Genomic DNA, 56,145 nt, shown 5'->3' with positions numbered 1-56,145 from the left:
GTGGGTCTACTTTTACTTATTACATTTTTCTTTTTTCTGTTTTATTTGATAGTATAAAGTAGACTGACAGGAAATGGGGAGAGAGATAATGGGGAGACTAGGGGAGTGACACACATCAAAGGTCGCCGGGGATCGGATCCGAACCCACAACACGCTGTCAGGCTAGGATTAGCAGTCTAGGTGCCCGGACGTCTGTGCCAGCCATCAAAGCCAGTAGACATGCTTTCTAATTGCAATGTCTTCTGTTTCTGTAGCGTGAGGCGGCTTGATGTACAAGTATAGCCCCTGGACATGACGCTAGTATGTTGCATGGACTTGACCCAATCCCTATTAATAATGTATGAAGGAAGCTTAATTCAAAATAACGAGGTGGCTGACAGTAAGGGAGGGGTTATGAACCTGTCCTGTATAACTGGGATGGCTGAGTTCTGTCTTCATTTCTAGAAAACAATAGAATAAAATGGACCGAGTAAGAGGCAATACACTGGGAAAAATGTCCTATCAATTTGGCCTGGGATACGACCTAGGCATGATACATTACATAAAAGCATTACTCATGATTACGCATTACCTTTGCATGATGATGCAATGTTTTTACAAATCTATGCAACATATCTGCTTTGTATGTCTTGATCCAATGTACAATTCACCAATACAATTTGAAAGGTAATGATATTAGCAATGACAAACCAAAAATGACGTTGAAAAATGATGTTCTTTGCCTGACTTACTTGCCTTAAACCGCCTGTACCCCATTGAGGGGCATAGGGCTTCCACCATGTTCTTTGCCTAGAAGTAAATAATGATAATAAAGAAACAGTAAGATGCCCTGGGTGGCGAGAAGCATCCGCCTGGGTGACGGCAGACTGCTGGGCTAGTGCTTTGGCATATCAACATATGGAATGAATTCTGTATTGGCCATATATGGAGCATGTCTTGAGTGTACAGGGTTTGATGAGGTCAGATGAACATATGGAACATCGGAACAGGTCAGCTCCATATACGGAGATCTAAGGGTATCAGCGGGGGCAGTGTCTTGAGTGTACAGGGTTTGATGAGGGCCCAGGCCTTCATTTTCGGGCATGTTGAATGGACAGGTATCAGGCAAAAGGGAGACATCGAAGAGGAAGGACGAGTGGGGAAGGTTTGAGATCAGATGTAGAGTTGCTGGTCGGATCCATATAGATCTAGGTGATGATCCAGTCTTCTCCATGTATGGCTATCCAGGTTTGATAAGGTCAGTGTTGTGATCTTCATATATAGAGAAGGCCATATATGGAGATTGGTGTCACGAGGCAATGAGGTCACTAGTGTCGTGATTTTCATATATGGAGAAGGCCATATATGGAGGCGTGAGTGCGTGACACGGCTGTCTGACGGATTGACGGACGGACAGACATGTTTTGCAAGTTTTCATAGTAATTTGCGACCTATCGTCGCAATAATGAATTCCAAACAGACCTACTACACAAATGATCTTAAAGTGAACAGGGAGAAAGGTTATAAATGATCTTTATTGTAATCCTTGGAACAGCGTTCAGTACACAGAACTTGCATTGTTTGAGTTGAGAAAACACATGTCAACAAAAAAATGATAGTAACACATAAAAAAATCAGACAAAAAAGATCATAATATAATCTGTTGTGTAAACAGCCTGCCATTCCATTATACATTTTCCGTCGGGTTACTGGAGCTTTCATAAGGAAATAGGGATACATGTTAATGATGTTATTACGTATCATGCAGGATGGAGTGCAAAAACGTCCTAATCAGTGAAACTGGTGAATTAAGTAACCCAATTTAGTGAAATTTTTAATCTGCTCATAAGCAGTGGTGGAACGTAACTAAGTATGCTTACTCAAGTATTGTACTTAAGTCGAACTTTGAGGTACTTTTCTACTTTTCTTGTGTACTGACATTTTGCAATACTTGCCTCAGAGGAAAATATTCCACTACAAATATTTTAAAACTTCATATATACTTTACTATACTATCCTGTTTTTTATGAGTTCTTCAAAAGATTATTTCTACATTGTGGTATTGCTACGTTTATTTAAGTAACAGATCTGCGTACTTCTTCCACCACTGCTCATAAGTTCATCTGCCGCACACTTGATACATACTTCTAGTTGTCAGAGAAGCACTTTACTTTTCATCACTGATTTATTTAACTGTTTATATTGTGACTGCATTATGTCCTCAAGACTAATTCCCATTATGAAGGTAGCCTTAATGGTAAAGTAACATGATATGATTCCTTACACTCTTACAGGGTCACCCAGTAACAATGTATACCAAATTTGGCACTTTAATTCACCACGTCATTAAATCAAACTACCACTAAAGGTAAGATCGCATAATGACACAATGTAACATTAAACTAACTTTCTGACTACATTGCGATGTCATGTTACATCTGCCATCCTCGTGAAATCAGTTTTACAGTCAGAGGTCAAATGCCTTTGGATATTTTTCGTACATAAGAAGATCAGTAGCATGGCAGGCATGACGGCAAAGCTAGAATCAGGATCATAGCATTAAATCATACTAGGGCACTGTTTTTGATGCCACGGACATGGTCGACATAAGTGCAAATCAAAGTGATAACTATATTGCTATTAACAACACCCTGCAGCCCACAGCTGTTGTAGCTCAATGTTTCTATTCTTCGACCAGACCAGAGGAACCACAAATCTGCTTTCTAATCCTAATTATTCCTTAAGAGACACATCATCTAGCCACATGCTACATAGTCTATCAAAAGGTGTTGTTTTTCTTCAAGTACTATTGTTGTCCTTGTTTCCTTGTTTTCTACTTTCTAGCAACACATTCACTTCCATCCTCTCAGTCCTGATTCCTTCTTGACTTTGTTTTTGAATGTATGCCAGTAGAGCACATAATTCCATAGTAATATAAAAATGTTTAGCAAAAGGGTGAGGAGGATTTCTTTGTCCTAAAAACGCCTGAACAAATATATTTCGATGAGGGGCTAAAACCATTGTACTATCCTCTCAAATGTAATACTTCATAAATTTAATTCCTAAACTGATCATGCAACATTCAGTTGCTGTTACCCCCCCCCACCCCCACCACCACCACCTTATACTTCCAAGCAGCGCTTGTCACATTGATATATAAAAATAAAATTAAATACAAATAAATAAAAACTAATACACATACATTGAAAAGTGCAAATGTACATTTCTTTACAGCATAACATATTCACTGTACAATCATTGATTACATACTTATTTATGCATTATAATAAGGATTACTAAGTAGCATAGATTGGGTAAGAAATATTTCATAGCAAGTCTATTGGAAATTAATATTTGCATTGCCCTGTGATAAGGAGAGGCTCTTCTAAACATTGCCAAGTTTGAGTGTGTGTCTGTGTGTTTTTCTTTGTCTGTATGTGCCAGCATGTATGTCTTGACATAAGGTGTGTGTGCAAACAATGAGCATTAAAGCACAATAAACTCCATTCCAGTTCAGAGGCACACAAACCGCCCAGCCAGCGTGTACATGTCTACATGTAGCATTGCTTTGGACAACACAGATCAGTTGGACTTGAGCAAAGCACAGCAGGAAACAAAAATGATTTTTTTTATCTCAGATGTCGAAGAGCAGTCTGCTAAAGAGTTATTAGAACAACAAGCAGAAACAAGCAGTTCAAAGACATGTGTCAAAATAATGACACCATTTACACAAACAGCACTCTATCATAGAATATTTATATTGCACGTTAACTAAAATAATGTTCTCTCCTTATGGCCGAGGCCAAAGACAACCCTCCGCCTTGGTCCGGAAAAAACAGTGCCATGCTTTTCACATTATGTTCTCCATGCTAGACCAACCCTGGCCTCCAACACTGATTAAAGCCTCACTTATACTTTGAAATATGATGGTATCACTTGTCGGAAAAAATAAATATATACAACTATACATTGGTATATTTAATTTTCGACAAGCAACACGTCATGCCTCATCAAAGTAAAGTTTTGCTTATGGCAGATACGGATGTGAAGTGTGAGGAGCCTAATTAGGAGCCAGTTAGCGTAGCTGCCCTACTTGAGAGGTGAATCCACGTACCTTTCCCATCTGAAGCACACTAATTGCAGTGGGATGTATTTCACAATTTCAAGGCATTATAAGCCTAAAGTTATTCTTGGTTGCATGCAGTGTTGCACACCGAAAATAGCAGATCTGCAAGATTTGCTATTTCCAACTAAGAATAAATAAGGCTTTAGAAGTGCAGGTCGCCTGCCAACATTGTCCTTTCTCGAGATGGGAATCAAAGTCCATCATCCTCTGACAGCCTATTGGTCAGTGATGACGTGTAATAATAATAAGAGTGATGGGGCTGGTAATAAGACCAACCCAACGGAGAATGATCCTCACTTGACAATCCACTCCTGACGTTTACTACTTCGTGACCACATTGACGCACCATTGCTGAGTCAGTGTATGTGATGTTGTTCACTTAAATGTTGATGAATGGGGTATCAGTGGTAGTCCAGTGTCTCTGAGTCTGGACCGTTGAAGAAAGATATTACAGGCAGGAGGATAATAAGCTACATACAGTAAGGATGATCCTGGCCTGGACAATTCTGTCCCATGATGATGATGATAGTCATCAATTTAATGGGGCTTCTCCATACCATGGCTACGTACTACAATATGTCTGCTCATAGTTGAGTTGCTGTGAATTCCCTCATCCAATAACTGTACATCTCAATTCCTCATAATAAGGAAACATGCTTTGTTGTTATGTAGGATATTCTGCTCATGTTTAGTGAATTTACACAGTATTCTTGTAGAGTAAAGGTGATATATATAAACACTCTGACCAAAAAATATATTGGAGGGCTAAGTATGGGCAGGTGAGGAAATCTATACTCCATCCATAATCGTGCCTAATCTCCCCCTTTCCTGACTAAAACCTTTCCAAATACAAAATCCAGCCATATATATCACCGCAAGTCCTCTGAATACCTGCAAATGAACACTGTAATGTGTAGTTCGGATAATGATGTCAGATTTTGGATGATTGTATTCATTATCAATTCTAGTCTTTATTCTAATTGGTGTGTGCGTGCGTGTGCATGTGTTTGTTTGTTTGTTTGTTTGTTTGTTTGTTTGTGTGTGTGTGTGTGTGTGCGCGCGTGCGTGTGTGTTTGTGTGTGTGTGTGTGTGTGTGAGGCAGCGCATGTGTGCGTGGAGACAGAGAGAAACTATATGCATTCTACTGTATCTCACCTTGCAGGAATATACTGTATGTGTGAAAGTTCATATCCCAGAATGGTTGTCTATGGACCTCTTAACGCTCTGATTTGACTTTGTATCGCAGGACCAGGAAAGTGGCTAACCTGAGGATCACAAAGAACGCCCCCAGCACCAGGAAGTCCACATACAGTTTAGCATCCTCCACGTCCAGAAGCTGCAGCACCTCCTCAGGCTTCTGGAACTTGCACACCATTGTTGGACACTCCAACTCAGAGCGGTTCATCCCATAGATGGACAGGATCACTCCCTCAAAGCCATATCTGGAAAGAGCCCAGGAAAGACAAAACATTTAATTTAGGTCATTGCTACAAACTGCAATTCTCTTCTTCTAGATCGTAATTAATGTCAACAGGGGATCGAGCAGTTGCTGTCTAAACGCTCAGTGCTCCCCAAAGAACTCAGATTGGCAACTCTGTATTGGCTTTTAAAACACAATAAAATACAGTATACCCTCGTACGGAGTGCGAGCGAGGGCTGGATGCAGGCCGGGCCTGTGACAAATATATCAATATATCTGATGTATATTGTGAGTCATGTCTTCTGCTCTTTTCCTGCCTTGCACTCAACTTGAAAAATGCTGTACTGTTGTAGTTATGTCAAGCTGTTTTTCTGTTTACCTTTGTGTCTGTGTGTTTTTGTTATGTTTTTAGTTTTTGTCTTCTGGGATTCATATTTATGTTAGATTTTTGTTCATTTATTCATTATTTGGTGGATTTTTTTTTTTTTAAATGCAGACATACAAGACAAAATGTGACAAACATACAGAGGGAACTAATATCTTGAAAGGACAGTTAGGATACAATCTTTGTTTTTTACAGAGTTTTTAATTCTGGAAGACCAGTGTAACGAAGGTTAGATCTCCAGCCCCCTGTACCCCAAATACGTAGGTTACAGTTGCATGTGGTGCACAAAAGAACAAGACTAGGTTTCCCCAAAGTCCACAGTAAAATCCTTAGTGTTACCTCTCAGAATGTACAAGTGTAACACTCTCTGAGTTACAAATGTATGTAGGGTACCTCCCAGACCTTAAAGAGGAGCCCACAGCTTAAATGAATGAATGCTTCTTTTCTTCACTAGTCGTTCGGGCCCTCACATTTGTGTTGCGTGCGTGCGTGCGTGCGTGCGTGCGTGCGTGCATGTGTCCGTGCATGCGTGCGTGTGCGCGCGTGCGCTGATCTCACAAACCACTGAATTGATCAGCATCTAATTTGTCGTGCCCACTGCCAGTAGTTTGCAGAATTACTTCCACTATTTTCCTTGATGACTGACTTCACAGAATGGCCACATGAAGTCATGAGATCCAAGTCAAGCCATTCCCATGTGTATACCAAGATGCACATGATATTTTTATTATGTAAAATACATTGTAACTTCTACATTGAAAAGTATATATATTTTTATTTTATTATCATTATTATATATTATCTATAAATTCCAGAAACCTGTCCCAAACATAACTCTGGCACTGTCAAATCAAATCAAAACTTAAAATGTGGACATGGAGTTGTGGAAAAAGTACTTTTCTTTTTTTTCCCATTATGTAAAAGTATCAATACTGTATATTTATAAGTTAACATACTTTACTTATACAAGTAAAAAATAATTGGCATCAACATGTATTTTAAGTACCAAAAGTACAAAGTACTCATTATGCAGAATGTGTAATTTCAAGTTTAAGTGAAAATTTTCTGAATATAGCAGATCTACAGTACAAGCTCACAATGCGTCACATTGCGACGCAATGTGAGTTTGTAGATCAGCTAATTTCAATTCAAAATCTACAAAGTAAGTTTTTAAATAATTGTAGTCGAGTAAAAGTACAATATGTACGTCTCAGATGTAGAGTACAAGTAAGTGTATTGGAAATTGAAAATACTCAAGTAAAGTACAAATGCCTCAAAAGGCCACTTCACCCCTTTTGCAACCAGATCTTATTTTAATGATGTTTGGGAGACAAGACACTTCCCTGGGGGTTTTATGTGGGTAATATGTGTTTTAGTCATTTTTGTATTTCAAAGTGTCTGTGATGTCATGGACACTGGTCTCACTGCTGGATTACTACAATTACCATAATGCTTTGCTGCACTCACCCCAAAGCGACGGCACATTCTGCGATCACTTATGACGTGTATCAATTCAATTCAAAGGGCTTTATTGGCATGGGAAAACATACGTTTACATTGCCAAAGCAAAAGTTGGAATGACCCCGAGCGGCCGGGGTATTGGGATTTGGCACTTTGAAATACTAAAATATCTAAAAACACATATTACCCACATAAAAACCCCAGGAAAGTGTTTCTTGTCTCCCAAACATCATTAAAATAAGATCTGGTTGCAAAAGGGGTGACGTGCCCTTTGAAACAGTACAAGTAAATGTAGGCCTACTTAATAGTTACTTTCCACCACTGAGGAGTGAGGACAAGCTTGATGCTACAGATACCTGACATAGGACACGTAGGAGCTCCACTGCAGGTACTTGGGAATGGTGTCAAAGTTCACAAAGAAGCCCGAGAACAGCAGCACCGGTATAGCTGTGACTGGACCCACAAAGGTTGCCACCTAGGAGACAAAAAACAGCTATGTTCACTGAACATATTAATTCATTGCTTTAAAGGGAAATGACTGGGTGCCCACTGGCCAAGTGGTCCAAGTGCATGCCACATATATGGTAGGCTCTGGCCTATATGTGACCCGAACACGTAGTTCATGACGACCTTTGCTGTGTCTTTCCCCTTCTCTCCCTCTCACTTTCCTATGTCTTTACTAACTATCAATAAAGGCAAAAAGCAAAAAAAACTACTCTTTAAAAAAACAAAGAAAAAGAAAATGACTGCAGGAATAAAGAAACCAACTTCCTGAATCCTGACTACTTTGTATTAGTTCCAATTGTTTCGACAGCTTTATAGCCCATTACCCCCATGTGCACTGCAGTTCCTGTGACTCCTCTCTGGAATATAGGCCTAACTAGTGTTATTTGCACAACTTGTAGTCTCCATTTCATTTCAAGCCACTTAATACTTCCACAACATTTAATCAAGAATCAAGTAATGGAGCGTGCTATGCACATGGGTCATCGCCGCCTGACAGTTTGGTCAGTGCGTTGTGTAACTAGGAGGAAGAGTATGTTCCTCCACATGCATTACATCTTCCCAGTGAAACTCTTTAGTCACTGTCGAGTCACATGAAAAGAAGCAGCTGTGATGGCACACATATATCAGAGGATACAAGTGGTTGGTTGTGCTCTACAACTGTAGATATTAGCAGTGATAAAGGGACTAGAATACATGGAGAATTGGGAATGGGCTCTATGCAGACACGACATTTTGGAAACAACTTGGGCCCCTTCCCTACTTCCTTCACGGGTGTTACCGCGGCGATGATACTAATGAATGCTCTGTTCCATTCTGGTCAAACAGAGTCAGGGTGCTGCTATTGCGCATGTTGGCTCACTGGAAACACTCTGCTACACCAGTGGGTCTGAAAGTGTCCTTGAGTGGGTTCCAAATGGCCCTGTACGGGTCGGTAACTCTGAGAGTTATTGGGGTCCTTGAAATGAAAACGTTTGAGAATCACTGTACACTAAATAGAACAGAGCCTTAATAGTATCATCGGTAATACCTGTGAAGGTGTACGAGTCCTCTATGTCACCAGGACCCGAGTTGCTAACTACTTGAACAGCAGCACAGAATAACCATTGTAGTTTTAAATCTTTTCAGTTAAATGTATTTGTTTAGACATGCTATGCTTGTATGGCTGCTAACCTGCAGGGAGGTGGATGCAGCTCCTATGAGTAGACCCAGAGACTGGGCTACGAGGGCTGTGGACGTGGACAGGGCCATGAACAGCAGGTAGCGACCTGCCTCTGGAGGCTGTTCTGTCATCCAATACACTATACTACAGTATATGATGGGACAAAGAATCTATGAAAGTTGAAGAGAGAAAAGTACATTAAATGTTTTAAGCCTGATTTATACTTGACCGTGACAAAGAATAGTAGAGCTACACTCTTCCGACATGTCGCATAGCAATACATTTTAAGCTTATAGGGCATAGCAGAGGCGTACAATGTCCGTTTCCGTCCTTCCAGATTCATTTTTCCAAAAGGAATGAATTTAAGCCTAGAATCAAGCTATCCAGGATCCTGGTGAATCATGACCATAAAACATAACTCTATGATATAGTATATTATTTAATAAATACCCTTTGTTTTGCAGTTGTCAATTTTCTTTTCACAGAATCAAATGTTTTATGCGGTCATGAATTCACCAGGATCCTGATTGGCTTGATTCTAGTCTTAATAATAATTGATGAAATCTCTATGGTAAAAGGGGCCCCCTTTTACCATAGCGATTTCATCAATTATTATTGACCCCCTTTAAGGGGGTCTGGAACAATATAACCAGAAAACGGCCACCACTGCTATACCCTATAGATTTTCAGCATGGGACACTGTTGTAGTAAGACAGTGTATGAAATTAGGCATAAGAGACAATAATTTAACATTATCCTTTGGAGCCACATCCCACGCTGCATTGCATTTTGATCCGCTTTAGAGATTACCTGGAATGGTATGTCAGCCATAGTCTTGGCCAGGTAGTAAGCCTTCAGACTGTACCAGTAATTAAGATGTTCCCTCATAAACACAGACATCTCCATAGGAACTGCATAACAACAGCAACATAAGAATACATTAGGATTCTCTGTCAAGTTAAAAGTGTAACATGACTCATTACATCCCCTTCATATACAGTATCTTACAGGTTGGGCATGAACAGTATCTTACAGTGGGTGTATGCATGGTATCTTATGCACCACCAGGGGTCGAAATGGACTCTTACGGGCCTATAACACTGAGTAATTATTATGTTGTTTACAGTGTAGATTGGGTTGAGGTAAAGAAAATTGTAACAAATGGAGGTCCGTGGCCTAATGCATATCAAACTGGGTAGGGGTCCTTGAAATTCAATAGGTTAAGAATCACTATCTTACAGGTTAGGACAGTGCATATGAACAGTATCTTACAGGTTAGGACAGTGAGTACAGTATATATATAACCAGTCTCTTACAGGTTAGGACAGTGAGTACAGTATATAACCAGTATCTTACAGGTTAGGACAGTGGGCATCAGGGCAGCAAACATGAGGAACAGCATGGAGAAGAAGAGGAATCCGGTGTTGTTGAACACTTTGCTGGCATCATTGCCGATGTTGAGATAAAGCAGACCGATCAAAACTCCAATGCACAGATGGGACATCACCCTGAGGTGGGTCAACACCTTTGAAAACACAACACACAACAGCACTAAATTTCTCTGAAAAATAGATACCGGTGATAAAAGACACACATATTGATTAATTTCAAGATAGATGAAGTTTAGTAATTTACCGTGTCTCTGCATATTATAATGAAGGTTCTTTGGAACAGAATGCAGAATTGTGTAAATGTACTGGTGGCAAAGCTATGTTTCTCAAGGGTTCCTGTGTCCTGTAGAGATAGAGAACAAATAATATTCACACACTGTGAAACCAGCAAAACCTTCCCTCATTTCTGTGTCAGTATTGTAAATGTAAAGATTTACCAAGTTTAATTATTTAATACAAATGTATAATATTAGCATTTGTCATATGAAGATATCACTGTTGTTTTCATGCAAATTTAAGTTAAGGATTGGCTCCATAAGGCCCCATTCTACTTTAAACAAAAGACTATGGGCCCTATTTTGGGGGAGGCTGAATGACGTTGGGCATCCAGAATAGGTGAACGGACAATTTCCGGATGTGAGGTCCCATGCTTTTCCACAACTTGAACGAATAGTTTATTTCGGTACTTACATTTTTAAAGACAGATTGTATTATAAGGTCAAGTTTAGCACCGAAAAGGTGTAGGCTGAAGCCAAAGCTTATTCCTACACTTTTTAAGAGTAACATTAGTTACTGACAAAACAAAAACCAAGTAAGAAAACAAAAACGAGAAAAACAAAAACAGAAAAACAAAAGAAAAACAGCAGAAGCAGAGAACACAACATTTTTTCTTCTTTTCGTTGTTTTACAAGATGTGACAGGCTAATTTAAGACAATAGGCCGAGAACAATCAGAGCTCCGCCCAAACGGGGAATGAAGTGATAATGATGAACAACAATAATAAAGATAATAATCATAATAGGAATTACATTGATCTAGACTATTCCAAAGGTCTACCCCTATTTTAGATACATCTTGCTTTTGTGTTGGTCCTTGCCCCTTTTTGTTTTAGTACACAAGTCCCCCTAAGGTTATACTGGGTCTCCCTGGTTTCGAACAGGTCCTGTATGGAGGTTGGTAGTAGTTTTTTATTTATTTTGAACATGAACATGCAGTGTTGAGGTTGACTATGTCTTCTAGTTTTAGTGTGTTTTTACAGATGAAGAGTGGATTTGTTGGTGCAAGATATTCAGTTTTATTAATGATTCTTATGGCCTTTTTTTGTAGCATATAAATTGGTTGCATTATTGTTTTGTAGGTGTTCCCCCATACCTCCACACAGTATGTTATATATGGGAGCATGAGGGAACAATAGAGTGTATACAGTGAGTCCTTGTTTACAAGGTCTCTTAATTTGTATAATATAGCTATTGTTGTATAATATAGCTATAGAAATCTTTGACTTTATGTGCACTACATGTGGTTTCCAATTTAGTTTGCTATCTATTATTACACCCAGGAATTTGTTTTCATATACTCGTTCAATTTCTATGTCATTAATTGTTAATTTAACTGAATTATCTATTGTTTTGTTACTAAAGATCATGTATTTCGTTTTACTAAGGTTCAAAGATAATTTGTTAATATCGAACCATATTTTGAGAGTTTCCAGGTCCCTTCTCACTGTACATATGAGCTGTGTTAGGTCTTTTCCTGAGCTATATAGACTAGTGTCATCTGCAAATAGTATGCACTTGAGCGATGTCAGTACTGCACATATGTCATTTATATATAGTATAAATAGTTTGGCACGTATTGTTTTCTTTCTTGCAGGTATGTTTTAAGCCACTCATTTGCTACTCCTCTTATGCCACTTCATGTGTTAGCGTCATGTCCACTCCAGGGGGTGCACTTATACATCGTGTGTGTGTGTGTGTGTGTGTGTGTGTGTGTGTGTGTGTGTGTGTGTGTGTGTGTGTGTGTGTGTGTGTGTGTGTGTGTGTGTGTGTGTGTGAGGGTGTGTGTGTGTGTGTGTGTGTGTGTGTGTGTGTGTGTGTGCCTGTGTGAGAGGTGCAGTAGGGTCATGTGTCACCAACAATTTTGGCATAAAGCTTCTGTTTGAGACAAAACATACGGAAACATTTCAACCATACTGTAGTCCATCTTGGACTTCAACAGTTTCCAAGACAAAACTGAGCTACTGCCACTCCTGGATGAACAGGTCTACGCATGTTGTAGATGTCCACTCCTTATGTGTACGTAGGTTAGTTTAGTTTAGTTGTTGGCGAATTATGAATTTATGAACTGAACTTTATAATGAGAAATACTTTTCATAGGACCGGTGCCAGATGTATTTATTTGTTTAATAAATTTCCTACCGAGATAATTTCACATCATGTGCTCTTGGCGGTCTATTTGAGGTGCCGGAAATTTGTTGTTGACTACTCTGCACCTCTGGCATAAGGACATATGACTTTACTCTTGGGGCCAAGGCTTTTCTTCCTTGACACTATGAAAATTACCAGAACACTAGTGTCGTGCTGAGCACAGTGCACTGCTTTTAAAGGTCATGAAAAGCAATCATTTAATTTGTCATGATCCAACACACCCACTGATAATATACTCAGACTAAAATAACAACTTTGCCACTGTGACAGGGACTCCGCCCTTCTCCAGTCAAGAAGATACTTATTTTCTGTCATTACACCATGCCTTTGACTGCACTTCATGAGTTTCACCTCACCAAAAGCCAGTGTGGGACACCAAAAGCATCATCTGGGGAGAATGAAGGTTCACAACAAATTACATGACGACAGAAAGTATTTGTTTTTAATATGTTGTGTTGGACTGACCCTAGAGCCTCACCGCTAGAATATTTCAATTCCTCGAAGAAAAGCTTGTATCAGAATTAATATATTTATTCTTAGATATAAAAATATGTGGTATATAACTATATATATTACTGTATAAAATATTTGTTTCCAAAATTAATCAAAAGTGCTAAATCATCATTATGGACATTTGCCATAAGTCTGTAAGAAAAGACAAAGTGTTGATAGTTACAATTTCTCTGATAGTTAATGCTTGTCATTGTAATTGAAGAGATCATAATTACTCCACATCTTACAACACTGTACTGGGCCTGCTAAACAGAACAGTGTTTTTTATGCACTATATTAATCTGGCACCTTCATACTATCAGACACCGAACCCCTTTCATTTTATTTTCCAGTCAGAACACTTAGGTCTTCCTCCACTTTCCTTTTAGATGTTTCCAAAGTATTTCACAAAAACAGTGGCGAGACAGCCTTCTGCTTTCAACGCCACTGAGTACACTAAGAATCTCTTGGTGGTTTGAAGAAGCTGAAACCCTGTCTTTTTTATCTGGTGTGGTTTATTTTTCCATTTTGGAGGACATGTGTAAGAGAAATACTCATAACAATGTAGCAAAATATGAAAAAGAGGACTGAGAAACAGAAAATGTGTAGAGAAGATTATGTCCCAGAAGAAAGGCCAAATAATAATTAAACTAAAAAGCCATCACCCATATGAGTGGTGGCATAGTGGAACTTTAGAGAACTTTATCACCTTCTCCACCGGGGACCGCTTCGGTAATTCTTTCCCACCTAATTTTGAACCAGTTTGTTTCGACTGAAATTAATTGGTTCAGAACCCTAAAAGTTGGTTCGGAACTGGAACCAAAAGAATAATAGTTTTTTCTTGCGCTAAACTGGGAACCAAAGTGGGTTTGTCACAATTCTACAGGTCTCCTGTAAACATGGTGAATTGGATGGAGCCCGCACACCATAGGTACTAGCAAGACGTTCTTTATTTAAATACTGACAACGTTTCGATCTGTTAGATCTTCATCAGGTCATGGATCAAGATCTAACAGATCGAAACGTTGTCAGTATTTAAATAAAGAACGTCTTGCTAGTACCTATGGTGTGCAGGCTCCATCCAATTCACTTAAGTTTCTTTTAGCCCAGCACCCAGCCTGTCGATGTGCGTATTCTACGTCTGCTCCTGTAAACATGGTGTCATAAATAGTTGCTGTGTCTGTGTCAGTATGTTACTCACGCTGTGAGTGAGATAAGATGATTCGCTTTTGTCACTAGAGTTCTTCTTTCCCTCCTCTGAGCACAGACCCCCCTGGACGGCCTCAAACAGCACAGGGTTCAAGTCCCCATACTCCCCCGATGCCACCTCAATGACTGCATGGGACACAAGAGGACAGAATATCAATCTATGGGCAATATAATGACAAGTGTGTAATTTCGGAAAAAATAGAGGGTCGCAATTGACAAGAACAGACAGACAGACAGACAGACAGACAGACAGACAGACAGACAGACACGCACACACGCACGCACGCACGCACGCACGCACGCACGCACGCACGCACGCACGCACGCATCCATGTCCAGGGCACCCAGACTTACTGAAGTCAGCAGGGTTGTGATAAGTGGGACAGTGGAGGCCCAGGTTCTTCAGATAAGGGATGAGGTAAGGGACGGTGCCCTTATATATGCACTGTCCCTGACTGAGGATGTACAGCTGTCGGGGGGTACAGTGCAGATACACAGTAACCAACTGAGCTCAGCATGCAAAGACAGACTCACTGTATAATGCATGAACACCTAACATAACATGTCTAGGAGAATCCATTGCATGTATAGTAATTCTGAACGCCATCATACGATGGTGGGTGTCCTGCGCGGAAAATAGCAGATGTAGCAGCTCATTGTGAACTTGGAGGTCTGCTATTTTCAGTGCACGGCACCAGTGTACAACAAAATATAAATCAGGATTAATGGAGAGCTATATCTGACTGATGCCAACAGGCAGAGTCCAAATATAGAGCATTAATTACATTATCATATATAGCAGTCGTTCCCAAGCCTTTTAGGCCATGACCCAAAAGAGAAATTTGATGTCTCCTCGGGACTTAAACTAGTGAAAATAGCAGATCTACAAGCTCAGAACAAGTCACTTCGTGCCACTTTGTGAGCTTCTAGATCGGCTATTTTCACTACTACTTAAACATTTGTTTTCTAATAAAAAAATCATTGAATCAGCTTTTAATTCATGAAAAATTGCTTTTGTTTAGAATGTTTTTTGAAAATATTTTGAAATAATAATAATTGAAAACAAATAGAAATACACAGTGCAAATGACCTTATCAAACATCTCAAACAGCTTGGCACTGGGCTGGTGGATGGTGCAGATGATTGTCCGTCCTCCCTGGGCCAGAGACTTCATGAGGGAAACCACCTGAAAACAGGATGCACTGTCCAGACCACTGACATGGGGACACAGGGCGGGGCAGCAGACAAACAAGTGGAGAGAGATGGACACGATTAGTTTGGATGTTAACCAACAGTTCCATTAAGACCCGAGGCCGATTCTACAAATGCCTTCTAAATCAGTATATAGTTCTCAAACCTTTCCGTGTCAAGGACCGCCAAAATGTATTTGGAAAATTCAAAAATGTTCAGAAATAGCAGATGTACAAGAAGTAAACCAATCAGAAGAATTTCAGAAGTAAACCAATGTTCCAGAATCTGAAAAACTGTTGCTATATAGCTAAAGTAAAAAATGACACAGATGCTTTCTTGGTTTTAATGGATTAAAGGGCAACTCCAGACTAAATAACATCACACCAGTGTGAAATGAGGGGCGCTCTTGTCATCGTACATTTTATGTTAGCAGACATTTGACATTGCTACATAAGGTTTATAGAAGGTTTATAGAAGGGGCTAGCACCCCTTAAAAAAGGAACACTTTTGAACAGTGGCAATTCTACAAAATAGACACCATGGCAAATTATTTGGGATCAATGTAAGTAGGAAAATTAACTCCAAATGGACCCACAAGGGTCCAAATGACATTAAGGTAAATGAACACTTTACTGTGGTAATTGTTGAGACCAAGTTATCTGCGCTAAAACACATTATCTCCTATAGTGTACCTGGTGGGCTCGTCAAAGAACATCACTGGAGGATTGTTGACCAGTTCCAGCGCAATTGCCAGTCTCTTACACTGACCGCCTGACAAGGAGATGGTCCGTGTCTGGGCACACTCCTGAAGTCCAAGAGCAGTCAGGATCTCATTCACCTGCGGCATGGTGAGAGGTAGGATTGTGAGACACGTGTACAGTATAATACAAGCAGAAGACGCGTGGTGCTTCGAGATGCAGCCAGGATCAGCTTGCCTAGCATCCCGGGGTTATTGCACTGATAACACGTCGCTTCGCAATATGTCGATCAGTGCATTCAGGTTTCAGTCCCGGGCATTCCGTGGGTGAAATAGTCTCCCCTATCACTTGCCCTCCCTCTCCTCCCCTCTCTCTCTCTCTCTCTCTCTCTCTCTCTTTGTTTCTCTCGCTGATCAAGCTCTGGTATGACTATAGTTACAATTCAAAGCAGATGAACTAGAACTGGCATTTACTGTTAATATTTATTAACATTTTGTAATACAACTTTTGTCAAACTAATTAATTAATTAATTAATTAATTAATCAAACTTACAAGTTCTTTTTTCACCAACATGCTCTCATTCAGTTTCAGATTGGCAGAGACCTGGAAGAAGGATATGATTTAGCATAGGATCTTGAAGTTATGGATGATCATTGAACATTGAATTTAACCACTTAAGCCCTATATACTTTGTCGAAAATAGATAACCTGCAAACTCACAGTGTTATAAGCTCACAATGCATTGCATCATGACACATGAGCCTGTAGATCTGCTATTTTAGCTTTTTTCTGGCTATGACGACATGGTAGTGGTAAATTTAAGTGGCCTCACCATCATGGCCTCCCGTGCTGTGAGGTTTGGCAGCAGCATGTCATCCTGCATAATGTAACAGGACATCTTCCTGAAGGTCCTTAGATCTCGTGGTCGGCCGTTCACGAAGATCTGTCCCTTCATCCCTGTCTCCCTTTGTCCAAATAGACCGGCCCGACAGACCACAGCAAAATGACATATCCATCATCTTGCACATTTGTGAAAACAAAAACTGAGAGAGTAACAGTAACCCACGTAACGGCAGGCCTTGGTTGACAAAATGATAATACATGAACAACAATGGATCCTCTATATTTCATCAAATGATGATTTTCTTTTCCCCTTCTTTAAAAAAAAAATATATGTTTAATAAATAATAACTCCCTTCATAAATATTGAAGTAATGGCACCAATCAATGCAGTCTCACCTGTACCCAGCCAGGATGTTCATCAGAGTGGACTTCCCTGCTCCAGAGGGTCCCATGATGCCAATCAGCTCTTTGCTGTTGAACCTTCCTGACAGACATTTGAGCAGGGCTTTGTAACCTGAGGAGGGGGAAATCTCAGCTATTCACTATGTCATAAACAATTACTATGTAAACATAAAGCCAGAGTAGCATTTTGTTGTACAATACGCGGGACCAGACTAACTTACTCATATTCTAAAATATATCCTCAAGAGTCAAATTGATTTGCTGACATGGGATCAGCAATTGTTTGTGGTTGTTGTTGGAAACACAGCCTCTCCAGAGAATGAATTTGCTGCACTTAGGAGGATTTGGCAGCTTTAAGGGAAGTCTCTCAAGTCTGTCAAGTTTCTGATGAAACTTGGATGGAACTCAAAAACACCATCATTAATCAGGATTCTTTTAATAGTAGTAGAGAGATAAACTACCATTCTGATTGGATGGGTTTTGGACTGTATGCCCTACTGCCAATGTTGCGATCAGATAAACGTCAGAGCGACGGAAACAATAGCGGGGTGGTGCATACTCTATGACACAGCAGGATGTTTACTGCATGATACTGGCGGTAGCAGCGGAGCATAAGAAAGGTGGTGAGTGATGTCAGAGCAGGTCTAACTGTAACTGTTGACTGCGCCTCTATCCTGGAGCAGACAATGGCTGCGATATAGCAGATCTACACGTTCACAACACGTCACAACAACTTTCTTTGTGGTTTTATCCTCTTAGCAAATGTTGTATTGACCTGTACTTTCCTTGAACTGTACTGTACACATTCTGCAATCTGTTAATACAATTTCCAATCAATCAATCAATCAATCAAATGATGCTATTGCTAAATGAAAAGCGGTGCTATTGTCAGTGTGAGACCCCAATGTATAAGTATAAGGATGGGTTTTCAATTGAATATCAATTTTAACAACACTGCCATTTTTCATGTTTTGTTGTTTGTCTGGTGGTGGTGGTGCAGCGAGGGGTTCAATAACCTTGTAGAGGCTACTACAACCATGAGTCCTGTCCTGATGAAATGATGAATGGATTATACTATGGCGATATGGATTATATAGGATACTAGAGGTTGTGGCCGATACACGGCCATCACATGTTATGGTTATGTCTGAGTCAGAGTGATGTGGCCGTAGTCCTGCCTATATATGGGCGTCTTGGGTTTGTTTATCATGGTTATGTCTGAGTCTGAGTGATATCAGAGGTCTGCTGGCTGTGTATGGATATATACAGATTGTGGATAAAGTATATTAGTTATATTATTAATATAGATTATGTGGATGATATAAAACATTCCCCACAGTCAGACTACATCAGTTTGGCCATGTGATATAGAGGAGGGTCCGCTGAGTGTTAAGTGTTGAGGGCTATAGTGCTTAGCTGCCCATATCCTAAATCTCTTCACTCTAGCAGTCTAGCACCGTCTGCCAGGGTTCCTCTTCCTCTCTCAGGTTGTATAATTAGGTGTCCCAGTAGATTTGACGGCCCCTTCTAACCCTCACACTATCAGGCAAAGCAGTCTAATGGCGGCGCCCCTCCTCCTCTGCGCTGCTATCGCATCCATCAGAAAGGGCTTCCAGTCAGACACACAGCAGAGCAAAGCCCTGTCAGAGAAACTAGTCGTGCCTTGGTGTGTGCTGCATACAGATGATCTGTCCCAGTGCTTTCCGACCGTCGCACATGCAGATTGTCGTATTTGTGCATGACCGCGGCGCTGGTCTCAGGGAGACCCGGACATCACCATGGCACCTGTACCATCTTATGGTAATTCATGGGGTGAGACGACATGAAATCCTGTTTTTTTCCCAGCTACATTTTGTAAATTGAGTAGCTCAACTTGGTGAGTTAACAGTGGTTTCACAACAGCATTTATTTGGTTTCTCTTAACTTTTTGTTCTTGCCAAATGTAACCATACTGTCAAATTTGTCAATATGAGATTCATCACTGTTAACTGCTTATGCATATATTTTGTATTGATACTAAATCCACATGAATTAATGTTCATAAACATTCTACGGAAATGAATTAATGATGTATATCTAAACGTCAATCTCCGTATTATTGAGAGTAGCTGGCACTGCAGCCAACAGTAAATAACAAAATGCTGACCTGCAAGAAGACGCACGCACGCACGCACGCACGCACGCACACACACACACACACACACACACACACACACACACACACACACACACACACACACACACACACACACACACACACACACACACACACACACACACACACACACACACACACACACACACACACACACACACACACACACACACACACACACACACACACACACACAAACTCTCTCTCTCTCACCTCACTCTCCTTTTCATGGCTTGTGTTACACTACCAAGTAAACTCCCCTGGGAGGAGAATACCCTCAACATCAAAGGAGGCCATGGTGACTTAATAATGACAGGGATAAATGGCTGCCCTCCCCAGGAAGAGGCTATAAAAAGAGACGAAGAGATGGGGGGCTGCTCATATCTCCTATAACCTTCCTGAGCCCATTCCACCATCAGTCTTTTTTTCCATTTCTTTCATTACAAGAAATGTCTCTGCTGTCTGTCTTCAACTGCACAGTACCTGCCGTCGTGTTCTTTTATGAAATCCTACTTACATAATTTGGTGCAATAGTCCTCTCTATTTTGAAATTAGTACTCTTGAGGTGTGTGTCTCCACTCTCTCTCCCATCAATAACACCACAACACAGTACCACAATGAGGTGTGTGTTTCCACTCTCTCTCCCATCAATAACACCACAACACAGTACCACAATGCTCAATTCTCTGTCAGCTACAGCTTCATGTCCTGGCATCAGTTTAGTTTGATAAAAGCAGGATGAGAGAGTGTACTGTATACTGCTTCCTAACATCGGACAGAAACACAAACAAGCGCATCAGAACACACAACGTTGAGATCCGAAGAGGAAGACCATGAGTGAAGGAAAAATCACACTCGTGTGAAGTGAGGGGTGCTCTTATCATCATACATTGTCACATTCTGTGCTCAGCCAATCAAATCATCACATTCTGTGGTATAAACACACAAAGCTGTGCATAGGAAAATAAAAATCACACCATGTGAAGTGAGGGGCACTAATATATTAAAGTCTAACTCATGTTGATTAGGTGATGTAAAACAAACGGTGCCAACACAAACATTAAACGCCATTAACAATAAAGAGACAATATAACGTAATGAGGCACATTATGACGTACATTTTCCCTTCATTGTCAATGGCGTTTACAAAATAAACATTGAACTAAAGACAAACATTAAACCTGTATAGGAGGGGATAGCGCCCCTCAAAGAACAGACCCTGGTAGAGGAAGAGGAGGGTTAACTGGGGTACGTGCAGTGTGTTGAAGGTGACCTAGAGACGGTTATAGTCTGCTGCTGATGGTGGTGCTGGGGGGGGGGGGGGGGGGGGCAGTCAGATTGTAAATAGCCTGGACAAATTGACAAGCTACCTTCCTTAAGAGAACTCTCTCATTAAAACCTAGTGAGTTCCACTTCACACGCCATCAGACAAATAAGCTTAGGCAGATATCCTGCTGAGATGGAATAAACAACAAGGGAGAATCACTGATTGATTTGGACCAGAGCTCAGAGGAAACACAATGCTTCAGTACCAACAAAGTCTGTTTATCGACCAGTGCGCAGAAACGTCCTGCCGTGTTGGCTTTCCAGCCTAGCTTACGGCTTATCCCCAATTCACGTGTCATCTCCACTGACTGACTGAGGTTTCACAATGGGTCAACAAATAACTTGTTTGGCCCTCAAAATACAAGCTAATATCAGACAAGATTGACATTAATATGAGACAAAAATGGTGAGCATCACATTATACACCCTTTCAAAAGGTTACACCGGAGAGCGAAAATATATATTTTTCAAGTGCCACTTCCCTTCCCTCTAAACACATACAAGATAAGCAAAATAGCCAAATATTATGGTATACAATAGGTAGTTCAACTTGGAGTGATACCATTACCATGAATAAGATTGGTGAGTTTAAGATGCCATTTATATTGCATGAGTACGGTAGATGATCGATCACAGGGCCTTCTTGTACCATATAACCGATTGTCAGAGAACACAAAGAAAAGGGCAGGAAGCTCTGTGCCAGCCTGTGAATGTAAATTATTTACTAGCCTATGTCTAAACTCTGCTGAGTACAGCAAAGCTACAGCCAACAACAACATGGTGGAAGTCTGACTCTGAGAACAGGTGTGTGTGTGTGTGTGTGCGTGTGTGCGTGCAGACACGCGTGTGCGTCTGTGCCTGTGCCTGTGCGTGTGTGCATGTGTGAGAGTGTGTGTAAATAGAGCACGAAATGAATTAAATGTATACGAATTTATAACTCCCTCTAGAGAGAGGGAGAGAGGATAGGACTTAACAGGACATAATTTCGTCTTCAATTTCTGCTCAGACATATTGTCCATCATTCGTGACGCTTGCCTGATCCCACACTGTTTTTGTTAAAGCTGAACATGTATTACCACTTCTCCGCCAGCAGGGACCCTCACGGATGGTGTAGGAGAGCTCGGTGAATTCCAGGTCCACAGCCCTGCGGCGGGGAAGGTGGTTGAAGCGCTGGGCCTCGGTGATGTGGTTCTCCACTTTCTTCAGGTGGGTCAGCAGGGACGCCTCCTGAGGTGTGCCAGGGAGTTTGGTCTCTTCCATGGGGATGCTGACAGTGACACTGACAGGCCCCGGCTCCAGCGTCCTCTCAGCCATGCTGAAAGGCTGGAAAGGAGAACAGAATTTGTTATTTTAAATTGACATATGGATCATCTTGATCAGAATCTTGATTTCTCTGCTGTCGGGAAGAAACCACTCCAAAATGTAAATCTTTCAGAAAATGAAAAATATAAAATGTTCAGGAAATGAAGAAAACCTTATATTTTGAGAACAAAGCAATACTGCCTCATTAAAGTTGGTGTTGTGACCGTTATTGCCAATTATGCATGATAGGGGGAAAGTGGTGGAGTTAGCTGTTTTAGCAGACAGTTTGAGGGTCCAATGGAGTTAAGAGGTTTTGTCTGAAGCGCTTTTTAATACTTTTCATTGGTTCAATATTCAAATATGGAGTTAGGAGGTTCCTCCCGACAGCAACGATTTCTAAAGAAGGTTGCACATCTGTCTCCACCCTGGACTCAGAAACAAAGACATTGTAAAAGCATTTCCCTTACTGTGCCATCCACTTATTCCAATCTTCATTCCAGTGTCAATTCCAATGTTTACCCTTAAAAACTCAAACTTTGTTGTGTTACACTTACGCAGCACTTTATACTGTAGGTACATCATTCTCAATCTTCTAAGCTAAAGAACTCGGAAATAAAATGTGAACATTTTAACAACATTTCGCCCAACTAAGTAGCTGCTGTATTCGAAAATATAGACAATGGTTAGTAGGTCGCTGATTGGTTGATTAGGTAGTTGAGTGGATGACACTTTGGGAATACTAAATTATCCTTTCATCACAAGAGCATGAACTCCACCATACGCATGATGACATTGTTGCTCCAGCAAAGGCTTGTGATGCAAATGATGTTAAAATGATTGCAGACATCCTGTTAAAGCCAGGTGCTGGACATGATCTGATTACAGACGTTACTGGACTGGCTGGATGAAGGGAATGAGATTCCGGGTGTGAGGAGTAGGGATCTGGTTTCAGCCTTGCAGCAGTTATAGTGCTGATTCACAATACAGTGTACAAGTGCTGTCTGAATAGTGTGCTCCACTATGTAGGGTAGTGGTGCCGTTTGAATATTCTGCTCCATCAAGTACTATAGCTAGTGATTCTGATTACGTGAAGCCTACTGAATTAAAAAATGGTTTTGTGTTGAAAATATTGCACAGTACAAGAGAAAAACATTATTAGACCTGGAACGTTACGTCGCCAAGACATTGGCAGACAAGGTATTGGCGACTGAAATGTTGCATCTAATAGCTATAGATAGTTTGATCTTGTACTGTACAAGCAGTCAGGCAGTGGGTGCTTGCTTTCATTGATTTTGTTTTATCACTGTGTGCTTAACCTACACATCTGTCACAAAGACGTTAAAAGTATTGAAAATTAGCAAAATGACTGATAAGAACATAGTAGCCTATTAGTGGAAGATAACAGAACACTTAAGTACATACCGGTAGTCACTTTTGAATACAAATTATTGTGATTTTAGGCATGTTGAAAAATTGTTCCCAATATTCCATTATTTCACCGGGTTATTGCCCTACAATACTATAAATAATGTGTTATTCTGTCCAACATTTGTGGGTAGTCACTTTTTTGTCAGTTTTTAGTCATATCAGTATGAACAATATGAATTAACGTTTTTGCTACAATGTGTTTTATAACTATTCATGTTCTTTCCGATTCTCTGCACACTATGCACAAGTGTTCTCCAGGTCACCCAGTCACCACTTCCTTGTGGAAGGAGGACTCTGGAACTGCCCAACAGTCCAGAAAGAGGAATTCATTTCAGTCTACACCTCATTCCAGTCTCTGCAATTCCACACTCCCAAAAGACTCTCACACACTGCTATGTGCTTCTGTTGTGCCCATGCTTCTGTTCTTGCTTAAATGTAAGTCGCTCTGGATTAAGAGCGTCTGCTAAATGCCTAAATTGTAAATTGTAAATTGATGTGCTGCCCTCTCAGAACCCTACAACTTCATGCTCTCTCCCAGGCTTTCTGGCCCAGGTGGACCATATCCCAAGTGAATGTCTGTATGCCTTTCTCATCTTTCATTTTTCACACATGAACTTCATACTTTTCTCAATTACAATTCAATTCCTCTTTCTATTATTGTGCTCTATTGTCCCGCAAGTCAACTTGGCGATTTCCTTGGAGAGCAGGTTAATCTTATCAGCCTCTTCCCTGGAGATGAGTCTGACACTCCTCTCATTAGGGGACTTCCACCTACCAGCAGACTTCATGCTACCACTCTTCTATCCTCATTCAACCTCCCGTAATGTATTGGACCTATAGTTCTCTAGTCTAGACACTGCTCCGCCTCTATCCTTTCTGTTACTCCCCTTCATGTCTCTGAACACTACTTTATAACATCTCTCTCTCTCTCTCTCTCTCTCTCTCTCTCCATTTTCCCATCTAGACCTATCCAACCTCTGTCCATTCTGTCATCATGGGTGGAACATGAGCTCTCTTTTCTTCCCCTGATTTCATGCCCTCCCTCTCAACAGACTGCAACTCCTCATTCCTCTACACTACATCTGTCTTTAACGTCACTGCCCTCTCTCCTCCAAGCATGCGTCTGCCAGCTCCTTGGTTATCTGAAACCCTCAGAGCTGAGCGAACATGTCTCAGAGCAGCTGAAAGAAGAGGCTCTAAACTGACTGACCAATCAGATGAACTCTCCCATGCAAGCATTCCTCTTTGCCTTCAACAAAGCCATAGCTAAGAAAATCATCAGCACCTAGCTCAATGGAGGTGAAAAACATTAAAAAAGTAGTCTGCTGTTTAGGATGGGCTTGGTGGAAGACAAACGGTGTTGGAAATGTAAAGGGGAAGATGGTACATTTTTACATGCCTTTTGGGAATGTCCTGTGGTTGTGCCTTTCTGGAAAGAGGTACTGGGGGAACTTGGAGACTGGATGGGGCTAATACTACCAGAATGCCCAAGGTTGTCTCTTGGGAGATCGCACGGTGCTGCCACAGGGGGTCACCAAGGAACAACATGCATTGGTGACTGCAGGCCTTATTACTGCAGCTAGGTTGATACTGAGAAACTGGAAGAGCTCTGCTACGCCAGAGATCACAGACTGGACCCAACTTATGACTGAAACGGCATCCTTTGAATACTCAATTGTCAGGAGAAATAACGTCAAAGGGAAGTTCCATGAGATATGGGACTATTGTTTTTGTATATCAAAGGTTTGTTGTAACATTTTGTATTTGTACATTACATTTGATATAACCACGAGTGTCAACAACAGAGTGTGAGTGTGGAGGGGTGTTGTCCAGGGGTTTTCTTTTTTTTGACTGCTAGGTGTGTTTTGTTTGTTTGTTTTTTCTTGTCTTTTTCTTGTGTGTAAGTCATGTGGATTTTGTATGCTTTATGTAAAATCATTAAAAAACTTTGATGACAAAAAAAAGTAGTCTGGTGCTTCAAAGATCAAAGGGACTAAAATGTTGAAGAAAAGGTGACGATCCGAGAACTAAAAAAAGTAAAAAATGAGGAGAGGGACAGGGTAGGGACAGGGTTAAAACTCCAATCAGATTAACTCTCCCATGCATTCATTCCTCTTTGCCTTCAACAAAGCCATAGCTAAGTTCTCTTCTATTTTTGTTCATTCCAATATGCCTCTATAGCCCATCACTGATGACATCCATCCCTTTCTGCTGAAGCGATATCGTCGCTGTCCGTCAGAAACCAGCAAACTCATTGGTTGAGTTGGTAAAAAAATATTGAAGCAATGAAAAGCATTAAAAGGTGGTTCTGACAAAACCAGCTAACTCAATGGGATCCTCAAACTGTCAACCATACTGGATAACTCCACCCCCTCTTCCCCTCTCATGCAAGTAATTGACAATATATAAATTCACAATAGCAACTTTGATGAGGCAGTATTTCTTTGGTTTAAAATATAAGGTTTTCTTCATTTCCTCAAAGTTTAATATTTTTCATTTCCTGAAAAATGAACATTTTGGAGCCATCGACACCAGAGATATGGGATGTATTTTGCGTGTCTTAAGTACCAGGTCTTATTCCCTAACTTGAGTAAACTAAATACCTGGAGGCGTGATCAATGCTCTTTGGCCACTCAGAATAGCCAAATGGCATTGATCACGCCTCCAGGTCTTTAGTTTACTCAAGTTAGGGAATAAGACCTGGTACTTAAGACACGCAAAATACAGCCCACAATATCAGAAGCTCTTCCTCCTATCTTTCCCGACCCCTCCTTGATCTTCCAGACCGTTACCCTGATCCACTCATAACCACATCATTAACACATCAGGCTGCATCCCATCTGCCTTCAAGTCAGATAGAGTTACAACTCTCCTCAAGAAACCTTCTCCGACACCCCTCCGACATCAAGAACGTTCCATCTCTCACAGAACAAGCTTTTGGATCGTAAGTCTGTATAAAATACAAGCCTCAGTCAGTCATCTCCAGACTATTGCAACTCTCTACTTGCTGGTCTGCCGGCATGCTCACTCAAACCCCTAACAATAAGAAATCCAGTGGTGTTAGTGTTAAGTAAAAGTACATTTACTTAAGTACTGTACTTAAGTACAAGTTTGAGTTATTTGTACTACCAAATATTGTACTTTTACTCCACTACATTTATTTGAAAACTTGAGTTACTAGTTACTTTGTAGATTTTGATTATTATTACAAAACATACATGAACCACTTCAGCCCTTCTTCTACTTCTTGTGCTACTTTTTGTTGTCTATTTTTAGTCATAAACAGTCTAGATGTATGTTGTCGGTTTGCTTGTCCACAAATAACATGTTATGTAGATAATAGCATATTGATTCGACATGCTAGGTTTGATGGTTACCTGGTTTATATTTACTGTGTAGCACTTATGTAACTCTTTACTTGACCGTTTCCCCCTGTGGTTTGTTTAGGGTTCACGTCATCCATCTTTGGATGAGAGGGTATGCTAAATGTTTAAATCACTTTTACCATAAATGATAGCTCACATTTTACTCACTATGTACCTGAAAATAAAACTCAATCGAGTAAAAGAAGGAATCAACTAAATAAATACTTAGGTAAAAAAAAGAAACTCGTTAAATTGAAATAAAAATCTACATTTTCATTCTAGGAAGTTTGGGGTAACACGTGTACCACAATCACTTTTATAATGCATTATAGTATGAATATTAAGTCACTATAAGCAGCAATTTAATGTCTATGAATAGAATACACAGGGCCATAATGGAAACTCACAGATAAAAATGTCTGTGAGTTTCCCAACACATTATTACATGCTTTGTGTTATAATTGTGAATCTCTATGTACCATTTCAGCAACTATCATTATACAGTGTTAAGCAGATTATAATGGATTCTATGTTTGTTTATAATGCATTATTATATATGGGCTTCATAGAAAGCATTTGTATTGAGCACATAAGGATTGTGCAAAGACCTTAATAGGTCATACTAAGAAGATATGGATGAGCCATGATGTTGGACACACCCATGGCATCTATAACAATCATTAAAATATCAGCCAGGTCCAGATTACAATTTCTAGGATGACTTTTGAATGATCACATTGTTGTCATTATAATTTTCTTATTTCATTCAAAAAAGAAATATACATGCATTGTGGTTATATATATATATTGTTATTTTGTATTATTATCTTATTTGACTGTTTTACCTGAAGGTTTCAAAATAAAGATAATCAAATCAAACAATATTTTAGAACCAAAGATGTGTGCGTGTGTGTGTGGTATATTAGGCTATGCCTTTGAATGTGTGATGCTCTTACGGGCGGCTGCAATTCGAAACTGACCCCCTGAAAAAAAAAAATCCTCCCCTCACACATAATATTTCTATGCTGTACACGTTTTCCCATATTTCTAACAGTGTATATGATGATTTCATTTTTTTTTGCATAAATTGTATATTCTTTATTGTATGTCTTTAAATGTTCTGATGAATTGAAAATGGAGTTAAGAAGTATTTTTCTGGTTTCATCCTGGTTTAAATAATCATTATACCAGCCAGCTTCCCACTATCACTACATTATGGTCCTGGACTATCTTAATCACTTACACATATACTGCACAAGCCACTTTAATGGTCATTATTCACTGAAATTGTCCACGATTCAACATTAATCATCTCCCTTTTAATTTATATAGTTTTAAATCATAAGTCCCATGCAGACTCCCCATTGCACACTTATAGTTTGTTTTGTATTATTATTAATCTTAGATAAGGTGGGTAATAGTAAGAATCGCAATGACTTCTTCTACAGATGGCTAACAAAACTCTCTCACCCACAATACCCAGTGCTGGTTTGACCGAATCATTACACTAAGGGCCTCAGCCAAGACATAGACCAGACTGTATTAGTGGCAACTGATTTTCAATTTGATAACAAATGATGCTTCTGTAACAATGAAAAGATTTACATTCCCAATGTAATTTCTAGCAATGAATATAAAATAATTGAGTCTCCTTTATATTGTTAAACTTGAACACTTACCTGCCTAGTGCCTACCTATATGGTAGTGTAAATATTTTCATCCGCTGTGGGAAAGAATCTAAGAAATCGATTTTAAAATAGAATCAAGGCTTTTTATTCTTCTCTATATAGTGGGAAAGAGTCTGCACTCTGAGCTTTTAAATTATAGTCATGGGTATTTATTCTCGTCCATGGGGGCAAAGTCTATAGGGAGATTTTGAAGAGGAATCAGTGTTTGTCACTGCATGACTAATTAAATTGGCATCCTGTAGCCTACACAAGATGTAACAATAAAGTACAACCTTGAAATTCAGAATAGTGAGGTGTGCATGGTACAAAGACCCAGAAACACTGTAAATAGTCTTCATATTCAGCAAAGGCCTACCATTAATGGATGAAAACATTGGACAATCCACTAGTTGCCAGCATGTAACAAATCCATTTCAGTAATGACAAAAGCAGTATTGTATAGTACTCTAAACCTTTATATGGTGCCGTGCCATGGCGTATATACTGTATGTGTAATGGAATATCCTCATGTGAGTGAAGGGAGAGAGCAGAAAACTGACCGTGCTTTTTATTGATCATCCTGCCATTAGTGAATTTCCATTACTAGCTTGCATATCTTTGCTGTCGGGCAGAAACCTTGTATCTCTCCATATTTCAACTTTTTACCGGTATGTTCTTGGGGGGAGGGTAATTTAATATTTGTCACAGTGTCACACAGAAGTAGGGGGAAATAGACGATTTATGAGCTCACAACGCAGCTCATAGACCTGCATCACATGTTGTGAGCCTTTTAGATCTGGATTTTGGGGGATATTTTTGGCATATTTTTACATAAAAATGAAAGTGGTTAAGTGTCTTTGGGTTTTAGAAATATTGAACCAATGAAAGTATTAAGCATGTGACTAAATAGTAAAACTACATCAGATCCATTGTAACACAGGCTCTTTTTATTTCCTGAAAAGTATAACGGTTTTGGACATATGAGGTTTCCAAATTCCAACCAACAGTGACGATACAAGCTCTGTAGAACACTGTCAGACTTTAATGGCCTCTCACTTAAATGAAAACCACCGCGATCTGTGCGTGTGCTGGCCCAAGGCAAGGGCATGTGAGCAGACACAGCTGTGGTGTAGTCAGATATGCGATTAAATATAAGGCCCGTGAATGCATCAACGATGGCACTGTATAGTATACGCATGAAAGCATGCACTGTACACAACCGTACAGTATTAGTATAATGGCATTATCGTATGTTGCTTGGTGAGAGCTTCTCAAAAGCACCTGTTAGGCTGCTGTATCTCAAAAACATCAAAGCAATCTCAAATTCTATCACTGTGACTGCATGGGCCATTACAGTAGGCTACTAGCCATAAGCAAGTGGGGAAATTATATTTCACAAAGTGCAGTGGTAATACATAACATACATGAGGCATGGAGGGAGCAGTATATCTCTGTCTGTCCATATATCCCTCCCTCCCCCTCACCACACACACACACACACACACACACACACACACACACACACACACACACACACACACACACACAGGCGGGCCTACATTCGCGCGCGCACACGAATTTCTATTTTCCTGTAGGCATGCATGAACACACTGAACATACACGTACTTGTTCTTGCGTGATGAAATGACCAGGTGAGTAGTGCCCCCTGCGGCTGTCTTTTCCCGGGCAGCAGGAGCACCAGTGCTCGGTTGATCCCTCTACATCAAATAGCACAATCCATCAACGGTAGAGGATGATATGCCCCAGACAGTCCCGTGCGATGGTTTTAGTTTTAGGCTACTTTGTACGCCACACTCTATGGAAATTCGTATCGGCTGCTGTGAGGCAAAAATGGGACAAATGTTGTTATCCTCCCAGTCTGTGTCATGGGTGCGTACACCATCCCGTATCCAACACAGCAACTCTCGAAATTAAAATCATGTCCGCGTAAACTACGACCGTGCCTTTGAGAATCATCAGGGGAACTGGACGCCCGTCATGCTGATTTAATCTATCCCGTCGTTGGTTAAAGTCGTCAGTCCCGAATGCGTATCAAGCTGCTAACCCACATCTTGTTGTAGTGTTGATCGCCGTCTCCAGTCGTGTCATCATCAGCTGTAAAACCCTGCTGCAGTATAGGTAGCAGTATAGCAGCAGCAGCAGCAGCAGCAGCAGCAAGCAGCTCAATAGCATTCACCGTTATCTTACCGGTCAGTCAGTGCATCAGTGGCACGCCACGCACGCCGGGTTGGGATACAGGGCGTTGCTGGCAGGCAGCGGTTCTGAAGAGAATGTCCGCATGCAGGCTATCTGCTAGACACTAGACGCTACTAGCCTATCGCAATCCTGACCTCTATATAGCCCTAGCTGTTGACTTCACGTTTTGGGTTAGTAGCCTAACATATTGTCCTAAACGAGTGCAAAGTTAATCGGACAGTTCGGTGGTAGGCCTACTTTAATAAATTAATTTGGGTTTACTACTTCCGTTATATTTAGGTCTGCTATTTAAAGCAATTAAGCATTCAAGCAATTTAAGTTATTTATTAGGCCAGTTATTTAACACCCACGGGGCTAGGTTAAGTTTCCTAAAAATCAACAATTGTCTGCTGTGAATAATGGAATTGATGTAATAGGCCTATATATATATATATATATATATATATATATACATCTTTTAAAACGTTTAAAGTGATACAATTGGCTCCTGAAATCGTGCTGTCAATCAGTGTTGACTATGGAGGGGACTATTGAATGGCAACGTAAACACCAGGGTGTTTTACGTCAATTCACAAACGCTGTCTCTTTAAAGACCGCACCTGCGCAACTGGCTGGTGCTGATGCTGCAGTGGCCGGGTTATTTTCGGTAAAACAACCGGGGTTACTCGCGTTCATATCAGGCCTACATACCTTACATCACCCTGCCATCAGTGCCATGATGTGAAATCAAACCATTCTGAAGGCAATTTCTAGATCTTAAACACACAATTATACAGAATGATGTTAGGTCATCACTCACCAGCAAAAACATTTGGATAATAACAAATAACACCATCACCAATATAATATGCCCAGACCCCAGAGCTCGTTGGAATTGCGAGTTCTGCCTTATTCTTAGACTTAAAAAAAAGGTTGGTTGTGGAAATAAATAGGCCTACTGTAGGCTATTCATGTCATAAGGGACACAATTCATTTCCTCTATTTGTCATGGAGCTAGAACGTGTTTATTCATGGTAGATACATTATTCATTTAAATGAATGAGTCAGTCTCCTGTGATTTATCTCTGATAGATAGGCCTACTGGCCTGGACTAACATAGTGATGAATGTATGTTATAAAGGCAAGTAGCTAAATATGATGCAGCTGACAGATACACTATAGGAAGTGTACTGTACCGACACCATGTGGTCAATCTCATTATTGCATCCATTGTTCATAGTTTATTTCAGTGGGAAAATAAATGTAAAAATGAAATTATTGCCCCTAAAAGTATGAATTAACCCTAATTTCTGAGGGGCACTAGTCCCTCCGCTATTCAGCTATAGTGTAGATTCTTGTCCTAACACAAACATGCATGCAGACTATTAGCTCAGTGGTAAAGATTCATCACTTTCCACTTGCACAGTAGACCAGGGTTCAAATCCATGGTAGAATAGGAGTGACGTAGTGCAGTTTAACATCGCTTTCAAAATGACTCAATCATTTTTCTTTTAATATTCTACTATTGTGTTGCCATAAAAACGTCTGGGTTTCCGAGGCTACCATCTCATTGACACCACATAGGAACTCCTTTTAGATAACACTATAATAAGAATAATTTATTTATTATTTATATTCTTTGCCAAATGAGCCAGGGGTAGGGCTCGATAAGCATTACTTCTCCCTGTCCCCTTTATCATGTCAAATGGACTTGACAACTTGTGCCTTGGTCTTTCCTTTTCTTCTTTTTGGGGATTATGTCCTTGTCTTGCCCAAATTGCACTAATGCACAATGTGTAGGGTGTAGGCTATATGTACCTTGTTGTCCAAAAGAGCTGGAAATAAATAAACTGAACTGAACTACCGTAGATAACACTATAGCATCTTAATGCATTAGCTTTAACAATAATAGCAACTCTTTTCCCAGACCGGACACAATAATTTATTAACTTTGAATAGACTTGCCTTATTATTATTATTTTTGATGTATTGTAACCCTGTATCTGTTTCGCTGTTCAACCTGTGGGGTGGGAGGGTGGGGTGGGGGAAACCCCCTTTTTCTTTCTTTTAACAAAAAATAAAATAAAAAACGTGATCACAAAAAAACTTTTAATAGACTTCTAAATGCTGGGATTGCAGGATCATGACTGACATGTTCACATACATATCAGAGTTGGGTAGTACAATAGCTGCAGGCTTATGAGCCTACAGAATGACAAGGAGACCAGAAACTGCTCTGCATGAGCCTTCTGCTATTGCTGAAACAGTGGACTTTGTCACAGAGGTGACACATCTCGCATTTAGGAAAACGTTCACGGAATTGTCCTACTTTATATAATAAAGTCATGTCATGGCTTTACTGTAATGTAAGATGTTGTATTCTAGGCCCTTTGGCTCTAAGACTGACCTGTCCAACACGACTCCTGAGTCCTACTCCAGGCCATGTGGTGAAGGGAGGGGTGCTGCTCGGTGCCATGAGAAGACTGCAGGAAACACAACAGCACTTCAAGTACCATCACATTTCTGTGAAACGTCTTTCCATGCAATATGGTACATTATAACAGAGTCTATGTAGAGGAGTGGATGGATGACTCAGCAGTCCTTTGTTTAAACAAAGCCATTGTAAACCTACCCATGTGAAAATAAGATGTGACTTGTATCCATTGTATATATACAGTAAGAAATTGTAGATTACCGTACACCTAATAATGTCATCAATAACTTCCATCCTCCCTTGAAAGATGGAGGATGTTTATGAAACTGCTACAGTACATGGATTTCTCCATCCACATAAGGAATTGACTATATTACCGTTAGCCTACAGTTGGCCTCTCAAGTAAACACGTATTTCCACCTTCATATTGGTTTACATTTGGCAATTGGTTTACATTTGTGTTCAATATTGTCCTTACACTTGCATTTCTGTGGTTAAAGACTAATGGCAGGTGAAAGTGTGTGTGTGACAATCAGCCTTATTACAGGTGGTTACTGCTACGCCAGAGCATGACAAAAGCCCCCTGCTGCCACATAATGTATCTCTAAACTATTTTTATTTACAGGAATTGGAAACAAACCCAATGCAAATGGCTCAGCAAGTGGTCTAAAACACTGATGATCTCCATAACTCCACATTCAAGATTTACTGTGACTTCCTCCTTTTTTCATTCTTATGGTTTTAGCATGATCCCAATCAATATCACATCCGGTTCCTGACATGTAATGATTTGCACATGTTATGATGGTATGAATACACAAATATACCACATTGATTAAAATCCAAATAATAATGTACTATTTTTAAACATACAGTACTGAGGATTTGTTTTCCTTTTGAGAGCATACTTACATGCTCACACATTTACTTCAGACCTACAGTATCTGCATAATAATAGAATGATATATATAAAAAAATTATCCAATCATCTTTGACATGTTTTAATTGTTAATTGATTTTAATACATTTATGGGTGTATACGTTGACTTTGTGACCAAAGCCAGGTCCTCTGTGCATTTTCTTGTATCTGGTTTATTTTCTCTGTACCCATCGTTCAAGTGTTCGCAAATAAATTATTATTATTTACCTCATCGTTACCAATGCCATTCTCTCTCAGACATTATTCATGTAGGCCAGCTATACCAAATAGGGTTTAATATGAACAGTTCAAAACAGAAGAAAGCGCCAGCACTCAATGAATGTCCTTTTCACATGCTTTATTTACCTCTGACGAACAAACAGTGGATGCGTTTCGGCCAAATAGGCCTTCACGCTGAGAAGGCCCATTTAGCCGAAACGTGCTCGCTGTTTGTAATTAAAGCATGTGAAAAAGGACATTCATTGAGTGCTGGTGCTTTCAACTTTGTATTACTGAGCCTTGCACCTATAAGGATATTCTAAAATAGGGCTATCTAAGGTTATTTGCTTTGGCAGTCTTTTTCTCTCAGTTAATAGGAACTGTCTCAAGGTATACAGTATGTGTAGAAAAAAAACAACAGCTTTGCAATAACACGATTGCTTAAACCACAAATTTATTTGAGAGCTTTGACTGTCAAGCACAGCGTTCTTTCTCATCAAAATGGATAGTTCCACAAACACAGAGGAGACATTATAATGTCTTTAAAGTCCCAGAAGGGTTGATTGATCAGTAAAGCACCAGCATCCACACAATAGCTGAAGCAGCAATGCATTTCAAATTTTGGAGGACCTGTCCTGTGGAGCCCAGGCTGCCAATGTGTTTGTGCTTCATATGATCTCTCTGCTGTCTCAACTTGATTTTTCATCACGTCTTAGCCAGACACTAGAGAATAAGAGAATAAATTAAAACAAGACATTTGCTAGCATTTTCTGTGTATGTAATCTTTGCCTGCAATTAGGAACATGTACAAGAACATGCTTCTCCTACTGTAATAATTAGGCACACATTCAAGTGTGCTGAATATAAAGTGGTTTGGAAAAACACCTCCCACCCCCAATTACTACACATTCTGATTGGCCGAGTAGCACTCACCGCAGGATATGGAGCAATCACACACGCAGGGGGAACATTGCGCAAAAAAACGTTTCCAGCCAGTCTCCTTCTTTGTACAGTTGTCGATGCGGCTGCAGCCTTGCTTGAGGGGACCGACGTAGCTTTTGTTGGTGCAGGTGGAGGAGCAGGTTCCATTCAGCTCCCTCTCATTGATCTCAATAATCCCCTGTTGACACATCCCTAAAGAGAGACAGGACACAGAGACAAGTCCACTGATACAGTATTCTGAACTGACACATCCCTAAAGAGAGACAGGACACAGAGACAAGTCCACTGATACAGTATTCTGAACTGACACATCCCTAAAGAGAGACAGGACACAGAGACAAGTCCACTGATACAGTATTCTGAACTGACACATCCCTAAAGAGAGACAGGACACAGAGACAAGTCCACTGATATTCTGAACTGACACATCCCTAAAGAGAGACAGGACACAGAGACAAGTCCACTGATATTCTGAACTGACACATCCCTAAAGAGAGACAGGACACAGACAAGTCCACTGATATTCTGAACTGACACATCCCTAAAGAGAGACAGGACACAGACAAGTCCACTGATATTCTGAACTGACACATCCCTAAAGAGAGACAGGACACAGACAAGTCCACTGATATTCTGAACCGACTGAATTTTACAATCAGATCATTGGGAATTAATGAGCATGATCAATTTCACCCCGTTTACTTACGGAGGCAGATGGGTTTAGGAGTCCAAAGGCCGTTGGGTTGACAGGTTCTGGTGGGGTCACCTACCAGCATGAAACCATTGCGACAAGCATACCTCACGACAGAGCCTACCCACCAGTCATTTCCATACACCATGCCATTATGGTCCACATCCGGCTGACCACAGTTCACTGCAACACACATGAGAAATCTTAAAGATTTTAAGATAAAAGGTGAATGCATGAGGAAATAAGTTTCATACAAAACATTTTCTGAGACAATTACCTCCTATATACCGAGTGTAGTTTAATCTACAAAGACAACTACTGCCTGGATAATGTAGTTTTTGTTGTGAGTGTAACCTCTGCAGAGGAACTTGAAACCAAACCAGCAACATTCAGAGTCTCCACAGCGATCTCTCCTCAGCTCCTGGTGTCTCCCCTTACAGCCTCCCAAACACAGGGGGGCAGTCCCAGACCAGTATGTGTCATCTATGAAGTCTGGCTCGACCATCCATTCTCTCTCACCTAGGATAGGTTACTTTTGTCAGCTTATCACAAATGAGTCAAGTCAAGTCAAGGCTGACATGCAGGCCCAATAAAACAATGTACTACTCCCATCATGTTATAATTGTTTAGACTTTAGAGGTAGCCCAGCTACTTGTTTGTATCCTGTGCCATTATCAAACCAACATGTATAAAATTTGGTAAGTTGGTATAATAATAATGAGATCTTACCACTATCTTCCTCTTCTTCTCTTAGTTCAGGCAGTTGAGTAACGCCTGCGGTTTCCGAGGCTAGCAGCTGAGTGAACACCCTGTGGAAGGACCCCAACAACAGTAGCAGTCCATACAATCTCACAGTGGCCAGTCTCCTGTTGCAAGCGATGTACCCCTGGCAAACAGAACATGTTATTCATATCTGAGAACTGTACATCTAGAATTATATATTTGAATCTAGTGGTATTCTGCTTTACCATGATTGTGAAGAGAAACTGATCCAGAAGTCATTGAGTTATTATGCAATAGTCAGTCTCCTTGCTCCTTGACAATACTGTGGTTCAATCAGGGATGGAAGGAAGGAGGGCTGCTTACACTAAGCTAGGCGGGCTAATCTTCTAAACACTGCTAATGTTACAGTTAATGATTTTGACTTTCATTTATAATTTTACTCAAGTAATGTATGAACGGTGGCTTTTATAAGATCACAGTAAAATACTGGGGAAGACACAAAGAAGATTACATTACATTGAGATATAAAATGTAAAAAGGTGATTGACTGAATTAGTTTGAAATTATTTGTTAGTATTGTTACACAGTATAAATTGCTTATAGCATCAAAACACGTAGCCATTCACTATCGCCTCATTTCTGTCTCTGTTCATCAGAATAATGAAGGAAGAAATGTTTGGCACTAGGTTAAGGCCAGATAGATGAAAGTCTCACTAAGTGGATTAGCTACTACAACAAAGTGCTTTCTCACCCTTGCTCTCTCTTGTGTACTCCACAGTCCACACACGCACACACATGCTTTGGCAATAGCATCGTCTCTTTGGCCATTAACGATGGCCCATGCCATTTTGTCATTTTTTCTTGCCTTTTCAAATAAGGGACACGGGGGAAAATGACTCTTTTTAGAGTCACATTAACTTTCTAGTTAAAATGTTATCATGCTGTGTAAAATGAATGCAGTTTATGAAAAAAGTTATGCCTGTCTAGGGGGGTGTTGGGTTATAGTTAGGGTCGCGAGACATGGCCAAAGCATTTCCGGGGGTCCCCAGCCAAAAACATTGAGAACAAATAAAGCAGATTGTATTCACCACATACAGGTATGTGCTGAATCCCAATGCTCACTCAGTAGCTGGGGATCACAGACAGATAGTAATACATTGTGAAACAAATGACTTAACACAGAACCCATTACTGGCACATAATATAAGATAACCTGTTTAATTGAAAGTAATATGCAAAGCATTACATTGACAACACTGTGACAGATGCTTTTCAATGTCTTCATGATTGTGAGACCAAGGTGTCGTTTCCATATTTAAAAATGTCATTTTGTGACGTAACTTTGTAGATCAGGCATTTCTATTTTTTTCTAATTAATTTGAAAGTACAGTATTAAATTATTAAATAAGACAGTTGTTTCTTTGTACATTTAAGATATTTGTACTCTGACATTTATTACCAAGCCTAAAAGGCAAACATAAATGTTATTTGTTTTCATATGCTCCAAAAAAAAGCAATTGTTTTTAATTGGAATTATTTGTATGACAATTAATCATCAACTTAAAATGTGTAATCGTAGCAGCCCTAGCCTTTCTCTACACAGTAGAGAAAATGAACATCAGTTGTGCAGTGCAACACAGGCAATGCAATATTGGTGATGTTACAATGAAATCTGGTTGAATTAATACGATTGAACAGTGGGTAAATGGTAACAACCATAAAACACAACATAATAATTCCATCCACCTAATATAGGTTTACAATCATCACTGCGACTGTAAATCACCAGTGTATATATATCATTTTAATTTACATAGTTCACCCCCAATAACCCAAAACATTTATTTTCTATCAATTACACACGCCATGACATTATTTTTTTTGTTTTGTTGCATTCCTAAGCCAATCATTTGATGACCGGCGGAGTCTCCGGTAAGAGAATTGTGGAGCATCTTTCCACTGTCAAACTATTGGCTTAGGCATGCGACTAAAATAAAATAGAAATGTCCCATGAATTCAAAGTTTCATGGGGTATGTAATTGATAGAAAATAAGTGATTGTTTTGAGTGAAATACTCCTTTAATTAATTTCCCTTGCCTGTTTTCATGTTGAATCCTGAGATATCAATTTAGTGTAAAGTTCAAAGTAAATGGGGTGAGGCACTGAGGGATACTTACTTACTGTGGGCCTTCATGTGGGCTTCAAGCACAAGCTAGTCTGTCGCTGTTGGCCAGAAACCTTGTACGTTCAAAGCGTTACTTTTCAGGAAATGGGAAAAAATGGAAAGTGTGTTCCAATGTAGTTATTATTTAGTCAACAGCTATTGTTAATACTTTTCATTGGTTAAAAAAAAAGAAAAAGAAAAAACACACACAACTACTTAACTACCTTCACTTTCAAATTTGTCAAAATGTTGTGAGCTTGTACTGTACATCTTCCATTTTCACTACTTTTACGCACAAATCTGTTGAATGATCAAGTGGGGAGTTTTGATTTACAAAAAGAAAAAGAAGAAAAAAGGCGAAACAGGGTTTCTGCCCGAAATTACTTTAAGTAGCTTTGGTCTTTGGTGTGGCTGTCAAAGTGCTTGCAAGCCCAGCTGCGTTGTAGTGTCTTGAAGCTGCAGCATGACAGAGTCCTCCCCTTCAGTCAGAACATAATAGATCTCTGCCGGATCTCCCTCTACAGCGTCTGTGTCCTGCTCTGCAGTACCCTGCGCCTCCTCCAACAAAACGCCTTTAAGATCTTCCTGCACCTGCGTGGAAGATGCCACATTAGCATCTTCGCCTAGCCCGAGGCCCACTCCTGGGGCAGGGGCAACATCCTCATCCTCGTCGCCTTGTCTTTCGTGTCTCTCCCTCATCAGCTGTTCGGTGAGCTCTACGCTCTCGTAGCGAATCAGCTGGAGGCGCATGAAGCCGTCCTCGTGCTCCTTATACCTAAACAGAACAGAGAGATTGTCCAGATTTAGGGTTATGTGAATTGGCATTTTGCGCTGCTGGAAAATGTAGTGTAGGCCGAGGCTTACCTGAACCTGGGGTGTCCAGAAGGCCATTTAAACTGGTGCTTTTTCTGTAGGTGTACAGTCAGGTTGTTGCCTCGGGTGAAGCACTGATCACACACGTGGCACTTATAGCGGGCCGTAAGGTCACCCTGATGGAGCAGTGAGCAGGATCAATACAGAACGTTTAGCTCCCCGTCTGAGTGACAATTGGGTAAAATGGTTTTGCCTCTCACCTCATGTTCTCTTTTGTGGTGAAACTTCATGGTTTTGATGGTGCGTGAGGTAAAGTCACAGCCGGGATTGTCACAGCGGTATGCTGCCTCACTGCTGTGAGTGTCCAGGTGTTTACGCAAATCGACCAGGTTCTTACAGCTGAGAGCAGAAAACGAAGTGGCTGAGCCAATGAAGAATACTTCTGTGTAGTGTGTGCACTTGTGTTTGTTTCAACCACCGAGTCATATAGTGATATATTTCTAGCAGTTTTGACATCAACTCATTATCATGCTGTCATTTGCATATTGCTGTGTTCACACTGGCAGATAGATGCATAAGATACAAAGATGCAAAGCTAGCATTGTAGCAGCTTTGTATCTTCATGTCACTGGCTTCCATTAAAAATGAATGGTAGACTGTAACCTTGTATCTGCAGTGTGAACATGGCATAAAACTGTCCTGTAACAATTGACGGTTATGGTGGCACTTTGCAGTTATTTAGGTAATGTTTCGAGGCACCTCTTCCTCATACTGTTTAAGTTTGATCCAGCACCCAGCCTAGTGGGTTTGGGATGTGTGTACCTACTTCCTTCTGCACCTAAACTCAAAGAACACTGAATGTACTACTACATGCAACTAGAAGTTAGTTCTCAATATTTCCTTTCCAAAATACCATCAAGAATAATTACAGGTCATCATTACCAGACTTTGTCAATAACAAATAATATGGTTCAGCCGATGTTTTACCTGTACTCGCAATATTCACAGCTGTATGGCTTCTCGTTACTGTGGCGGAATTTGATGTGATTGCGCAGAGATGACGGTGATGTGCATGTCATGTCACACAATGGGCATTTGTAGTGGTTTACTAACAACAAGGAGAGAAACAAATCAATGGCGACATCAAATCATATTTAAATACTGACTTTAAGACTGCAGTGCTGCATACAGGCTAGTCAACACAGGACTATTATATTATATTATTATTTCTATTAAAAGAAAATCTAAGTTTTTATAATGCACAAAAATGAAAATAGCTGATATAAAAGCTTGCAATGCGCTGTGAGCTTGTAGAGTGACTATTTTTAGCCATTTTTGAGAATGGATTGTTTATAATGGATGACATTAGTTTGATGAACTGTGACACCTCTACAACAGTGGTTTTCAACCAGTGGTCCGGGGACCAACAGTGCTCCTTGAGGAGGATCCAGGTGGTCCGCAGCTAAATGGAGTTGTTAACCAAGATCTTTATATAGTTAAAGACCTTAATTACTTAATTTACAAGTACTGTACATATTAGAGAATGTAGAATTGTTATTTTGATCAACATTTGCCTGTTATCTCTCCTAATGGTACCACATAGCATGGAATTGTGGACAAAATCTTATCCAACGATAACAACATATTCAAAATTTAGGGTCTGAGGATAGATTTCATCAAATTTAGGGTCTGTTGCTCAAATGCAGAATAAATAATGGGTCTTGAAATGAAAATGGTTGAAAACCACTGCTCTTCAATACAGACAGCATAGTGAAGGGACTGACCATGGGACCTCATGTGATCTCTCAGCAGTCGTTCTGTAGCATAGCGCTTGGAACAGTGAGAACATTGGAACCGCTGACCTATAGCACACGTTGAGACATTAACAGTGACAAGTGTAATCCGTGTGAAGAATTCTACACAAACACAAAGATGACATTATTGTATCATGTTCCAACACCAGCACACCTGAGCCCACCGTCTCACCTTCCGTGGCGCTCTGTCTTTTGATGTGATCGAAGAACTTGGTGTTGTTGGCGTACATTCCACCACAGGCTGGACATGCCACAATCTTCTCCTGGGTGTGGCTACGTAGGTGCTCCTTCAGCTTCGGGCGTCCTTTCACAGTGGCATCACAATCTGAGGAACAACAGACACATGGAGGAGTACCAAATCAATCTAATCAGTCCAATCAATGTCAGAGTTCGGGGGCTGATGCAATCCTGATTTTGACCAACATTTACCAATATTCTGATATTTTGTTAAAAAGAAAGAACAAAAGAGGAAGACAATTCTCTCAAATTATAAAATAAGATTTGATTAAATTGATTTTAATTTATAATCAAACAAATCAATAAAAATATACTATTTTAAAATTACATATATAAAACTTCAATATAGAAAGAACATTTAACTTGAATTATACAACAAGCAGCAAACAATAAACGAATTATTTTACTAAAGCTGTATGTAAAAAGATAAATGTGAGCTTGTAGATGGGCTATTTTCTGACAAATTAAAAAAAAAGGTAAAAAAAAAAGAAATCGGGACACATCAGCTGCATAACTTTCGATACCGATGTTATCAAAAAGGTTCACTGATATACCAGTCGGGTTCTACTGCAACCGGATCTATAGACCAATTATTTGTTTACAAACATTGGGACTGAGCGCAAGGATGACTGTTTCATGTAATCAATTCCCAACAGATCACCAAACCTGTTGTTTTGGGGAGAGTTGGTTTCAGTCCATTCAACCTCCTCTTGTGTGTTGGCTAGTGAGGTGCACCCTAGGAGACATTTATACTTCATTGCGCAACAGTATTGCGCACAGAGAATAGCTGATATACAAGCTCACATCACATCGCGGATGCGACCGTTGTGAGCTTAGAGGTCTGTGTGCACGACACCATCGCAGGACGAAGCATAAATTATACTTGATGGGCTGCAGGTGCACGTGCAGTCATGCACAAATAGGCTCTGCTGCCATGATCATAAGTGCACCTCCCGTTCTTATGACAGCGACTGGAGGTGTGGTTTTGAGGACAACTGCTTTGAATTGCTATTATTGTTCACACACACACACACACACACACACCAGAAACGAATGGTTTATATATTTCAAGAGTGAGAGAATACAATAAAAATCCTAATCATACTTCCTCCACAATGGGAGAAAAACTGAAAAATCTGAAAGTTTGATGGGGCATTTTGTACACGTGAGTGCCGCTAGAACTTTTCCATTGCATCTTATGAGAGGTGGTGTTCTTGTGCTGCCGGCATGCGTGCGCATGCTGGTGCTTATCAGTGTGTCGTCGTCTGTTAAGGCGTCTATAGGTGCATATTATGTTCCTGTGACTTTACCTTTCCAGCCACAGCGTATCAAGCATTCAGCGTCACCAACTGGTACATCTACACACAGGCAGTGCAACTCCACATGACGGTAAAACCACTCCGGGTTCTCATATGGAGGTTGCTGGTAACACATACAGATTAATTAATTAAAGACAATTAAAGAAAAACTAATCTTTAGTTTAGTTAGCCCTATTATATACTTTTTGGAGTCAGGTGAAAATAGATGCTCTACAGTACTGTATATGGCATGCCCAAAGCAGAGACAACAGGTTGAAAGTGGTTAGGAAATTATATAATAAGTATTTCCAAATCCATAATAATGTTTCTTTGACAGGCAGAGAATCCATAGCCTGGCATTGTCAGACTAATCATATGGAGAAAGTCCCACGTGAATGGTTTAGACTTTAGATTGATGCTAGGTTCTTGGTTTTCCCGTGGTACCTAGTTTACCATGGCACTACAGTACACTGTCTCTTTGCATTTGATGTATGGGATTACCTTGCTTATTGTAATGTAAGCTGCTCTAGATAAGAGCGTCTGCTTGCTAAATGCCCACATTGTAAATTGTGATCAGTAAAGTCTAAAGTGAGGCAATGGCAGGCTAGAGGATCCCCGGGTCACTGTCAATACTAATAATAATAATAGTCCTCTCTTCCTGTTCAGTAGTGGTCTTACCTCACAGTCGTCCCATAAGCAAGCAAAGTCTTCTGGGATTTCAGGAATGATGTTGCGGCTCTGGTAACCAATGGAACATGTGCCAAATCTGCCAATGTTGCGATGGGCATTTAGCACTTGCTGGCCCCACTGTTTTAGCTTAGTATGATAACAGTGGAAGAACACATGACGTCTCATCTCCTCGGGACTCTCCACAGAGCAGAAACCACAATCTTGCCACAGGCAGGTGTCTTCTAAGGGGTACAAACAAAACATGAAACCACTTAAACCTTATACTTGGTAAACTCGGTACACACCAAATCAATTTGCTGATCTACATGTCGCAGTGCGTTGTAGATCTGCCATTTTTGGCAAATATTCCCCCCAGAATATGGATGCTAGTTTTCAAGCCGCTACATTTAGTATAGTACACTGTAAATACCTCTGTTGGCTCTTGATTGATTGATGAATTTATTAACAGATGGAGAAATACAGTACATTTCAAGCACAACTCAAAACAAAACTGTTAACTGTGGACGACACCATAAAGCATTACACTTGTTTACAATAGGGCCCACCATGTTCAATTCATCATAACAATTAGACGTACGAATATACTCTATAGCAAAACAAAAAAGGTAAGAAAGGAAACAAACAAACATACAGTGAGAGTGAAAAGGGGTGGGTGCCTGGGTGGGGGATTCAGGTTTTTACGGGGGCCAGTTAACCAGTTTCGAATTGTGGCCGTCCGTAGGTGCCCTTTGAGAGCGGTTTTGAAGGAGTCAAGGGATTCACTAGCCCCTCTCGGGACCCTACGTAAAACTTTTCTGATATTTTGTGTCTGTGTCGTCAAAATGTCAGAAACTTCAGTACCATTGGGTTCTGCTTGGAGGGCTAGGGATTCACATGTCTTAATGACTGCTGGTAGGGCGTTCCACATTTTGTGGAACACATTCTGTGTTAATGTATCCATAATAATCCATATAACATTGATAAATATAGAGAAATGTTACACTGGGGGCTCTTACCCGTTTCTTCGTCGTGTTCTGACATCAGTGCGTCAAGGTGACTCTCTACATGTTTGCAGAAATGTTCCAGTTGGCCGAACGCCTCCTGACAGGAACCCCATTCACATTCTAGTTCTAGCGGTGTTTTCTTCTCTATCCGTTTCGGAGCCATGTCGTCTAATCACAACTACTACCAACTCTACGCACAGGTTCATATACCAGTAGACAAGTTACGTACTAAGGTTTCCAACACCGACCTGGGTGGGTTTTCGCAGGTTGGACCACCATCATCACCCCGGGCCGTCACCTGCCTGGCGAGTGGCGACAACTGATGTTAGGAGCCAACCGCTTGATGCTACCGTGCCAACAACAAAACAACCAACTGCTCTAAGAGAAGCCTCAAAGATTGTTCCTCGTACGTTTAGATTCTGACAAAATAAATATGAATCGTCAAATTACTCCAAGAGCTTAATGACATTTCGCTGGTTTAGATTCAGAACTGGGAAAGACGGAGCAAAACACAAGGTAGCTACCAGCCAATCACAACAGCTGTTATGGCACACGTCACGTGCCGAGTTGCACTGAAATATGCCCCCAGGAAAGAGAATAACTTAAATGTAAGGTTCCTGGTCAACAATTTAAACAATGACGACACCATTATAATTAAATTACGAGTACTTTTATTTTTCAACTTGACACTTACATTTTAAAAGCAGATCATTTCTTACATTTATAATACCATGAATTGCTTCAAGTCCAGTGTCATTACAAGTTGACTTCACATTGATAAAGCTTGTTGAATATTTAAAAGAAAATTCCTTTTCAGCTAGTCTTTCAGAAATATCCATCTATATTTCCAAATAGCTAGAAATGTAAAAATCTTCATTCTAAAGGCCATCTTAACTTTTTACCCTCCACCATCCATAAAACGGAAGTAACTTTTAAGCGCTCCTGAGTTTCTTCTCACATAAACTGTTTTACTTGACTGTAGAATGTGTAGATCATTCTCTCCAGCTTGAGAATGGTTCCCCTATTTATTATCTTTGCGGTATGACTACAGATATACACTCCATTTTTATTTCAGAGGCTATGAAAAGTAACTATACCTTTACCAAACACCATGCAAAACTATTTCAGTTTTTATTGCACAAAACTCTAAGCTATTCATGAACATTCTACCGACAATTATGGCTGCTCTGTTGACCCATAGTCACCAACACCATTAAAAAAAAAAGACTTAAACACATATAAACAAGGCTGTTTTAATTATTCATTATTTGTTCACGTTTGTTTACCATTAGGGAACAATAAGGTTTTATCTTTGTTGTCAAGTATTAATTTAATCCATGATTGGTGATAATTGACAGCAGTTCCCTGAGGAAGCTCATGGCGTTGTGCAAGCTAAAAAGTGAAAGCGTTCCACCAAAGTGAGAACTTGCTTTAAATCCTCTGAATCTTTACTGTAAACTGTCAAAATTAAAAGTTGAAGTAAGTGGTCTGAAGAAGAAAATTAAAAGGTAAAGAAACTGGTCTGAGAAAGAAAATAAAAGGGGTGAAGAAAAAGTTACAGAATCTCTCAGAGGTCAAATGGATCACAAAGCCGAATTTATACTTTGTCATACGAGTAATTCCATGACAATGTCTTTCAGTCAATCTTCAGTCCGATTTCCTTCAGCTGTGTCTGCACATCAAAAGAGTTGTTTTTCTTCACCTGTGTCTACTCATCATAAAAGAGGCGGACTAGATGATAGCGGATTCCAAAAGCAACAGCACTTCCCATTACCTAGGTCACAGACAAAAAAATAATTGGAGAAAAAAGGATAGATAAAATAAGATGAATATACTACCTAAGAATCTGTGTTACTTTAACATTTAGAAAATAAGTTGTTGTTACCTGAATGAGCAGCATGATGGCAGTTAGATTTCTCTCATGGACGGGACCCAGTATTTTTAGCACCAGGTTAATTAATGTCATGTTGTTGCATTCAATAAACTCATCATCCCCCTCTTGGCCTCTCCGGACTTCTAACACACACAATAACTCTGCCACCTGTTGGATATCAAAGGAATTGTTACTATTGTACAAATTAATGTTTTCTGGTGAGTTACCATTGGTCTGCCTTGTGTATCAATCTCCCTTTTCCCCCATTTTTTATAAATTGCAAAAATAGTACAAGCTAAGAAATTATGAAATAGGGCTTAACCACTGACTTTGAAACAAAAAGATATTTGAAATAGAAAAGAGATTTGGAGTAGAGAGAGAACAAAGCAGGTCTGGAGGACCCAGGTCCACTTTACGTGGCTAAAACGTGTTTAAAACCATGGAAAGACAACATTTTTGTTTATTGACCCCATTACAGCTGTCACCTGATTAGATCTGTCATAATGCATGTGCACAGGAAGGCCAAGCATTCTACATGTGAATGTCCTTCAAGTTATTTAGAAAATAGCCTATCTACAAGCTCACAATGAGACATGTCATAAGCTTGCAACTCTGCCATTTTCTTTTTTTCCCCCTTTTGCCTAATGACATGCTGAGAATTGGGACACCAGGGTCAAAGTTGATCAAGAGATATGAAAACATTCTCCTTAGATTAAGTAGTTTGATAGGGCAAAATAGATAAATAAACATACTCCGCAATTACCTTAAGGATTAGATGTCCTAATTTAGAGAGGTCCTTCCTTTTGAATTTAGAGTAGCTCATTCCCAGTTTGCCAGTGTCTGGGTTTAGTCTTCATAATCATGAGTAACATTGAGATATAAAAAAAAACAGGCAGGCAATGAAAACACACATAATCAGTATGTTTATATTAATGAAGAAATTGTCAGACAAGAAGAAAGGCCATATAAAGTGTTACCTGGGGAGGCGGTGTCTGGGACAGGGAATTACATGGAAGAGCTGAGGCAGCGAAAAGACAAAGTTGACAATCTGAGGAATGAAGAAGAGTAGCATTGTTTTGCTGAAGTGTCCCAGGATGCCTACTACAGCAAAGGTCATCCCAGCGAAGTAGCAGAAAGTGTCTCCCACAAACACAGAGGAGGGGTACCTGTCCAAAACATGATAGATACTAAAATAATATAACAGAACTGGCACAAAAAATATTGCTGCTTAACCCATTTAGGGCAGGAACCACTTGGGGGGGGGGGTTTACCTTTCAAGACACAGGAACCCCTTTTGGGGCAGTTGTTGCTATGTTTAAGTTTTTCAGAAAACGTAGGTCAGGATTTAGAAGCTGAAGGCATACAGCTTTGTGTGTTTGTATGTATGAGCCGTGTTTGTGTTTGTAGCACGGATTGTGATGATTTGTTTGGTTGAGCACGTAATGTGACGTATGTTGATATATGATGATGTATGATGATAAGATGATAAGAACTTCACACAAGTGTTTACGCTACCCCTCTTATATTCAATTGCCAATGAATGGAGAATTTACGTCTGAGCAAATCAGTATTTTGTCTGACACAAAGATCGACAATGAATGGAGAATTTTACGTCAGTGTCTGAGCAAATAGGCATTATTGGCCCTATCTTACCCTTTATCCCTAAACTTCTTTGGCATATTTTACTATCTTGAAAAACATGTTATAATCGTTTAGTTACGTCAAAATGATAAGAGCGCACCTTACTTCACACGATTTATTTATTTATTGGCCTCAGGTCTAAATGGGTTAAGTTCAGCAGGAATACAGTGCATTGGTTCCATACTCAAAATGTTATAAGTAATGTGTCACACTTACCAATTGTGGTAAAAAAGTGCTAATGTGGTAAAGAAGAATGGTATCATAAAATATAGGGAGAAGACATGGTCATCCCTGTAGTCACCTGCAAAATTAGACGACCAACAGGAAAAGACAACAACCCAAGCGTCAAACAAAGAATGTGTGTTATATTGCAAATGTATGGATTGTGAAAGGAAAGCACCACTCACCACCAAGCTCCATCAGGTTGAAGATGATGATGGAGGCAGAGATAAACAAAGCTTGTCCTGACTCAATACCATTGATGCCTGCTAATATGTTGATGGCATTGGTGCAGAATACCGCCAGCATGCCCATGTACACATAGTAGAGGATACCTGGAGATCAATGACAAATGACCAATACAAATGTAACTGGTTCTGAACATGGGGAGAGAGATAAACCCCAGAGATAAATTGGGTATTTTCGCTCTCTGTCTAAAGCATATCAAACTGTGGTGGGTGCTTGAAATTAAAAGGGTTTAGAATGACTGGCATAGATCAACATGGATATAGCCTTATTAGCCTGGAAGAGAGATCAGGTGGTCTCCAACCTTCTTCCTCCCCTCCTCTGGGAGACGCTGGGGGTATTGCTCATTTATACGTTCTGTAGCTTGCTTGGTGCCCTCTTGTGATTGCTGCAACAGGGGTTGCTGGCCCCTGTTACCCTGCCAGTCTTTCCTGGAGGTCAGCTGTCTCTCCAGCATCACTGACCTTCCACTGTTGCCATCCAGACTTTCCTGGCTGGAAGTCACTGGAGTTCAGTTTGTAAATGCATCAAAGATGCGATTATAATCAATTTCTAATGGATATAGCCTTGGCCTGGAAGAGAGGTCATCAGGTGGTCTCCAAGTTCTAACCTTCTGAGAGTGCTTCAATCAAAACTCAACCACTAAACTCTCAGGGGCCCGCTGGCCAAGTGGTCCAGGCGCATGCGTGTTTGAGTCCCGTTCATGACGACCTTTGCTGCGTGTCTCTCCCCGAGTCCCCTTCTCTCTTGCCCTCTTTCTGTCTATCTTAACTTGATACTATCAATAAAGGCAGAAAAGCCAAAAAAAAAAAAAAAAAACACTAAACTCTCCAGTTGGTGGGTCGAGAAGTGATTGGCCAAATCACTGACCCTCTCATCCAATGATGGACCATTGTCACCTCTTCACTGATTTACTTCTGTCACTTCACTATCTATGTGGTAAAAATAAAACAACTCACCCAGGTCCAAGTGCAGACCCAGCAGCGCTCGGACCGGCTTGGGTACCACAATGACGGTGTTGCCAAAGTTGGTGAAATAAACCATGAGCAGTGGCAGGGACGCCATGGTAGGAAGCAGAAGTTTGTGTCTCCAACGCAAGTTCAGCACATCATCCGCAAAGCCCAGGAAGATCATACAGCAGATGGCCAACAGAGCGCCAATTATCTGGACAAACTGACATAAACAACACATTGAACACAACTAGATTAGTGTGGAACAAAAAAAAACGTTTAATAGCCAACGGGCAGCATTACCACCTATTCATCAACCCAATAGTTCTCAAAGTGGGGTCCGGGGACCCCCATGGGTTATTGAAGGGATTTCAATTTCCAGGGGGTCCACAGCAAAATGATTGGAAGTTAAGAACCAAATGGACATGGGTCTGTATGTAACTATTGCAGTGTGAGCAATATATATATATATTATAATGAAAAAAGTATCACCTGTAAAGTATCGTCTGTGGTAAAAGGAATTAAAAGAAAAACACTGCATCAACCCACCTCATTGTGAGGGAAGCCTGTGCCTCCTACGATACAGCTAAGGAAAGGCACTGGTATGAAGCAGAAGAGGATGATGAGGAACACGGTCCCACTGATGACACCCTGGGATTCTGGACTACAGACGACAGGTAGAAAGACAAAGAGACATTTAGAAATACGATGCAGGTTAGAATGTCCTTTTGTTTTTAATAAAACACACTGTATGTATGTTACATGTTAAACAAAAACTTGACAGAAACAAAGGATAATCTAAGCTTTCTGTACAGCTGCAATCTTTGTGAGTTTAACGTTGTTTAATACAATCATAATAGGACTTTTCTGTTTGGATAAATGGTTGATAATGTAAGTCTAGATGCCAGATAGCATTATAGCATCCGAGTTTCTTGCGGCTATGGATAAGCCATAAAGCCAACCACGACATGATTTCCCTCATTCCAAAAATACAAAGACATGACAGATCATGTCAGCACTCACACTTCCTTTTTGATGATTTTGTTCATGTCCACGCCGGACAATCTGGCTGAGATGAAATGGTCTTTGAAAGTTGGAATGAGTTTCAATGTGGCCACGCATCCAAGTGCAGACATAAAAACGTTAATCACAAGCGGTAGGACAGGAATCGGAGACATGTTGGTACTGAAGTCCTTCTGATAGATCAAAGCACACTGTCGCACAGTTTGTTTAACCTATTATACTCTTACGATCGATACCTGAGACCATGGATGGGAATTAACTGATCATTTAAACTAAATACATCCCGACTATAAGAGAAACATGGCCCCCTAAATTGTAACTCTAATCCATTTTAGCGAGCAAAATGTAAACGTTCCCATTGTTTGTACGATATATAACGTTAAAGTGGTCTAAACTACTACTCTGTTTTAGGCAAAGATTTAAATATTAACTAGCTCATAGGGGAGAGACTGAGCCTCTTCCGGACACTCGGACAGAACCAAAGAGACGGACCAATAATAGTGTTACCACGGAAGTGACGTGTTCCTTACTTCCTTCTTCTTTGCATTGCACCAAGGCATTACGACCAGCTTACACTAGCGCCACCTACAGACTGTACAGAGTACTGTAGAGCTGTGTCAAATCGTGGGCAGTGCTTGGTGAACAACAGTGTTACAACACAGCAGGGTAGGCTGAGGCTGCAACGACAAGTGAAGTGAAGGACTGAAGGTCTGCCTGCACTGCCTGGGGATCGGGGAAGCTAGTAGTGCTGCTGCTGCATCTAGAGTTGCAGTTTGTCGGATCGATACGTGACAGGACAGCGTATGTTCAAACTTCGCAGTGCCGGCGGCGGCGCATCGACCTAAGTGAACACCGCCGAATGATCTGATGATTTGGAGTGAAACATTTTTAAATGGTTGTTGTTGTTGTTGACACAACGCTGCCTGCGCATCGCCATGGAGGTTTCATGTTACCGAGTTCTTGCATTCGATGCGTGCATTGGCAGCAGCAGCTTGGACCATTCAAACTAAAGCGGTAAGGCTGCTGGTCTCTGTTCAAAAAAATTGCATTGTAATATATATATATATATATATATATATATATATATATATATATATATATATATGTGTGTGTGTGTGTGTGTGTGTGTGTGTGTGTGTGTGTGTGTGTGTGTGTGTGTGTGTGTGTGTGTGTGTGTGTGTGTGTGTGTGTGAGAGTTTTGTTTTAGAATCGATACAAACCGTAGCACAGCTTTACCTCGTTCACGCGTGGCTCGTCCTCGTTATAAGCTAATAAATCTACGCAATGCAATATTCAATGCACTTAACTGTTTTCTTTTTAACGTGACCTAGAAACAGGCCAACGACTTTAAAGTACGTTGATCACATCCACCATCTTGGTGTGTATCCTGTGCTTTTCTGTGACATTCCATTATAAGCTACTGACTGGCTGTTGTGCTTTTAACTCACAGGCAGGCGTTGGGCTGACGCTCACACTGCCTTGATCATTCCTCCAGAGTAGACCATGATGTTATGAGAGGCGCAAATGAGCTGTGAATGATGGAGGACGTCCTGGACATGAGCTGGCTGTGTCTGCTGGGGCTCTTTCTGACCTCCTTGCTCATTGTGCTGACATGGCTGGTCCAGTACCTGCTGACTGCACTACGTCTCAGGAGAGCGAAGCAAGACAAGCAGGGCAGGGCCGACACTGCCCATCAGCACCCCCTCATTCCGTCCCACCGCCAGACCAAGGGTGGAGGAGGCGTGTGGGGCTTTCTGCTCAAGTTGCGCTCTGGCAGTGATGGAGAAGGGTCCGTCTCTGAGGCAGGGGTGAAAGGTCTGCTTGCCTCTCTCTTCTCCTTCAAGTCATTCAGGGAGCACTGGCAGAGAGCCTGGGTCCGAGCTCTGAATGAACAAGCTTGCAGACATGGGGTATGTTTCAATTGGATATATGAGTTTATATTGGTAGTTATTATAGAATGCAAAGACAGAGAGAAATGGCAGAAATCTTTAAAGAGAGATTAGTCAACATATAAATGTCATCCAGATCTGTGTATCTCATGTTTGAGTGTGTGTAGTCACTGCTACTCCTACTTCCTTGCGTAGGAGTTGGACTGTCACAATCATTTAGATGAGGATGGGGCAGGGCCTTGTATAACATCACCAGACTGATGCATGTGAGTCGAGATTCAAGGCCAAGAAAACTTGGCATTGTACGAACACCCACAACTCATAACAATACTGTAGACATATTCTAGTCTATGTGGGGAATACATTATTCAATAATGTGTAGTTCACTCTTCAAGGAAAGAGAAATGTCATTGTTTAACCACCCTGGCCTTAACCAAGGCTTTTTGAAAAATATTAAAAAATAGTACTACATGCTCAAAATCCATCCCTTTGCGAAGCGTTGTGCACTTATGCTTATGCTTATTTGTATTTTTTTTTAGAGCTGGGACTCGATTAAAAGAAATTAATCTAATTAATCAGAGGCTTTGCGATTAATTAATCTAGATTAATCGCATTTTAATCGCATATCAATATTCAACCCGAGAACAGCGAGAAACCTTTTTTTTTAATGTTTTTTGGTATCCCAGTGAATCAACGAATAGTGACTACAGGATACCACTAATTTTCAACATTTTACTGTCATTAATATACCTGTTGTGGAAATAATAATAAAAAGTCACCCCACCCCGTTGCCTAGAACTGGAGGTCTGAAAAAATAATTGTAACAGTAACAAGTACATCACAAAGCTGTACTTCATATTGTTACTGTTTTTTGTCAGACCTCCAGTTCTAGGCAACACAAAATGGGGTGACTTTTTATTATTTCCAGTTTTCAGTACTATAGAAAAGCGCCCAGTGAGAAACGTTCCGCGGTAAAAAAAAAAGGTGCGATTAATTTATCTGTAGTTAATCGCGATTAATTTTTCTGTAGTTAATTAATCTAAATTAATAGCAATTAGTCCCGGCCCTAATTTTTTTTTTTAAATGGGGCTTAATCGGACATAGCTTTAACTGTCCTCTTTCTCACATTTCTGAAATGTGTCAGTTATCGTATTACAACACAGCTTGTCAAGTTGTGAAAGACGGAGGTACTTAAGTTAAGTATTGCCCAGACAACACAGCCTAACAAATAAAAGCATCCATGAATTAGTTGTGTAACCTCCTCTATTTCATGCCACCAATATCCTTGCCTGTTTTTCCGTGTGTTGGATGCAGACAACAGATCCTACAGGTCTTTGATCTTGTGTATCAAAGTGAGCCACCCAGTCAGTTTGTCCTTTTAGCACTGAAAGTCTATGGATGGATTCTCTGGATGGAGTGAAATGGTCAGATCCCTCTACTAAGGGCCTCAGTGGCACAGGTCTCATCTGGTCTTCTCTTGAGTGTCTTAAATGGAAGGTGGACTTACTATAACAGGAATAGACCAGATACATCTAGTAGGCTGTATGAGCACTGAAATTGACGTGTTAGGGGAAAATGTTAGGCGATAGATACCTTCTTTCTTGTTCATCCGCAAACCCAGAATTGTCATTCACGCCATGTCACTGTAACCAACGTCTGGGTTTCCGATCGCTACTGTAACCAGTACTTAATCCATGCTATTCTACGACTGGTAATTAATTAGAATGATTAGAAAGGGACAGCAATCCAGCATGGTCTTTTCATACAATAATGATTGTTTTTCTCCTCAACATTCAAAACCTTAGCAGGCATTCCATTGAAAATAGGTTTAATCAAGACCACATGGCTTTAGTGAAATATTTGTGTTTTCAAAAACAATCCAAAGAGAGGAGAAAATGCAATTGGAAATATGAAAATATATGTTAAACTGTGGTGAAATGTACTGTAGCATGTGGCAATTGATATGGTGAATTAAATGTGGTTATGGACATTACAGTTCACAGTGATGTGAATTGTAACAGGAGCTCTTCATGGGTCAAGAGTTTTTCATGGGCCTGCAGAGTACACCGACGTGATGTCACTGATCATATGACCCCAAAACAGAAGGGGGGAGGGGTATATTAATGACATAGTTCAATGTTGAAATGCTTTAAGACTGCAACAGTGATTAAGGGCAATGCAAATAAACGTAACTTGAATTTAATCCCTATATCCCTATATCATAATGTAAAGCCTTTTGTAATAATGAGCTGCAAGATTGTGGTTTGAGACTGACTTGTAGTGTAACTGAGAGAAGTTAATTCCCAAGTAGCCAAAGTGTTAATTGCGACTCCACTTTATCTATTCTTCCTTTGAACCATGAGAAACCTCAATCAATCAAGACCACCCAAAAGTATTTCTCTCTGGGGAAACCAGAGAGGAAGAGACCTTAAATAATTTCACACAGGAATACCATGTAATGCAGTCAGATCTTTAGTGAAGTCTTCTGGTTCAAGCGTTGTTACAAGAAATGTCAAGGAAGTAGGAGAGAGATTCTCCGTACTGTAAGTGTTCTGAACCATGTTACATCATTTTGCACAAACATATATACTCGAAAACATGTCATAGATACAGAATTCAGTTGTCACATTGCAATAGGTCGATAGGTGGTTATCAGAGTACAGTGTCATGAGCGTCCGATTGTCTGAATCCTGTTTTTGACTTTAATCACGTCCCGTGATTAGGATTCTGTTGTTGACTCTTTATCTCATGGGGTGAGAGGGTGTTTATATCCTCATCTTTAGAGCAAAGTTGTTTGTCAGGTCGTACTCCATTTTTCAATCTGGAGTGGGTGACAGCTGATAATAGAATTAATACAATGCAAATATTGATATAACATCACTGGGTGACAGGGCAGTCCTGTACACCAAATACAAGGTCATTTTTAACATAGTAATAAGATGTGAACATAAAATACCAAAGAAAATATCCATCAAGTGTCCCTTCTGCATTGGCCAAAAGACAAAAATGTAAAATGTAGGCTATAGTGATTGGGTACAATGCATGATTAGTGGAAAGAAACTCAACATCAAAGTATGAGAGAAAGGTTGCCACTTGCCAGCCCTATGTTTCTGGATGGAATCTCTGACTGTTTATTTAAGTTGTTCACGTATGGCTAAGATCTGTTGTCTGTATATTAGCATTGCTCCCACACACCGTTTTATAGAGGGTATGCACGTGTCGTGACATCATCAACATACCTGTAAGTG

The 56,145-nt window shown here is 40.3% G+C and overlaps 5 protein-coding genes across 7 annotated transcripts in view; 1 reads left to right on the top strand and 4 right to left on the bottom strand.

Annotated features, from left to right (window-relative positions):
• Positions 1–5,321: 5,321 nt before the first annotated feature.
• Positions 5,322–30,642, bottom strand: abcg4a (ATP-binding cassette, sub-family G (WHITE), member 4a; the record flags this gene model as incomplete). Its single annotated transcript, XM_083765934.1, has 15 exons — positions 30,560–30,642; positions 22,248–22,494; positions 17,685–17,802; positions 17,278–17,410; positions 16,998–17,048; positions 16,439–16,584; positions 15,646–15,769; positions 14,910–15,024; positions 14,548–14,681; positions 10,673–10,771; positions 10,394–10,562; positions 9,848–9,948; positions 9,049–9,207; positions 7,728–7,846; positions 5,322–5,547 (listed from the first exon to the last, which is right to left on the bottom strand). The coding sequence occupies exons 2-15, from the start codon at positions 22,483–22,485 to the stop codon at positions 5,322–5,324; spliced, it is 1,932 nt and encodes a 643-aa protein (XP_083622060.1). The 5' UTR covers positions 22,486–22,494; positions 30,560–30,642.
• Positions 30,643–35,331: 4,689 nt separating this feature from the next.
• On the bottom strand, positions 35,332–36,429 carry LOC310860030 (uncharacterized protein). Its single transcript, XM_083766792.1, has 3 exons — positions 36,350–36,429; positions 35,635–35,835; positions 35,332–35,424 (listed from the first exon to the last, which is right to left on the bottom strand). The coding sequence occupies exons 1-3, from the start codon at positions 36,417–36,419 to the stop codon at positions 35,414–35,416; spliced, it is 282 nt and encodes a 93-aa protein (XP_083622918.1). The 5' UTR covers positions 36,420–36,429; the 3' UTR covers positions 35,332–35,413.
• Positions 36,430–38,265: 1,836 nt separating this feature from the next.
• hinfp (histone H4 transcription factor) lies at positions 38,266–45,534 on the bottom strand. 2 transcript variants are annotated; one of them, XM_083767172.1, is made up of 10 exons: positions 45,069–45,534; positions 44,062–44,294; positions 43,396–43,507; positions 42,021–42,173; positions 41,819–41,896; positions 41,022–41,142; positions 40,295–40,433; positions 40,086–40,210; positions 39,606–39,996; positions 38,266–39,315 (listed from the first exon to the last, which is right to left on the bottom strand). In XM_083767172.1, exons 1-9 carry the CDS (start codon positions 45,217–45,219, stop codon positions 39,636–39,638), a joined length of 1,473 nt encoding a protein of 490 aa, XP_083623298.1. In that variant the 5' UTR covers positions 45,220–45,534; the 3' UTR covers positions 38,266–39,315; positions 39,606–39,635. The 2 variants fall into 2 exon arrangements, with proteins under 2 accessions (XP_083623298.1, XP_083623297.1); XM_083767171.1 differs by having other exon boundaries at positions 38,266–39,996.
• A 183-nt stretch (positions 45,535–45,717) lies between these two features.
• On the bottom strand, positions 45,718–51,475 carry dpagt1 (dolichyl-phosphate (UDP-N-acetylglucosamine) N-acetylglucosaminephosphotransferase 1 (GlcNAc-1-P transferase)). The gene is made up of 9 exons (XM_083777933.1): positions 51,009–51,475; positions 50,535–50,649; positions 49,995–50,208; positions 48,978–49,124; positions 48,787–48,871; positions 47,907–48,095; positions 47,693–47,780; positions 46,942–47,097; positions 45,718–46,830 (listed from the first exon to the last, which is right to left on the bottom strand). The coding sequence occupies exons 1-9, from the start codon at positions 51,161–51,163 to the stop codon at positions 46,765–46,767; spliced, it is 1,215 nt and encodes a 404-aa protein (XP_083634059.1). The 5' UTR covers positions 51,164–51,475; the 3' UTR covers positions 45,718–46,764.
• A 211-nt stretch (positions 51,476–51,686) lies between these two features.
• Positions 51,687–56,145, top strand: part of c2cd2l (c2cd2 like) — a 23,202-nt gene continuing 18,743 nt past the window's right edge. For both annotated transcript variants that reach the window (XM_083789208.1, XM_083789207.1), the window contains exons 1-2: positions 51,687–52,022; positions 52,459–52,918. In XM_083789208.1, the coding sequence (XP_083645334.1) occupies positions 52,544–52,918 (375 nt within the window). In that variant the 5' untranslated portion in view covers positions 51,687–52,022; positions 52,459–52,543. The remainder of the gene's footprint in view (positions 52,023–52,458; positions 52,919–56,145) is intronic.

The sequence above is a fragment of the Protomyctophum parallelum genome (genome assembly GCF_964188405.1).
Source record: "Protomyctophum parallelum genome assembly, chromosome: 1".
Classification (NCBI taxonomy): Eukaryota; Metazoa; Chordata; class Actinopteri; order Myctophiformes; family Myctophidae; genus Protomyctophum; species Protomyctophum parallelum.
The sequence above is the reverse complement of the archived record's forward strand: the minus strand, read 5'-3'. Positions and strand labels throughout refer to the sequence as shown.

Excerpts from the sequence above, each read along its gene's own strand:
- LOC310860030 (XM_083766792.1), bottom strand. The coding sequence starts at position 36,419 with ATGCTGGTAGGTGACCCCACCAGAACCTGTCAACCCAACGGCCTTTGG. Across the intron at positions 35,836-36,349 it reads TCCTAAACCCATCTGCCTCC|GGATGTGTCAACAGGGGATT; the intron begins GTAAGTAAACGG and ends GTCTCTCTTTAG.
- hinfp (XM_083767171.1), bottom strand. The coding sequence starts at position 45,219 with ATGGCTCCGAAACGGATAGAGAAGAAAACACCGCTAGAACTAGAATGT. Across the intron at positions 43,508-44,061 it reads GCTTATGGGACGACTGTGAG|CAACCTCCATATGAGAACCC; the intron begins GTAAGACCACTA and ends ATGTGTTACCAG. Across the intron at positions 40,211-40,294 it reads ACCACAAAAGAGAACATGAG|GGTGACCTTACGGCCCGCTA; the intron begins GTGAGAGGCAAA and ends CTGCTCCATCAG.
- dpagt1 (XM_083777933.1), bottom strand. The coding sequence starts at position 51,163 with ATGTCTCCGATTCCTGTCCTACCGCTTGTGATTAACGTTTTTATGTCT. Across the intron at positions 50,209-50,534 it reads CAGGCTTCCCTCACAATGAG|TTTGTCCAGATAATTGGCGC; the intron begins GTGGGTTGATGC and ends TGTTTATGTCAG. Across the intron at positions 47,781-47,906 it reads CCCAGACACCGCCTCCCCAG|ACTAAACCCAGACACTGGCA; the intron begins GTAACACTTTAT and ends ATGATTATGAAG.